This window comes from Eschscholzia californica, unplaced genomic scaffold, assembly GCF_041429995.1.
Source record: "Eschscholzia californica isolate CP2 unplaced genomic scaffold, dmEscCali1.0.p SCAF_1, whole genome shotgun sequence".
Classification (NCBI taxonomy): Eukaryota; Viridiplantae; Streptophyta; class Magnoliopsida; order Ranunculales; family Papaveraceae; genus Eschscholzia; species Eschscholzia californica.
The window spans coordinates 44,401,782-44,472,553 of record NW_028238198.1 but is presented as its reverse complement, the minus strand read 5'-3'; the positions used below and the strand labels follow the sequence as shown (position 1 = coordinate 44,472,553).

Here is a 70,772-nt window from a genome sequence, read left to right as displayed (position 1 = left end):
GTACCTTACTTATCTAAGACAACACCTAATTGATCTTCGGGTAGTTTACTTGTTCTGATATGAAGAAAGGCCTGGAATAACACGCATAGGTCGTTTTATAGTAAAACAAAAGTTCGGAAACATGTAGATGATAAAACGAATGTCAGAAAGTAAATTCACCTATCCTGATGAGTTATCTAGTTTGTACCAGACTTCTCCAAATTGAGCTTCACTCTTAGCTGCAACATTCACATAACCTAGAATGATACTTTTCCATATAGTATCTCAGTCGTATATTATTAATTTAATCTACAAAAAGAATAGAAATATCAACTCAGTTCAAAAGACAAAATTCACAAGTCATATATAAACAATGTACTTAGCAAAGTAAATAATAAAAGAGTTGCTTTGCAATTTTTTGTGCAACAAACAAAATCAATCTAAACTGTGAAAATCGTCCATTCTACTTGAACATGAAGCTCGACTAAAAAATTGAGCAAGTTATTCCCAAATCTAAGACTAACATGAGAAATTCAAGGAACCATTGCAAATATTGTGATGGTGCAGTTGCCTCGTATCCCCCTTCCCCTTGATTTAACTCGGATACTATTATAGATAGTGTTGTCTTAAGGTTTTCAATTTCATCCCCCTTTAGTTACACAAGGTTACCTCTGTTATAGGTGTAGACGGTGAGAAGTCTACGGGTCGGAAGTCAGAAGGTCGGAAGCGGAAACGTCTTCTGGAATTCCAAACGTCGAGTTCTTGATTGATGGGCACCAGCAACGTGTGGAAGAAACCTGCAAAAGAAGGTGAACAGACACAAACAAACCCGTGAAGGTTTGGGGGGACACCGGGATGATGCCTGCCATGGGCCCTCTGATGGTCAAGTCAGTAAAGTATTACAATGAATAATAAACGAAATGCCTGAGGATGTAACCGTTGACGTGTAATCGGAGAGTGGCTAGGCTCGTAGAATGGCCGGAGCTCGAGACTACGAGAAGTGATCACAAGTGTGAGAGTAGATGTTACCAGCAGCGTCGAGAAAGAAAGAAGCTTTAACACCCTTGAAGCATCTAGTAGTGTCGACGATCTGAACAAGATGAACGTGTCAAGTAAAGGAGATAAAGCATCTAAGAACCAGGTAACTCGTGTGCCAACGTCTCAATAACAATCGAAGAACAGAGAGTGAGTGGAGAAGAAGAAGTAGTGGTTGCTTTGCTCTGCTTTCGATGACTTGTGAAGTGGAAGTGCTCTTCTTTATATAGGTGTGAGGAATGATCCGTTGGGAGGAGTAAAGGATGACCGTTACGGAGTAAATGTGTGGAAAGATACCTGGGATGTGGTGACGCGTACACGAGCTGTACATGCACAACGGTTGTGCATGTTCTCTGGTAACTACTCTGAGTGTGCATGTACATGGTCTCATATTTATGTGAGACGTTATCATGTTATGCATGTCATCAATGGGGGGATAATTGTCTCTGGAGTTACGTTGACCAAGTCTGAGATCTATGTCATTATGGCCATATGTGACATGTAGAGGATCTCTTCGTTAAGTGATCTTTTACACGTGGTGCATGGAGATCTAGACGTGTCAAGCGCCAAATGTGTGGAGATTCGGGCGTGTGGAGTTTTGTGCACGTGGAAACTCTTTGCACGTGGTTGGGTTTGACACGAGTTTTAGGGTCTAGTCGACGAAGGCCCATTAAGAGACTTCTAGGCTGGGCCCGAGAGTGTTGCGCTGGGCTTGACGTCTTAATGGGCACTCTAGCGCTGAGGGCCCTGGTGTGGATTTTGTTCAACATAATAGGCCAGTAGGTTCAGTTGATTGAGGATCCACTCGAAAAGAATTTAATTCCCAATTAGTTATCCAACATGGAAACTAACTCAAATTAGGTATGGAGTTTCCAATTCAATTGATCTTTATAGGTGTACAAAGGGTTAAATCTTTTTCTTTCCTTACATGGGGTCCGCCCAATTTCAAGTATGGAAAACAAATTGTCTTTCACGAGGGTGATCTTTGGTGTTTATTTATGAGTTAATTTCTATTTGGCTCCCTACTTTGTGACCAGCTTCAAATATGGTCCCCAAATTTCTGTAAATTCAAATATGGCCCCCTGTTTTCATGCAAATGCCATAACTACCCCTCCCATTAATGTATTTTCAAAATAAAATAAAAAAGAAAACCTAAATTCCACCTCTCTTCCCTCTCCACAACTCATCTCTCTCCACGTCAGCTCTCTCTCCAACTCACCTCTCTCTCTCCACCTCACCAGTCTCTTCTCCGATGAAGGTCGCCTGATCGAAAATTTTTCCCGCCGGCGACCTTCAAACTAAAAAAAAATATATATATTCTCTCATTTCTCTAAAAACTCCGGCGAAGGGAAACCCCCTTCGCCGGAGTTCTGGTTTGTTGAAGAACAGACCAGATCTGGTTTGTTCTTCAACAGACCTGTTCGGATCTGTTGAAGATCAACAGACTGGAACGGGTCTGTTCTTCAACAGACCAGAACTGGTCTGTTCTTTAACAGACCAGAACTCCGGCGAAGGGAAACCCCCTTCGCCGGAGTTTTTAGAGAGATGAGAGAGTTTGTTTTTTTAGTTTGAAGGTCGCCGACCGGAAAATTTTCCGGCGGCGACCTTCATCGAAGAAGAGACTGGTGAGGTGGAGAGAGAGAGAGGTGAGTTGGACAGAGAGGTGACATGGAGAGAGATGAGTGGTGGAGAGGGGAGTGAGGTGGAATTTAGGTTTTCATTTTTATTTTATTTCGAAAATACATTAATAAGAGGGGTAGTTATGGCATTTGTATGAAATAGGGGGCCATATTTGAATTTACAGAAATTTGGGGATCATATTTGAAGTTGATCACAAAGTAGGGGGCCAAATAGGAATTAACTCTTTATTTATAGGTGTATAAATGGCATGTAACCCACCAATCATTATTTTTGGAAGGTGATCTTTGGTATTTATTCTCTTAAATTATTAAAATCATGTGGATCTCAAAGGTTTAAGGATCATATTGCAAATAAGTAAGGGTTTCTAAACAATATTCATATTTGAAAAATGATGTTTGTCCCAGTTAGCGTTTTCCCTTCTGTTTTATTATATAGGTTCAAGTATGGAAAACAAATTGTCTTTCACGAGGGTGATCTTTGGTGTTTATTTATAGGTGTATAAATGGCATGTAACGCACCAATCATTATTTTTGGAAGGTTTTTTTTTTTTTTTTTGTTGAAAGAGCTATATATTAATTAACTAGAAATAAGAATTCGATTACAATACAACTTACAAAGAAAATATGGTACATGTTTCCGAACCTTCGATCTATTTTCCTTTCTTGCCCATTTAGCCATCTTATCTGCTGCTTTATTGAAGTTCCTGCTAGTATGTGAGAATTTTACTATGTCCAGCCTCCTTTTTATTTCTTGGATTCTTTTAACAGGAATTTTCGATTGCCATTGTACATTATTTTTGCCGTTCTGAAGATATTTTATAATATTAATATTATCACTTTCAATAATGATTCTTTTATATTCATGAGATTCTGCCCATTGCATTCCTTTGAGAATCGCAATGGCTTCACCTTCCTCCGAGTTTCTGCTTCTAGTTGTAGAGGCGACAGCTTCAAAGAACTTAGACTCATTGTCATGGATAATTAAGCTGATACCTGTAATAGTATGAATATCTATGAATGAAGCATCCACATTGATTTTTAGAAACGTCGATTCAGGGGGGTTCCATTTGTCTTGTTCTCTTTTATTTTTTGTATGATTCATTTTTTGGTTTTGTGGAAATGCAGTAATGATTGAAATGATTTTGTCTAACGTGTTGATTTCATGTTAAAAGCAATGGTCGCATCGCGTCTTCCATATGTTCCACATAATTGTAGCATAATGAATATTGGTAGCTGTGTAAGCGTTTTGGGATTTATCTTCCCAAGAAAAAATCCATTCTCTAACCGAGTTAATTTTATCAGATAAAATATTAAAGTAGAACCATATATTTTTTGCCAACGGACAATGAAGTAGGGCGTGTTCAATGGATTCAATCTCATTACAATTCGGACAGTTCCGGTTATTGTCAATATATTTACCTATTCTATCTTTGACTGGGAGTGCTTTAACACAAATTTTCCCTAAAAACATTTTTACTCTGGGGACTACCGGGATAGACCAAAGAAAGTTCCAATTAGGAGAAAATGGTTGCGGCGAATTCATACTGATGCAGAGGTGTTGATACATGGATTTGACAGTAAATTTACCTGACTTGGTAAGGGTCCATTTTCTTTGGTCTTCACTTTCTTTCGATATCGGAATCGTTAAAATTAGGTTCTTAGTGTCAGTATCAAACTCATCATTAAGAAGAGTCTCATTCCAATTATCTTGGTCAATCAGCTGGGAAACCTTAGTTAGATTAGGATTCTGGTTGTAGGGAAGGATCGGGAGAGTGGGAATCCATTTATCTGTCCAAATATCTATCCGTTTTCCGTTATGAACCTCCCACATGGTATAATTCTCAATGGTATTAAGATATTTACTAATGTTTTTCCAAATCCAAGAGTAAGAGATTTAGCTAGGCCTGGATTCTCAGAGTTATTGAAGTACTTGGCTTTTAATAGCTGCACCCACTTGGATTCCGGTTCCGATTTAATCCTCCAGGCTAACTTGCTAAACATAGCCTGATTATCCAACTCCGGGGAATGTAATCCAAGACCACCAAGAAATTTTGGAAGGCAAATAGATGACCAAGATTTGGTAAATATGCCTTTGGACTTACCCCACCAGAACGACTTTTGCAAAGTCGAAATGCTCTTGCATATGCCTTTGGGAAGGGCAAAGCATTGCATTTGGTATCGGGGTACGGCCGCCGCTATAGTCGAGATGACTATAGTGCGACCAGCTTGAGAGAGGAAATTGTGATTCCATTTGTCTAATTTCATTTTTATTTTTTGGAGAATATCATTAAAAATCTTTTTTTTATTAGCACCAATAAGTAATTGTGCTCCTAGATATTTCTCTGAAGTGGTAGCATATTTGACTTTGAGAACGCATGATTAAACGTTTGAATTTCGGGTGGGAATTTTTAGAGTAGAAAATATTAGATTTAGCGTAATTGATCATCTGCCCGGAAGCATTGCAAAAAGTATTAAGAATAGTTCTGAGGGTATGGATATTGTCCAAAGAATTGCGTCAAAAAATAATGCAGTCATCTGCAAAAAGAAGATGAGAGATAGTGAGATTAGGATTATTAGTTGGGAATCCCTTGAAGTTATCTCTATCTTGTTCCTCCTTAAGGAGACGACTAAGGCCCTCCATTGCGAACGTAAACAGAAAAGGAGAAAGCGGATCTCCTTGTCTGATACCTCTAGAGGGGTAGAAAGTGGGTCCCGGACGCCCATTGACCAAAGCTTCCATTGAGGATGTAGAAATGCATTGAGCGATCATTTTGATCCAATGATCCGAATATCCCAGCTTAGCCATGATATCTGTCAGGAAATTCCATTCTATCCTATCGAAAGCTTTGGACATATCAAGCTTGAGTCCAAAATAGCCCGTGGCACCTTTCATGGTTTTGAGAGAGTGAATGATTTCCTGACCCATGATAACGTTATCAGAGATTTGTCTGCCTGGAATATTGGCAGCTTGGAAGGGGGAGATGATATTATGAAGAGAGGATCTGAATTTATTTGCCAGGATTTTTGTTATGATCTTATAAGTGGTATTGAGGAGGCTAATTGGTCTGTAGTCTGCTGGTGTTTAAGGAGCTGTTGTTTTAGGGATTAGACATATGTGGGTGTGATTAGTTTCCTGAGGGAGTTCTGCAGAGTTGAAAAATTCTTGGACTAGACTATAAGTGTTGGGGCTAACTGTCTCCCAGTTAGATTGGAAGAAGAAGGGGTGGTATCCGTTAGGACCAGGCGCCGCTTCTTTCTTAAGACTGTTAATGGCACTATTAATCTCTTCCTGATCAGGGATTCTAATAAGCTCTAGATTTTGTTCAAGCGTAATAGTGTGATGGAAAAGATTGAGAATATTAGGTTCAGGATTGATGCCATTGGAAGTAACTAATGGTGAGAAGATGCGAAGTAAAGACTGCTTAGATGTCCTCCAAACCCTCATGCCAATCGCCATTGGTGTTTGATCGCTATAATTTTATTGGTCCTGTTGCGCTGTATAGCTTGAGAGTGAAAAAATTTGATGTTTTTGTCTCCCACAGACAGAAAATTGTTTCTCGACTTTTCTTTCCATAAAGTTTCTTGGTATCTATACCAATCTTCAAGTTGATTATTTAATAGGTTAAATTCATTTTTATTAGTAGTAATGTTAAGTTTAGTGATTAATTCTTTGATGTTGTTTTCAATGTTGCCGAAGACTGTTTTATTCCATTTCGTAAGATGTCTACTAAGATTTTTAAGGTTTACTTGAATATTGCTATGATTAGTCCATTTGTCCGAGATAAACTTGTGGCAATCAGGGTGGGACATCCAGGTACGGATAAACTTAAAGGATTTAGGTTTACTATAAGTCATCTCTGTATCTGCCAGAAGAATGGGTAGGTGATCAGAACCTACCGATTCAAGATGAGAAATACTAGAAAGCTGGAAACTTTGAAACCAGGGGAGGTTGGCTAAGGCTCTATCTAGTCTCTCTTGGATGAAATTCTTTTCAAATTATCTATTATTCCAGGTATAAGGGTAACCTTTATAGCCCATGTCCGTTAATTGAAGGTGATTAATATAGGAATTAATTTTGGATGTATGAGAATTCGATGTCATCGTGCCTCCTTCTTTATCCTGATTGTCAAGGATAACATTAAGGTCACCTATGACAATCCAAGGGACCTCATCATTCACTTTTAGAGTATCTAAAGTTTTCCAAGGTTTAAGTTTATTTTTGTGGTATGGGCAACCATAAAAACCAGTGATAATGTGGTGTGAGTTATTATTAGTATTATAGTTTTCCACATGAATCATGTTATTATCCGAGTAAAGTATTTTAAGAGAAAGGTTGTGTTTCCAATACATAGCTAGTCCCTCTAATTTATTGATCGGCTCCACAAAGAAATGATCATAGTGTTTGTTAATCTTTATATATTTATTAATGTTGGAAAATTTGGTCTTAGTTTCGGCTAAGAAAATAATATCAGGGTTATACTTGTTTATAAGACTCATAAGATGTTTCCTAGTACTAAAAAGACGTTATACCTCTAACATTCCAACTCAGGACTGAGGGTCCGTAATTCTTAGTCATATCTGACTACCGAAATCTATAGGCACCTATCTGCGCAGGAAGTGGTGGGCTCGAAACTAATCTATAAGACTAAACCCGACTATATTTATGAAGCTAAACCGAAAATCTAAAGGCGCTCACTCTGATGCTAGAGGCATTTAATTGAAGGTGAAGGCCCTTAAACTAAACTATAATTACTGATACCAGCTAAACTCTAATGAAATCAGCCTGGGAATCTAAAATCACCTTCGTGAGAACACTTCTAAGATTAGATGCAGTAGTCTAAAGCCTAACTATCACAGCTAGAAAGGAGATAAAATTCATCTATAAGACAGCTGAACTAGCATAACATACGAGCCAAAATTAATAATAATTGTGTTGACCAAAATCCACACCAGGGCCCTCGACACTAAAAGCGCCCATTAAGACGTCAAGCCCAGCGCAACACTCTCGGGCCCAGCCCTGAAGTCTCTTAATGGGACCTCGTCGCCTAGACCCTAAAACTTGTGTCGAGCCCAACCACGTGCAAAGAGTCTCCACGTGCACAGAACTCCACACGCCTGAGTCTCCACACGTCTGGCGCTTGACACGTCTAGATCTCCATGCACCACGTGTTAAAGATCATTTGACGATGAGATCCTCGACATGTCACATATGCCCATAATGACATAGATATCAAACTTGGTCAACGTAACTCCAGAGACAATTATCCCCCATCAATGACATGCATAACATGGTAACGTCTCACATAAATGTGAGACCATGTGCATGCACAATTAGAGTAGTTGTCAGAGAACATGCACAACCGTTGTGCATGTACAGCTAGTGTACACGTCACCATATCCCAGGTATCTTGCCATGCACTTACTCCGTAACGGTTAGCCTTTACTCCTCCCAACGGATCATTCCTCACGCCTATATAAAGAGGAGCTCTTCCACTTAAAAAAAGGAGAAGAAAAAACACATCGAATACAGAGCAAAGCAACCCATACTACTTCTTCTTCTCCACTCGCCCTCTGTTCTTCGATTATTCTTGAGACGTTGCATACAAGTTCACCTGGTTCTGGTCGAGGACACTACTAGACGCCTCAAGGGTGTTAAAGCTTATCTTTGCTCGACGCTTCCTGCTCGACGCTTCCGGCTCGACGCTTCCTGCTCGACGCTTCCAGACGTCTTCGAGGAGATCACAACCTCCTTCTTGCTCGACGCTACTGGTAACATCTACTCTCATACTTCTGATCATTTCACTCCCGTAGATTCGAACTCCGGTCATTCTACGAGCCTAGCCACTCTCCGATTACACATCAACGGTTATACCCTCGGCTTTTCATTTATTATCCACTGTAATACTTTGCTGACTTGACCGTCGGAGGGCCCTTGGCAGGCACCATCCCGGTGTCCCCCCAAGCCTTCATGGGTTTGTTTGTGTCTGTTCACCTTCTTTTGCAGGTTTCTTTCACACGTTGCTGGTGCCCATCAATCAAGAACTCGACGTTTGGAATTCCAGAAGACGTTTCCGCTACCGACCTTCTGACTTCCAACTCGTAGACTTCTCACCGTCTACAGTTTGGCGCCCACCGTGGGGCCTCAGCAACTAACAACGAAGACAATCAGCCAAATGGAAGAGAACATGACATCTGCTCCTCTTAACGTTTCCGCTCAACTTGCTGCACTTACCGCTCAAGTACGAGAGAACTCTGAACGCTTCAAAGCGTTGGAAGAAGAGAACCTGTTGGTTAGAGCAGAGAACCAATTACTCCAGGAAAAAATTACCGAACTTTCTATGATGACTCCAGGAGGTTCAAGAATTCATACCTCGAGAAATGCCAGACCAGTTCCTACAAGTACAGAAGGAGCAGGCCCCTCGAGTCAAGAAGTTCCTGTAACAGCTGGAGGATCAACTCCAGTCCCTACCGCTACTCCTGTCACACCATTACGTGTCTCCCAACACACGCATCAAACTCTTCCAACTACTACCCCCTTTTACTCTTCTCTCCCATATACTTTACCTACTATATATCCTATGACAAACGGATCAACTCAAGTTAATGTATCTTCTGATTCGCTTCCGTTTGCGTTCACAGGTACTCCTCTAGAACAGGCAATGGCAAAGAAATTGCCAGAGATGGAAGCATTGATTACACGTATTCCAGGAATGCCCACTCCTTTCAAAAAGAGTCTTCCTCACAGTTACGCTGACTCGCCCTTTGTCGATGCTATCGCGTTGGTGGAGATGCCAAAGAAGTTTTCTTTCCCGAACATGAAGATGTATGATGGTACATCTGACCCAGATGACCACATTGCCTCTTACAAACAGAGGATGTTCACAGCAGCTATTCCAAGAGACCTGCGTGAAGCCTGCATGTGCAAAAGTTTTGGGTCTAGTCTCATTGGACCAGCATTGCAGTGGTACACAAACCTCCCAAATAACTCGATTGCGTCGTTTGCTCAGTTGACGGACACTTTTGTCGAACAATTCGCCAGCAGCAAAAAGTTGGAAAAACTTTCTGGTGACTTGTACCGAGTCCACCAAAGAAGAGGAGAACCACTACGTGACTACGTGGGAAGATTTAACAGGGAGAAAGTATCTATCCCTTATTGTAACCAGGAAACTGCCGTGGACGCCTTCAGAAAAGGTCTTCTACCAGATGGAGAGCTTTACAAAGAACTCACAAAGTTCAACTGCACTACGATGGAAGACGTGTTAGCAAGGGCGTGGGTAGAAATTCGTTGGGAAGAAGACGAAGCCCACCGAAACAGGTCATACTCGTATGAAGGAAGAAACAGTGATCGACGTTCTAGACAGTCCGACAGAAGGACCGATCGTCGACATGCAGAACCATATCCAACATCTAGAGGACCCTTGTCCCGAGAGAACAGGAAACCATTCAGCACCCCCTCTGGGCGTCCAAGTGATAAGAATCAAGCGCCTGTTCGCTCCAAAATTCCAGAATACAATCTCAACATTGAACCTGTCGAAGTAGTCGCTGTAATGAAAGGAATGGGCAATGTAGTGAGATGGCCCGCCAAGACGAAAACTCCTAGTGATAAGAAAGACAATACCAAGTGGTGTGAGTTCCACGCTGACCACGGGCACATGACCGCTGATTGCATAGCCCTTCGACTAGAAGTAGTTGAACTCTTGAAGAGAGGTCACCTCACTGACCTATTGACAGATAAAGGGAAAAACACTATAGCCCAAAGAGATGTTCATCCAAAGGAACCAGAGGAACCGACTCCAACAAAAACATGTTTGGTTATCACAGGAGGGTCAGAAGTAAGCGGAGTCAGTCATTCGGCCGCCAAAAGAAGTGCACGTGTAGCGGCCAACCCAGACGCTCACTCATCTAAACCGTGTTCACCTGTCTTCACAGACCAAGTTCTCAGCTTCCCAGACAATGAAGCATCAGGGCTCGTCAACCCTCATCATGACGCTCTCGTTATCTCACTTACTATTTCTAATGTTCTTGTTAAAAGAATACTTGTCGATAATGGTTCATCTACTAACGTGTTGTTTTTACATGCATTGCGAGGAATGGGACTGGAAGAAACGAGTATATGTCGCCGACCTACCATTCTCATCGGTTTCAGCGACGAGCAAAAGTACACGCTCGGCGAAATTTCTTTACCTGTTTTTGCAGGTGGAATCAACATGAGTACAACCTTCGTAGTACTCGACAGTCCCTCTGCCTACAACATCATACTTGGACGTCCTTGGATCCACAACATGAGGGCGGTTCCATCAACCTTCCACCAAGTTATAAGGTTCCCTACTCCGTGGGGGGTACGTGAAGTCAAAGGCGAACAGAGCACGTCTCGAAACTGCTACAAAAACACCTTGAAGACGCCCAAAGCTCCCTTATAGCAATTACAGACAGAACAACTACTCCATAGCGACCCAGACAAGCCAACTATGGAGGAGTTGGATGAAGTACAGATTCACCCAGAGCTAACAGATCATAAAGTACAAATCGGTTCAAGACTGAATCCTACGCTCAGAGAAAAGCTAGTAGAATTCTTCACGCTTCACCATGACTGCTTCGCATGGTCACACGCTGACATGACAGGTATTGATCCACAAGTTGTCGTTCATAAATTACAGGTTGATCCGAGCTTCCCTCCGGTCAAGCAAAAGAGGAGAAAGTTTGCTCCAGAAAGAAACAAAGTAATCAACGAAGAAATTCAAAAGTTGATCGACATCGGCTCAGTTCGTGAGGTCCACTATCCTGACTGGCTTGCGAATGTAGTAGTGGTAAAAAAGAAGAATGGCAAGTGGAGAGTGTGTATCGATTTTACCGACCTCAACAAGGCGTGTCCAAAAGACTCCTTCCCGTTGCCACATATTGACATGCTGGTCGACGCTACCTCTGGCCATGAACTTTTGAGTTTTATGGACGCCTTTTCCGGATACAACCAAATCTTGATGCATCCTGAAGATCAAGAGAAGACGGCTTTTGTGACGGAACGAGGTATCTTCTGTTATAAGGTGATGCCCTTTGGGTTAAAGAATGCAGGAGCCACTTATCAGAGACTCGTCAACAGAATGTTTGCCGAAATGCTAGGTGATACCATGGAAGTATATATTGACGACATGTTAGTCAAGTCTTTGGAGGCTGAACAACATTTGGATCATCTCCGCCAGGCCTTCGACGTCCTTAAAAGGTATAACATGAAACTAAACCCTGCTAAATGTTCATTTGGTGTTTCCTCTGGAAAATTCTTAGGTTACATGGTGACACAAAGAGGAATCGAAGCCAATCCAGAACAGATACAAGCAGTCATGAACATTCCATCTCCCACTTGCATAAAAGACGTACAGAAGTTAGCAGGGAGAGTCGCCGCACTCAGTCGCTTCATATCAAAATCTTCTGAAAAGTGCTACCTTTTCTTCGCCACCATACGCAAGTCAAAAAACTTTGAGTGGACGCCAGCATGCGAAGACGCACTTCAACAACTCAAAGCGTACCTGACCTCTCCACCTCTACTCTCAAAACCCAAAGAAGGTGAGAAACTTTACATTTATTTGGCAGTTGCAGAAACAGCAGTAAGCGCTGTGCTGGTACGGGAAGAAGATAAAAAACAACTTCCAGTCTACTACGTGAGCAAATCACTTCTAGACGCAGAGACCCGATACAGCCGGTTAGAAAAGCTTGCCCTTGCACTGGTAACTGCTGCTCGTAAACTCAGACCTTATTTCCAGTGTCACTCAATAGTGGTCGTTACGACATTTCCTCTAAAGAATGTTCTCCACAAACCTGAACTTTCTGGACGTCTCACCAAGTGGGCAGTGGAGCTGAGTGAGTATGACATTTCATACCAACCAAGGACGGCCATCAAATCACAGGTATTAGCGGATTTCCTTGTTGATTTTTCACCTAACATACTAATGCAGGCAGAGAAAGAGTTGTTGTGTTTAACCGACAAAAGCGAACAGAAGTGGAACCTATCAGTAGATGGTTCAAGCAACATGAACGGTGTAGGGTTGGGGATAGCTCTGACTTCTCCCGAAGGAGATCTAATACAACGAGCTATCCGTTGTGCGTTCAAAGCAACAAAAAATGAAGCTGAGTACGAGGCACTTATAGCTGGACTTACACTTGCAAAAGAAATGGGAATCCAGAGATTAGACGTTAAGTCAGACTCCCAACTCATTGTCAACCAGTTACAGGGAACTTATCAAGCACGTGACGCCAAGATGACTGCATACCTTGCTCACGTAAAGGATTTACAAACTTCTTTCAAAGAAATGAACATAACACAGATACCTCGTCTAGAGAATGGACACGCTGATGCGCTCGCTAACCTCGGTTCTTCAATTCAAACAAAGGTAACTCAAAATATTCCTCTAGTTTTGCTCGAGTGGCCAGCAGTGTGGAAAAATCCTACTTCAGAGGTAGCCGCTACGGATCAAATCGATAGCTGGATGAATCCCTTGATTCGATACTTGGAAAATGACGAGTTACCAGAAGACAAAGGAGAAGCGAGAAAGATTCGTGCTAAAGCTGCCCGATACACCATCCTAGATGGACAACTACTCAAGGGGTCATACTCAGGACCTTATCTCAAGTGTATCACCCCACAAGAAGCCAGGTACGTCCTCACTGAATTACATGCAGGAGAATGTGGGAATCACTCCGGAGGACGCAGTCTAACAACTAGAGTACTCACTGCCGGGTACTATTGGCCAACTATGAGGTCAGATTGCATTGACTTCGTAAAAAAGTGTGATAGTTGTCAGCGCTTCGCACCCACATCTCATCTCCCCCCAGAACGTCTCAACTCAATACTATCTCCTTGGCCGTTCATGAAATGGGGGATGGACATAGTAGGAAAACTTCCTACAGCACCTGGACAACGGGTATACATGTTAGCTGTGACGGACTACTTCACCAGATGGATTGAAGCAGAAGCATTCCACCAAGTTCGAGATAGAGAGGTAAAAAGTTTTATTTGGAAGAATGTCATTTGCAGGTTTGGCGTTCCAAAAGAAATTGTGACCGACAACGGTTCGCAATTCATTAGTTTCGACTTTCAAGATTTTTGCAAAGAATGGGGGATCAAACTAAACTTCTCAACTCCGAGATACCCCCAAGCAAATGGACAAGCTGAATCTTCCAACAAAACAATCATGAACACAATAAAGAAACGATTGAAGAAAGCCAAAGGCGCCTGGGTAGATGAACTACCAAGAGTCTTATGGGCGTACAGAACCACTGTTCGAACTCCAACAGGAGAAACTCCTTTCTCACTCGCTTATGGCTCAGAAGCCGTCATACCAGCAGAAGCAGGACTTCCTTCTACCCGTTACCAATGGACAGAAGAAGAAAGTAACTGGCAACAACTCAATCACAATCTCGACACGCTCGATGAAATTCGTGATATGGCAGCCATTAGAAATGCAGCTTACCAACAGAAAGTAGCACGTCATTACAACAGAAACATACGAGCTCGAACGTTTAAGGTAGGAGATTGGGTACTTCGAAAGGTGTTCCAGAACACCAAAGAAAGCGGCGCTGGAAAACTTGCACCTACTTGGGAAGGCCCGTATCAGATCACTAAAGTGGTAGGACAAGGCGCGTATAAAATTCAAGCACAAGATGGACGTGACATAAACAACAGTTGGAATGCCGTGCATCTCAAACTGTATCATTTCTAAACTCTATTGTTACCTCTTTGTTTTCTCTCCTACTTGTACATGTACTGACTTAGGCATCGGAGAGTCGGTGGGATTTCCACCGACTATAGCCCCTCAACGGAAATTGTGCAGGTAAAAACATCTTCACACCAGTACACGTTTCACGCTCACAAGAACATGTCTAGAGGAAATGGGAAGTAGTTTTCGCACTCTAAACTCAAATATTCCATCTTTCGCTTCTCTTTTAGTACTTGACTAACTTGAGCGTCGGAGGGTCAATGGCTATGCCATTGACCACTTGTTTCTTCCCCCACAGGAAATCGAAGACACCTCTCGCCGAAGGTTAACACAGCCTAAGTCCAGCACAAAGTCCAGTACTACACTTAGGCTGGGGGGAGCACACTCATGATGTATTTTCACAGGACAAAGAGATGTGGGAAAGAACAAGCATGAACGAAGACACAATAAAATGCACGTAAAGACGTATGAAGAAGCAACAGTTGAAGAAGAAATAAAATGCACATACAGACATGTGAAGAAGCAACATTGCACGTAAAGACATATGAAGAAGCAACAGATGAAGAACAATAAAAACGCATGAAAAGACAACACAAACCAAGTGTGAATGTACAACAAACTCAACTACAAGACAATCCGTTTGTCTGTCTACATTCGCAAGCATCAACAAAGTGGCAACCCGATTGCTCATTTTCTTTACATGTACTTAGCAACCCGATTGCTTATCTGTTTTACATGTACTCGACAACCCGATTGCTACCCTTCCTATAAAAGGGTTACATACGACAACCCGATTGTCTTGTACTCGTACTAGTGTATGAAATCTTCACACGTATCAATAAAGAATTTCCTAAGGTATTAATTCACTTAAAATCTAAGTCTCTTACTTCTACTTGTCTTTTTACATGCACAAAATACTTGCACAGATTCGGCATGCTCCACATCTATAAATCATAAGTCAACACGACTTATAAAAGGCAACCCGTTTGCTCATACAAAGAACGTTCACAACTTGTTTGCACAGTATAAGCGTAAACAAAATACTTCATTCAGAATATAACAAGTGAGAATCAACGTCTCACCAAGTTCAAGTCGGAATACTTAAAAAGAATGGGGCAAAAACTCACCCATTCACGAAGTTTATCAAACTTGTACTGAAATAAAAACAGACAAGCAAAGAAAGAAATAGAGTCCACGACTCAAAAGACATCTTTAGTCAGAGCAAGAATCTAGGTTGTAATCAACATCCTTCAGGGCCTCATAACGCTCAATTTCTCCTTCGAGGTCCCATCCTTTATGCTCGTTCGCAACGTACTCCTTCATCATCTCGCCTCGAGCTACTGCCACAGTATTGTAAGTCATCTCTTTAAGCACTCCCGCACACTTCTTATGCGAGATCTTCAACTTGGAGTACTTGGCCTCCAACTCCTCATAGCGCCCTTGCATGGATCTCTCCGACTCTGCATGACGACTACTCTCTGCTTCGATCTGCGCGTTCAAAGAACTAATATGCTCCTGGGCATAGTTCGCGCTCATCATCGCCTACAACAAAATAATATGGATGTTAACACGTACTAGTCGGGAAGCCGATGATGTAGCAGACGGCTGCTCTAACACTTTATGAACTACAAACCTGGTAACCGCTAAGCGCCGTCTGCTCCAACGCCTTCTGAACACCTATCTTCCTAAGGTAGGCCTTATCACTCTCAGAAGTTAAGGAGCTAGAAACACGTCGAAGGGAGGATGGATCCTCGAACACCGACATCGAGGAGGAAAAATCCACGTGCATCGCTTCAGAGTCTGCCTCATGCGTATTAACTCTCGAGGAAGAGGGCCCAACACCAGAAGTAGGGGGATGAACGAGCGCACGCTCGGGGGACGTTTCGACCCTCGGCTTCTTCGTTGGAATTTTCTTCTTGGAGGCCACCTCCTTAGCTGATGGTACCTTCAAACTCTGTCTTGGAGCCATGTTTCCACCTGTAAGAAACAAAGGAAACAGCTGAAGAAAACATCTACGCGCACGAAGGAAACAGGTAAAAGTCAAACGCCTGGAGAAAGCTGAAAGCAGAACACGTACCCTGTGCGCGTCTAGAAACTACATACTCAGTCTCTCCGAAAACCAACCTTCTCCAACTCCTCCTCAATGCGGGCTCCTCCCAGAAACTCTAGAGCCTAACTATCTGATCGTCACAAGAAAATCCGTGCAAATTCCCGTCTGCCAATTCTACATTACACAGAGCAGATGTCAGAGTAAAACATGTGAAACAAAACATGTGGAACAAAACATGTGGAACAAAACACGTGAAACAAAACACGTGAAACAAAACACGTGGAACAAAACAGGTGGAACAAAACACGTGGAACAAAACACGTGGGACAAAACACGTCGAGGCGAACACGTGGAACAAAACAGGTCGAGACGAACATGTGGAACATGTCGAGACGAACATGTGGAACATGTCGAGACGAACATGTGGAACATGTCGAGACGAACATGTGGAACATGTCGAGACGAACATGTGAAACATGTCGAGACGAACATGTGAAACATGTGAAGACGAACTGATCATACAAACATGTGAAACATGTGAAGACGAACTGATCATACAAACAACACTCACTAGCATCCCGCCATTTGAACGGAGCATTCCCGTACTCGCGTGGAGTAAACACACCATCCCTCTTTACAAAACAAGAGCACGTACAGACGAACCACATTAACTTGAGGTATTTTCTATACTACTTAAAGGTTGAATAATTTTTTCTCATTTATGAACAGATATACGCCAGGCATCATACACGCATCCTCCTTACGAGTACGTGTACACCTCTATGCGCATTACAAAGTCTACACATACACTTACGTGTACTCCAAGTCTACGCGTACACCTACCTGTACTTCAAGTCTACGTGTACATCTACGCGCATTACAAGTATATGCGTACACTTACGTGTACTCCAAGTTTACGTGTACACCTACGTGTACTCCAAGTCTACGTGTACATGTACGCGCATTACCAGTCTACTTGTACACCTATATGTACTCCAAGTTCACGTGTGCACCTACGTGTACTACAAGTTTACATGTTCACATGCATAAGAAAAGTAGTATACATGTCAAGATCTACAAGTCTTAGTATCAACAAACATATTAAGCGGAAAGACAAACACGAAATAACAGGTTCATGGGCATCCACATGTCGCAACTTTACAATTCGCCAAATTTAAAGAACTTTCTGCGCCAAGGAATAACAGAGGAGACACCCTGCGTGCTATAACAATTACAATTTCTACGCCATAGCAGAAAACAATCTCCCATGCATCCGGACGCGATCGGCTCAGATGCCACTCGGCGCGGACGATGCCACTCGGCGCGGACGACGCCGCGCCATGAGACAACGAGGTTCGGCCCCGTGCCACCGACGAAGTAAAGTCCTCCCCGCTGCCAGAAAGCGTGGGCGTATCCTCCACACGGCCATGCAGCGTGGAGACGTCCCCTACGCTGTCCAGCAGCGTGGAGAAGTCACCCACGCTGCCAGACAGCGTAGAGACGTCCCCCACGCTGTCCGGCAGCGTGGAGACGTCCCCCACGCTGTCCGGCAGCGCAAAAATACCCTCCACACTACCCAACAGTATGGAGAAGTCTTCAATCCCAGTTCGTCGCACAGAGGACCCACACCGCGTTCGCTAACTCCGGGCAAAGTTCCTGACTGACCCGCACAAATCAGTTCCATATTGTTATCTGAGCCCATGCGACTAACACGGGATCTATCCGACTTACGAGGCCACCTCTTCGAATACGCATCTACTCTCTAAGAAAATAAAATATTTACTTAGAGAGTGGGGGACAAACTGTGTTGACCAAAATCCACACCAGGGCACTCGACACTAAAAGCGCCCATTAAGACGTCAAGCCCAGCGCAACACTCTCGGGCCCAGCCCTGAAGTCTCTTAATGGGACCTCGTCGCCTAGACCCTAAAACTTGTGTCGAGCCCAACCACGTGCAAAGAGTCTCCACGTGCACAGAACTCCACACGCCTGAGTCTCCACACGTCTGGCGCTTGACACGTCTAGATCTCCATGCACCACGTGTTAAAGATCATTTGACGATGAGATCCTCGACATGTCACATATGCCCATAATGACATAGATCTCAAACTTGGTCAACGTAACTCCAGAGACAATTATCCCCCATCAATGACATGCATAACATGGTAACGTCTCACATAAATGTGAGACCATGTGCATGCACAATTAGAGTAGTTGTCAGAGAACATACACAACCGTTGTGCATGTACAGCTAGTGTACACGTCACCATATCCCAGGTATCTTGCCATGCACTTACTCCGTAACGGTTAGCCTTTACTCCTCCCAACGGATCATTCCTCACGCCTATATAAAGAGGAGCTCTTCCACTTAAAAAGGGGGAAGAAAAAACACATCGAATACAGAGCAAAGCAACCCATACTACTTCTTCTTCTCCACTCGCCCTCTGTTCTTCGATTATTCTTGAGACGTTGCATACAAGTTCACCTGGTTCTGGTCGAGGACACTACTAGACGCCTCAAGGGTGTTAAAGCTTATCTTTGCTCGACGCTTCCTGCTCGACGCTTCCTGCTCGACGCTTCCTGCTCGACGCTTCCAGACGTCTTCGAGGAGATCACAACCTCCTTCTTGCTCGACGCTACTGGTAACATCTACTCTCATACTTCTGATCATTTCACTCCCGTAGATTCGAACTCCGGTCATTCTACGAGCCTAACCACTCTCCGATTACACATCAACGGTTATACCCTCGGCTTTTCATTTATTATCCACTGTAATACTTTGCTGACTTGACCGTCGGAGGGCCCTTGGCAGGCACCATCCCGGTGTCCCCCCAAGCCTTCACGGGTTTGTTTGTGTCTGTTCACCTTCTTTTGCAGGTTTCTTTCACACGTTGCTGGTGCCCATCAATCAAGAACTCGACGTTTGGAATTCCAGAAGACGTTTCCGCTACCGACCTTCTGACTTCCAACCCGTAGACTTCTCACCGTCTACAATAATAATCTAATGTTTGAAGTCAAATAAACTAATTAAACAAAACATAAAACTAATTAAAACATAACATGTGATAGTTATATAATACGATCCTAAATTAAAGTTAAAACATAAACAGTTCCTGATAATACCAACTATCTACCATAACACAGTACATCAAAATAGTTCAAATAAACATAAAAAGATAATAACTTAACATGATCTCTATCATCATATGTTAATAGAGATTACCAAAACTAGTAAAGATTATCACCTTTACAGAACTAAGTATAAGCAAAGTAAAAAAACCGAAACAACCTTAATATCCATGCCAAGAAACAGACTACTCATTGTCCCCTTCACTTCTGTTTTCCATTAGTTGCCTCGAGGATTCTAAGAGTGAGTCAGCAAAGATGTGTCTCCGACGCTCTTCCTGGCTATCGACAGACTCAGGGGGGAAGTGTACCAGCTAGAAGGATCATATCCAGTAAAAGAAGAACCTGAAGAGTTACCTGAATACCAACCATGATGATAACCCGAAAAAGATGAGCTCCGACCCAAACTGTGTTCCTTAAACTTCTTACTCATAACTGATGATGATCATCTACTTCAATTTTAACGTCAATCAGCTTGTCTAAGTCCTTCCTTTTCCCATTTTGCTAAAATATTTCATAGGGAGGGATAGGGTTGGAAGGAGCTATAGAAGAAGGAACCACAGTGAGAGCCCAATTCTCTGCTGGACCATGGGCAACGAAATTAACCTCCATAGGGACACTGTCTAGATGATCTTGAGGTTTGATACAGGGATTAATGGGGTGCTCTACCACTCTACACTTATGACAGATAGCCTTAGGAAACATAAGATAACTAAAATTAACAGGCTTGCCTCCATCAGTTTAAATCGAGTTTAGAGTGGCTAGCAGTGGTGTACGAACATCATACATAAATTGAATTCTTATACTTGTGTTCGTAACCGTACTGAAATTTCTATGTTAAATCTGCATAATGAACCCCATGCAAGAAAAGATGATTTCGAGGTCATGACGATTCTGGATGGACGAAGGCAAGCCAGAGAAACTGCACCACATCGGTTCCTGCTTTTAATGCAGGAACCTCTCCATGAAAAGGAAAATCAACTTCTTGCATAACCACTAGATATCCCATAATAATCCATGGTCTACCCTGATTAATCTCATTAAGAGCTATAAGATTCCTAGGCTTAATCATAAAGTGGTTGGGGCCAGTAGCAGAGGGAGTTATACGACTTTCTCGAAAGAACCTTGACTAAGCAGAGAGATGCTTGCGTATGAAACAAATACCATAGTCATATTGGCAACACAGGCGAGCCAGAAAACCAGAAGAAATGACAGGAAGTTGTTTGTTCTCAGAGGGCTTGGGATAATTGATGGTAAGTTTTCCAGAGTCTGAAAGACTAAGTTGGATCGACATCAACTGAGCAAGCTCTTCAAGATTATCTTGGGGATTAGTCGACATAAGAAGCAGATAGAGAAAACAGAGGGTGAGTGCAAATACTCTATGTTCAGACCTAAAGAACTTAACTACTCTTAAATGGAAATGAGTAGGAAGATGATCTTTCATCTGCATGTTGAGAGAAAGGTCTATTTAATGATCTTCATGTGAATGTTATCCACGTGTAGGAGGACAGCCGCGGATTTCCCTTCTTCTCGAAGAACCCTACCAGAATTAAACCACTTGGAAGATCAAAGGGGAAGAAACAGAGTGGGGAGGCCGAGCATCTTCTATCCCTCAGAATCCGTCGCATGCGTGAGGGTTCTAATGAGTAGCCCGTCTTGGTAAATGGTTTAGTTATGCCACATGTTAATTGCACTAATAATATCGAGACAGATGTAAATAGAAGAAGATTAAGGGATACTTATCTGATTATGCCTGATCATCTCCTTTTGCTTCTTCCCAAGAAACGACTGAATCTTTTGGCCTTCTCTCTGAGTATATCTTGAGTGATTTGTTTTTATCTATTAAACACTACTTGAGTATGCTCTTTATGGTCTCTTTAACCTAGATTTGATTTTAATAAAAGTTTTCTTGAGAGTTGGTAGATGGTCCGGTTATTGCATGAGCAATAGAGGCAATTTAAGAGCTTTAATGCTTAGGATGAAGATGATTAGGGTTTCGATGAGTGAAATCTTGAGGGTGGATAAGTTTTAGGGTTGCAGTAAAGGAGAGATAGAGAATCGCCTGATGAGTGATCTTTGGTATTTATTCTCTTAAATTATTAAAATCATGTGGATCTCATAGGTTTAAGGATCATATTGCAAATAAGTAAGGGTTTCTAAACAATATTCATATTTGAAAAAGGATATTTGACTTAGTCAGCGTTTTCCCTTCTGTTTTATTATATAGATTATACTACCAAAAAAAAAGATACACTATTAATTTAGACATGACGGGAGAAGAGTTCAAAATATTGACTTAACATGTATTGTTTTGCTTGACATGCCGGAGAAAATACAATTAGCATTGTTTGGTTGAACAGAAAGTAAATTGGTAAAGATTAATTTTACATTATAACCCTCAAAACATGATTTTTTTTTTTTTGTTGAACTCTCAAAACATGATTCTTGATTCATTCCAGTTTGAACAACACTTTTTCCACATAATTCGCATTTTATTCACGCTCGTTAAACATGATCAAATAGAAAATTAGTCATTTTATTCACTCGTTAAACATGATCATTGAATGAGCTTATAATGTTTTCACTTTTTTTTTAAGTAGTGTATATTTTACCTAAGTTGGATCTGAAACGTGACTCGAGATCTGAATCGACTCAAGTCAGATTTGATAATGTTTTTGTCTGACTTGTTAGATTGGCTACTTAAGCCAGTTGTTGGGTTCGTTTCAATCAGATGATTAAGATTCAAAACTAGTGGACGAAGACAATGAGGAAAATAACATCAGATAAATCTACTGAAAAATATCAATTTCAGAATACAACAAAAAATGTAACAATTATAACACTAGAATAGAAAACGAGCATTGTAATGCATTAGTTCGAGCAAAAAATTGTTGCGAAACAGTTCGAAAATGGGGGAAATACTTCTCGATATAATATTAGAACGTTATAACAGTTGTAACATAAATGTTACAAAAGAAGAAACTTTTAAGTAATATAAAAACAGTAACAATGTCTCATTGTACTCCGATGTTGTCATGGACCCTATTCATAGTCCAAATGTTCTTTCAGAAACCTTAATTAAATATATCAACATTTCAACCCTTAGGTTTAAAAAGAACCAAATACAACAATTTTTTCAATCAAGAAAGTGTTTGTACAGCTTAATGAAGGCCATCCCAACCCCTATATTGATGAAGAATCCACAATTTCTTAGCGATCGTGAATTTCAACTCTCGCACAAAACAGTGCTCAGCCCGTTATTTTCATTACCATGTCTGACCATGCAAATCTTGTATCAGGAAACTATGCAAAGGCAGGCAGCTGATGAAGTGTAAGAAAAGGATAAGTGAATTGTATCAGATAAAAATGCTACAAAGTGAAGAAGTCTTGAATAAGATCAGCATGCCATTACCCTTACAAGTGAATCAGTTTTTGATTTATCTAATATGAATGCTTACTACTTTCTAATAGTTTTTTAGGAGTCACCGAGTCGGATACAGAGTTTCATAACCGATACTCCAATACTTGTTTGAAACTCGCAATCACTTCAACTGGTATAATGTGACATTTTGGTATGCAAAATATTGCATGTACTTGCATAAATCATGTTAGATACATAAAATACCTACCTAGGTTGAGGTTGTTTGTGTATAGTTTGGTAATGGTCGATCCAAAAGTAAGTACAATTGAAGAACTCAAAATACGGAAGAACTTGGAAAATAAAATATCTATCTATACGGAAAAGAAGTTAAGCACAAGTGTGCAGGGCCTCACGAGAAAAAGTATGGGTACAATGTGGTGTTTAGACTCATTATGATAAAGTCTTCTGGATATCTTTTAAACTACCTTCAGTTTTGAACAAAAACCTAATGTGTTCTAGACTTTTACGGATAGCATATATGAGTGCTAGTCTTTTATGGTTTTACTTCTTAAAGGGTGGAAAGATTTTTCTTGTAAGCTCTTGTATATGGACTGAAGTTCTTGTTAACTTAAAGCTGGTAAGCTTCCACAAGATTAGAGTGTTCATGAATGCAAGTGGCAAAATGACAAGTTTGATAGGTGCAACTGATTTGGTTTATCCTGCAACAAAAAAAACTGATTTGGTTTACAAAGGAGACTCTGCCGGAATCCAGTCTGATATGTGAGTCTATGAGACAACTTTGGTGCCTACATTTCGGGCCGCAGCCCGCAGGAAGCTAATGCACAAGCAAGGCTAGTGATTTGCAATCAAATATTGCAGAAGCCAAATAATTACAAACTATTCATATGGATGTCGGATTTCAGGGAAGTTGAGACCTAAGTTCATATTCATCAAGATCGACCAAACCCACTAAATGCCTTAATCAACTCATTCAATACATACAAATGTCGTTGAAAAATTGCACGCAAGTGGTAAGCGCAGAATCAGGGTCTCTGTCGATTTCTTTTTTTGGCAGAAGAATAGAAAAAGTGAACATGAGAACTTGCAAATATGAAGTGCAATTAAGTTGAAGAATCCTTACATAACCAGTTTCAGAAATCAAGACAGGCATTAAGCAGTCAACCCTAGGTAAATGGATGACATCTAGATACCTAAAAAATAAAACTAACAACATAAACGAAATGGGTAATAGGCGATTACCTCAAACTCGAGTGCAAGTTGAATCAAAATCATCAGGGGCAACTTTAGCAATCCAATTGCTCAAAGTCTTCTTAGTCTCAGCATGACTAACATAAGCGAGTTCGTACATACTGCATAAGTTCATGACGAGGGTTTCGTTCAATGCAAATGTAGGTAAGTTCTCCAACGAACTCTCCAACACCTTTATTGAATCCGAAAGATCTCTCAAATACATCAAACATAAAGCTTTATTATTCATAGCAACCACATCTGATGGATCTCTTTCAATACATTCATCATACTCTCTCACAGCAGATATATAATCTTTACCAACCACATAAATTAGGGCTTTATTACGATTAATTAAGTTCTTAAACTCTCTTTCATCTAATAATGAAACATTTTCCCCTTCCTTCAGCAAGCTCTCAATTTTATTGAAAGAAAGTTTTGAACCTTCAATATCACCAAACTGTAATTGTATATAACCTAATTTTGATAACAAAATTGGATCTGATGAATTACGATTGAGCAAATCTTGTAACAATGTCAAGCAAATTCCGAACTCTTTATTGTTTAAATGATGACTAGAGATTGAATTTATGAGAAAAGCTTCTCTTTTTCTCCATTGATCAACAGAAGCAACTAGGTTTTTCAATTCACTCTCCTTCAATTTGGTCCGAACAAAGCCAAGTAAAGAATACAATCTATCTAGGGTTTCATCTCTCTTACCTAATTTAAATGGAATCTCAGCATGAAGCCATCGAAGAGCGAAAGGAACCATAGAACCAAACCGATTCGGATAATGATCAGGATGAGATTCATATTTATACTGAGAACTTTCAAAATCTTCAAGAGTATCAAGTTCTTCAGATGCTTCAGTGAATTGACGAAGTTTTGTTAAAGCTAAAACATTGTAACAGAGATAAATCAAATGTTCGTGAGGTTTTTGAAGGAGAGAAAGTTTTCGAGATCGAGAGATTTTGTCAAGGATTGATCTCCATGAACCTCGGAAAGCTAGATCTTGAAGAGATGAAATTTCGAAACAGAGATCGTTTATGGAACCAAATTGGTTTGATAATGGATCTGAAATTGATAAGGATTGAAGATCTGACGAAATTAGGGTTTCTTGTTCTTCTTGTGCTTCCAATTCCATATTCGATTTTCTTCAGTAACTCGTTCCTGGGGTTTTAGGGTGATCGGCGATCGACTTCGGCAAAATGAGAGAGAAAGCGGAGACGCCTAATATCCATAGCTTGGGCATGCGCTCGCTCGGGAAAGGCCAGTATATCAACCAGGCCGAGTCTGGCAGTATGGGCCGGTCGGCCTGGCCCATTGCAGCTGCACATTACCCTGCTATGGTCCACACCTTCAACGACTAATGTTTTTGTGACTATACCAAGTAATTTATGAAGAATATATGGTATTGATGTAACAAATAAAACCTAGAGTATAAGAAAATTTATTTTATAATAACACCAAGCAACTTTATTCTTTCAAGTAAAGGTTTTATTCTAATACATATAAGAATTTTTGGGCTTATAGTCCAAAAAACGGGTCCTAATAAGAGATATAATCCTCTCTAATCTTATAAAGGGTTTTAAAACCAAAAAAATAATATAAATGGATATCTAGTCCATTTGGTCTCACCTAGAGAGAAAACACAAATCTCTAGAATAAATATTATTTCATAATCCCTAATCTAACCTTTCCATATTTTATAACTAATTTATCTTCGAAATCTATGCATATCTTTTTCCATATTTATCTCCAATCATGTTTCTATTCAAAATAAGGATATTTTCATTATTATCTCGCATATTTCTCTCCAATCATGTTTCTATTCAAAGTAAGGATATCTTCATTATTTTCAGTAACGGAAACTCTTTATTTGATCTCTCTAAAACTGGTTTAATTGACAAACCTCCATTAAACTCAGAAAATCTTCTTCTTCTACATTATATTGTTGTCAAAATTCATCATTTATCAGGTTTAATACTTTCGAAATCTGTATAAACACCATTGTTAATATCTAATATTTCTTCTTATAACTAAAAACCTAATTATTTCGCTCTATTATAAAACGTATCCGATTTATGATACATATCTATAAGATCTGTTTACTAATTCATTAACTTCGAATGTATGATGTTTATTTGCTCTCTCTAAAATTTTCACGACTGTTTGAGATCTTTTCCTTATTCAATGATTCCTTCAAAGTGAGTATGTTATGTTTGCATCCAGTGATAATATCATATTTTATTTATGTTTTATTTTCTTTCTCTCTCTTAAAATTTTATTTATGTTTTTGATCTTGATGTTTAATTCTTCAACTCGAGTTTGACATTATTGCAATCAATCATCATAGCAGATATCTTTAGATTTGTAGTTTAAGCTTAATGATATTCTCATTTTTTTTTCTTCAGATCTGGTTTTCAATCCGTACGGATTTATGAATCATTTGTTCTTTCGTACGGTTACTCATAACAGAATTTACAGTACATGTACTTTATCGTAAATTACCACAATCTATAGTAAATTATGGGTAATTTATAGAACATTACCCGTGCTTTAACACCAAAACAGTACTCATTTCATTACTAGAAATACTTCGCTTTACTATCAAATCTCGTGTACTTTGCAATAAAGTATATATAATTTACGTATATCTTTATGTTCTTACCATTATGTATATAATTTACGTATAAGTCCACATAAATTGTGTATTATTTATTTACCATTACGCGTACTTTTCACCCAAAACAGTAGCCTTGATAAGTTTACCAAACTACTCAAAACCTTCAAATGTTGACAAAATTTGACAAACATTATATATAATTTACGAAACTATACATGTAGTTTATAATACAATATATGATTTTTTTTTTCTTTAATGTATGTGTATTTGTGTGTGTAGATTTGATATACCAGATGAAATTTCAAAGAGAATCATCAAGAGTCGGGAGACGGTAAGACTCGATTCGGGCAACAAATAAGCGAGAGAGGTGTCGAAGTCCGGGAATCCATAATAATAAACCTACGACTACGTATGATCCAATCTAATGTGTCGAAGTATAATCGATGTTCGACTCCTAAAGTAGATGTTTCTAAGTACTACGTATATCCGGAGATCATACTTAGTCAAACAAACGCCTAATTCAGTTAATCCCGAGTCAACGAAAGTGTCGCCTAGTCGCCTAACTATGTGAAGTGTATGACAAGACACATGAAATTATGACTTAGACTACTATCGATATCGAATACCTCGTTTCGTCTATTAACTATGTGAAGTGCTTGACAAGACACATGAAAATACGATCAAAACGATAATCGAATCAAATGAACATCAATTCATAATCAAAACATCAAATCATATTAAACATAATCACAAATTCATCACATTTCATCTCATATAATCGACACACTTGATTTAGCTAACATGGTGAATAAGTGATAAATGAAAAGAAGATGATGAGAAATCCCCCTTTTCCGATGTGGCTCGAGGCTAGGTTCGTCGAGAAAGATGAGTCTCTAAGTATAGTCGATCTCCCCGTAGCAATTTTCTGGATTTCCCTTTAATAGTGAACTTTGGGTGTCCCCGAGTAAAAATCAGATTTCCCCATAGCACCCATCATCATCTTCTCCATCTCAAGAACACCCACCATTAAAGCTTCACCAAGCTTTCTCTCTCTAAAGATTTTTCACCCAAAATCAAATCAAACTACATGGGGAGTAAAAGCCCTAAGGTTTTGAATCAAGAAAGTTGCCGGAACACCACGAAAATCCGATCAAAGAAAGTTAGGTTTCCGGCCAAAATCAAGATTTCCGGCCAAAGGAAGCTTAGATCCGGCTATAACACCTTGGTCCGAGCCATCCCTAGTAGTCCGAGTTGCAGCCGCGACCTTGTGTCACGGCCATCTTGTCAAGCCATATTGGTATTGCCGATGGCCCGTGTCTTTTTGCTATTTTGGATGCATTGTAATATGTCTAGCATATGCCTTAGGCTATCTTGGCATATGTCTCATGCATTTTAGGAAGGTGCCTCTTGTATATAGTAGCTTCCTAGAGAATACCCTTGGCACGGGGACATAGATGTCATTTAGGCCAAACAAAGGAGTATGCCTGGTGAAAATATTGATGTTTCCTTGTAAAATTAGGCTAAACGGTTATTTGACACTATGTAGGGGAGTGGATGGTAAGCTTTGAGTGGAAGACCCCTACCTTCCAAATTGTGGGCAACCAAAGAGCCGGAAGCTACCCTAGCCTTTAGGAAGCTTACTTAGTCATATGCTTGTTGTAAATTGTAGCTTTCAACTTACCATCAATAAAATCTTGTTGCTTTCAATTGTAGCTACCCAATATACTTGTACCCATCTCTTGTAATATTACTTTTGTTAGGCTGACTTGTACCTAGAGTGCGCACAAGTGCCGCACGACACCTTCCGAAGAAGTAAGGTCGTGACAATTGGTATCAGAGCATAGGATGGCGGGTCAAAGAGGGACAAAGGAACGGTTGGATGCATTGGAGGAACGGGCTGCGCACTTGGAAGAAGTGATCGTAGGTGTCCCGGTGCTCCGAGAGAAGCTAGATGGTTTGGAAGGTCGCCACAATGGTGTGGACATGACGGTGGAAGCTATGGGTGCAACCCTTGAAGATATGCAAGTGCAAATCAATGACCTTCGAGAAGAACAAGGTAATATGATCGATGAGTTGCGTGCGCAGGTGAACGTATTGATGCGGATTGTAGGTACCCAGGATCGAGCCGGAGTAGCAGAGGCGCATCCTCCTCGTGTGCGGGTGCCGGATCCAAGATCCTATGGTGGAGCCAGAGATGGCAAGGAGTTGGAGAACTTCTTGTTTGACATGGAGCAATACTTTCGTGCGGTGCGACCCGAAGATGAAGACACCAAGGTCTCGATGGCTACGATGTACTTGACGGGGGATGCCAAGCTATGGTGGCGCACACGGTACGAAGAGATACAGGCCGGACGTGCCATCATAGAGACTTGGGAGGACTTGAAGAGAGAGCTCAAGACTCAGTTCCTTCTAGAGAATGTAGAGTATATGGCAAGGAAGAAGCTTCGGAAGCTCCAGCACACAGGAACCATTCGGGAATATGTGAAGCAGTTCTCGGCATTGATGTTAGATATAAAAGACATGTCAGAGAAGGACAAGCTCTCTTGTTTCTTGGAAGGCCTAAAGCCATGGGCTCAAGCAGAGTTGCAACGGCAGAGGGTGCAAGACTTGGCCTCAGCGCAGGCCGCAGCCGAAAGACTCACAGATTTTGCCACGAATGAACAGGAAAGGAGGAAGCCTGCTGGTGCTGGAGGAAAGCCCAATCCCGGAAGGGGGAAAGGCCATGGTGGGGATAGGAGACCTTACCCCAACCGGGATGGCACAGGGTCAAAGACAGGCGCCACATCCGGAACTAAAGCTGCTATGAAGTGTTTCCTATGTGGTGGCCCTCATCGCATACGAGATTGTCCGTCCCGAGCCGCACTCAATGCATTGAAGGTGACTTTTAGTGGCAAGGAGGACAAAGAAAGTATGCATGATCCACAGGAGGATGGGGATAGTGAAGAAGAGGATGCAAAGATGGGTGCGCTCCAGGTGCTCAATGCTCTTGCAGGCCAAACAAGTGACAAACCAAAGGCTTCAAGGGTGTTGATGTACATTGAATGCAAAGTGAATGGCAAAGCTACCAAGGTGATGGTAGACACTGGAGCGAGCAACAACTTTGTCGATGTAGAGGAGGCGAAGCGATTGGGTCTAAAGCTCCATAAGGACCCAAGTCGCATGAAGGCCGTTAATTCGGCGCCAAAGCCCGTGAATGGAGTAGCCCGAGATGTGCCCATGGAGATTGGCAAGTGGTCAGGAAGGACTAATTTTACTTGTGTGCCTTTGGATGATTTTCAGGTCATCATTGGTCTAGACTTCATGGTGGAGCACAAGATGGTGCCGATGCCGTACTTGGGAAGCATATGTTTTCTTGGAGATAAACCATGTATGGTGCCGATCGTTGCCGAGAAGAGTCGAGGCGACAAGATGATCTCAGCTATGCAGTTGGAGAAGGGCCTAAAGAAGGGAGAGATGACATACTTGGCAGCTTTGAAGATGGAGACAACAGGAGTAGATGCAGAGCCTGTACCTGCCAAGATCAAAAGCATCCTGAAGGAGTTCAAGGATGTGATGCCAGCAAAGCTCCCAAAGGCGTTACCCCCACGACGTGCTGTTGATCATCAGATTGAGATGGTTCCAGGAGCTAAGCCACCTGCTAGAGCTCCCTACAGGATGGCTCCCCCAGAGTTGGCCGAATTGAGAAAGCAACTCGATGAGCTGTTGGAGGCGGGATTCATCCGTCCTTCGAAAGCTCCTTATGGTGCTCCTGTGCTATTCCAGAAGAAGCACGATGGTAGTTTGCGGCTATGTGTGGATTATAGGGCGTTGAATAAGGTGACCGTGAAAAACAAATACCCAATCCCACTTATAGCGGACTTGTTTGATCAACTGGGTTCGACAAGGTACTTTTCGAAGTTGGACTTGCGTTCCGGATATTATCAAGTTCGAGTTGCAGAAGGTGACGAGCCAAAAACCACGTGCGTGACGCGGTATGGTGCGTTTGAGTACTTGGTGATGCCTTTTGGCTTAACCAACGCGCCTGCCACGTTTTGTACCTTGATGAATCAGATCTTCTATGAGTTCCTTGATAAGTTCGTGGTAGTATATCTGGATGATATCGTTGTGTATAGCCACAGCTTGGAAGATCATGCAGAGCACTTGAGACAGGTGTTCAGGGTCTTGAAAGAAAACCAACTATATGTGAAGGAAGAGAAGTGTTCGTTTGCGCAAGGACACATCGGTTTTCTGGGCCATATTATAGGCGATGGGCATATCCGAATGGAGATGGAGAAGGTGAGAGCCATCCAAGAGTGGAAGGTGCCTACTTCAGTGTCGGAGCTCAGATCGTTTCTTGGACTTGCAAATTACTATCGCAGGTTCATAAGGAAGTATTCAGCCAGAGCGGCACCTTTGACAGATTTGCTGAAGAAGGATAAGCCTTGGGTTTGGTCGAAGGAATGTCAAGAAGCATTCGAGGACTTGAAGCAGCAGGTTGCAAAAGATCCCGTATTGGCATTGCCCGACATATCCAAGCCTTTTGAAGTTCACACAGATGCATCTGATTTTGCACTTGGTGGGGTATTAGTGCAAGATGGTCACCCAGTTGCATATGAGAGCCGAAAGCTTTCCGAAGCGGAACGGCGTTATACTGCTCAGGAGAAGGAGTTATTGGCCATTGTTCATTGCTTAAGGGTCTGGAGGCATTATCTATTGGGGTCGAAGTTTCTAGTGAAGACCGATAATGTTGCTGCCTCACACTTCATGACTCAAAAGAAGCTTACTTCCAAACAGGCTCGCTGGCAGGAGTCATTGGCAGAGTTTGATTTCGAGATGGAGTATCAACCAGGAAGGGTGAACAATGTTGCGGATGCACTGAGCAGGAAGGCGGAGTTGGCCGCCTTAGTTACTTCGGGGCAGAGGAGCATGTCCCAGTTGAAGACCACCATCATCGACAAGGTTCGTGAGCGGCTGCAGAGTGATAAAGAAGCCAAGATCTTGTTCGATATGGTGAAGAATGGGCGTTCCACAAGGTTCAGAATCAAGGATGATTTGTTATATACCACAGGTGGGCGTCTATATGTACCGCGCTCTGCGGAGTTGCGGCGGGAGCTTATCAGGGAGTGCCATGATACAGTCTAGGCTGGCCATCCAGGAAACCGACGTACGTGGGCATTGCTTGAGAAAGCTTATTACTGGCCGGGCATGAGGAATCAAGTGGAAGAGTATGTGCAAACTTGCCTCATTTGTCAACAGGACAAGGTGATGCGGAAGAAGCCTATGGGACTTTTGGAGCCATTGCCGGTGGTGCAGCGTCCGTGGGAAAGTGTCTCCATGGATTTCATAAGTGGCTTGCCAAAAGTGGGGGAGTATACTTCTATCATGGTGGTGATTGATCGGTTTTCGAAGTATGCAACCTTTATTCCGACACCAGCACACTGTACTGCGGAAGAAGTGGCCTTCTTGTTCTTAAAGCATGTTGTGAAGTATTGGGGAGTGCCTCAGACCATTATCAGCGACCGTGATTCAAGATTTACAGGGCGGTTTTGGACCGAGCTCATGAAACTCTTAGGATCGCAGCTGAACTTCTCAACTAGCAATCATCCGCAGTCAGACGGCCAGACGGAGCGTTTCAACGCTCTCCTTGAGGAATATCTTAGGCACTTTGTTAGTGCCAACCAGAAGAATTGGGTGAATCTACTGGATGTAGCTCAGTTCTGCTTCAACTTGCAGGAGAGTTCTTCAACCTGCAAGACACCTTTTGAACTGGTAACAGGGCAGCAACCGTTAACTCCCCACACGGTTGAAACAGGTTATACAGGTACCAGCCCACGGGCATTCACTTTTGCTAAGGAGTGGCAACGAACAGCAGAAATAGCCAAAGCTCACTTGGAGAAAGCTGCTGAACGCATGAAGAAGTTCGCGGATGACAAGCGAAGACCACACAACTTCAAAGTAGGTGACTTGGTGCTTGTCAAGATCAACAGGGATACATCCAGGTTCGTGAAGAAGCTACATCAAAACTTGGTGAGACGGTACGATGGTCCTTTTCCTATCATTGCTCGGGTCGGGAAGGTCTCTTTCAAAGTACAACTCCCAAGATGGATGAAGAATCACCACCCTGTATTCCATGCCAGCAACTTAAAGTCGTTCAACCCGGATCAGGAGGATCCCCAACGTGCCAACCAAGAAAGATCAAATCCGAGGCCGCAGCTCCAGCCAACCAAGGAGGTGCAAAAGATCGTTGCTGATCGTCTAGCTCAAGCTCACCACAATTCACCACCAGAGCTGGAGTACTTAGTGAAGTGGAGGAACCTGCCAGATGCCGAAGCCAGTTGGGAACGCGCCAGCTCCTTGCTAGACCATGCCGACAAGATCGTGGAGTACTTGGCAGCGAAGTCGTCGAGGACGGCGACATAACAAGTGGGGGAGTCTGTCACGGCCATCTTGTCAAGCCATGTTGGTATTGCCGATGGCCCGTGTCTTTTTGCTATTTTGGATGCATTGTAATATGTCTAGCATATGCCTTAGGCTATCTTGGCATATGTCTCATGCATTTTAGGAAGGTGCCTCTTGTATATAGTAGCTTCCTAGAGAATACCCTTGGCACGGGGACATAGATGTCATTTAGGCCAAACAAAGGAGTATGCCTGGTGAAAATATTGATGTTTCCTTGTAAAATTAGGCTAAACGGTTATTTGATACTATGTAGGGGAGTGGATGGTAAGCTTTGAGTGGAAGACCCCTACCTTCCAAATTGTGGGCAACCAAAGAGCCGGAAGCTTCCCTAGCCTTTAGGAAGCTTACTTAGTCATATGCTTGTTGTAAATTGTAGCTTTCAACTTACCATCAATAAAATCTTGTTGCTTTCAATTGTAGCTACCCAATATACTTGTACCCATCTCTTGTAATATTACTTTTGTTAGGCTGACTTGTACCTAGAGTGCGCACAAGTGCCGCACGACACCTTCCGAAGAAGTAAGGTCGTGACACTTGGACAAGCTTCCCGTGAAGAACCGAGCACATCCGAGCATGGAAGCTTCCACCCGAGTTGCTTTCAATCAGGAGTAGCTGCTGGTCGCTGCTGTCATATGCTGCTGCCGGTCCGAGAAAGCTGCACGACGCGTCCGTGCTGCTGCGTGCGAGTTGCAGCTGCTGTAATGGAAGCTGCTGCTCGGTCTCTTGCCGTGCAGCCGCGTCTCTGTTCCGTGCCGCTATGGTGCCGGCTAAGTTGGCCGGCACCCCACCTTCTCTCTTTCAAACTCTCACTCAAACCCTCTTGCTCCTTCACAAACCCTAGAAAAACCTTCAAGCCCTAACTCTTTCTCTCTCCTCCTCCTTTTTTTCTCCCCAGTTTTTGTATTCTCCCAATGAAGAAGATGAATAGTGTCTTGGCCCTCTCTTTTGACTCAAACCCTAGCTTAGTCAAGACTTGACTTTGACTCAAACTTGAGTCCATAAAGAGGGTGCCTCCAAAATCTCTTCCTTCTTTCATCTTCTTTGGGCTTGGGTTTTGTTCCTTCATATCTAGGCTCTTGGGTTTTAGACTTGGGCTTTAATCTTCACTTGGAAATCAAGGGGGGTGCCTTCATAGAATCTTTGTTTTAAGACCGAACCTCGACTTCTTTCTTTCACAACTTTCCCGTCCGAACTCGGAATGGACTTCCGTTTTCACCGTTGGACTCGTCTTTGACTCCTCTTCTCATTTGATTTGCTTGAAGTCTTTTTCTCTCGTTTTGGGTACATGAAATGATAGTGATAATTCGCTCCCTTTATTCCGAATTAAGTTATTTATTCCAAATATGGTACCTAAACAAGAAAAACACATAAAATGTTATTGATAACACTCGAAAAGGACTAATTAGTCTAAGTTAGGCTCTCCAAATGTGACATTTTCATGTCACATCAATGTCCATAATGTAAAAGGACTAAATATCCATGTTTTGGGAAGATTGGATCATAAACCTTTTTTGAATATTATTTTGGTCTATATACCCACGGACCCTACATATAACTACTGTCAACGGGATATAAATACCAAAGAATGAGTTACATGGAGATTACACGTATGCCATGCATTAGTATGAGTAATGAGTTTGGTAAGAGGCACCTCATACTTGCATGCTTAAGGTGGCTATGAGTACTCTCAATGAAGGCACCTCATTGTTTCATCGTTAAGGATATTACATGGGCTAATATGTAAAACTTAATATCTCTTTGATAATAGTTTATAAGCAACCACATATTGGCAACTACTTGACACCATAGCAATTAGGTAATAGTTTATGGGCAACTGCATAATTCCCATAACACTCCCCTTTGGACGACCATCACTCGGAATAATTATTTCGTCAAGACTTGTCAGAATCCTGCGGGACAAAATCTGATAAAAGAAAAAGTACAATAGAAGAGTTCTTAGTGGCGCTTGATATGCAAAATGTTGCCTCGTGAAAACCTTGTCAGAAGAACTCACTGGGACACAAACTGGACGAAGGAAAAAGAGTACATAGCATAGAAATCTTCACATGATAATACTCTCCCCCTGATGAATATTATTTAGTGGTCTGATGTAGTCTTACATCGTCAAGTTATTTAAGCTTCGCATTCTGATGCCTTGTATTAGTTTTCTGAACGTTGTAGTTGGTAAAGACTTGGTAAACAAGTCAGCATAATTCTCACATGATTGTATCTTCTGAATATCAATTTCCCCATAAATAATGGTAGGTGACTTTGTAATTCTAGAAAGATCACATGAAATTCTAATATGACTGATAATAGACCTGAGCCATACACATTCTCTAATAGCTTCATGAAGAACAATAATCTTTCAGTGGTTAAAAGATGTAACGGGCATACTTTGCTTACTCGATCGCCATGAGAAAGTTGTACCGCCACTATTAAAAACATAACCTGTTTGTGAAACTCTTTTATGTGGGTCAGAGAGATATCTTGCATCAGTTTATCCTATTATTTGTAAATAATTGGATGAACTCTTCGAATAAAATAACCCCATGTTAGTAGTTCCTCGAAGATATTGAAGAATATGCTTTACTACCATTCAATGTCGCTTTGTTGTTGCCGAACTGAATTTGGCTAATAAATTTACTGCAAAAGAAATGTCAGGTCTAGTACATTGAGTCAAATATAAACACCTATTGCACTTAAATATGGTACTTCAGGACCAAGTAGTGCTTCATTATCTTCTTTAGGACGATAAAGATCTTTTACAGTATCTAAAGATCTGACAACCATTGGAGTACTAAGAGGGTATGCAGTGTCTATGCGAAATCTTTTCAAAACCTTTTTCATATATAAATTTTGATGGACAAGAATGTCATTTGTACTTCTCTCAATTTGTAAGCCAATGCAGAATTTTGTTTTTCCAAAATCTTTCATTTCAAATTCTTTCTTCAAATGTTCTGCAGTTTTTGAGACATCTTCAACTGACCCAATTAGATTTATATCATCAACGTATACCGCAATGATAACAAAAACAATATTTAATTTTTTGATGAAAACACATGGACAAATAGGATCATTTACATATCCTTCCTTAGTAAAGTATTCACTGAGGCGATTGTACCATGTTCGCCCTGATTGGTTTAAGTCATATAAAGCTTCATTAAGTTTAAGTGAATGCAGGACCCGTGGTTTTTCCTCAAGCAATTTGAATCCTCCAGGGACTTTCATATAAATATTAGTATCAAGATTGCCATATAGATACGCAGTAACAACATCTAGTAGATGCATATCGAGTTCTTCTTCAGCTGCCAGACTGATTAAATATCTAAATGTAATGTCATCCATAACAGGAGAATATGTTTCCTCATAATCTATTCTAGATTTTTGTAGAAAACCTTGTGCCATAAGTCGTGCTTTATAGCGAACCATTTCATTATTTTCATTATGTTTTCTCAGAAAAACCCATTTGAGCCCAACTGGATTTACATCCTTAGGTGTGAGGACCACTGGTCTAAAAACACTATGCTTATTGCGTTAATCTAGTTCTGCTTGAATTGCGTCTTCTATTTCGACCAATCAGATCTTTGTCGACATTCCTCAATAGAGAATGGTTCATAATCATCATTCTCTTTTAGAATAAAGGTTGCCACTGCAAAAGAGAATACATCATCGACAATTGTTCCATTTCGATCTCACACTTCTTTCGAACATTCATAATTTATAGAGATTTCCTCATTGTTAGGTATTTCTGCCTCATCAAGGGCTCTACCCTCTTCAATGGGTATTTGTTCAGTAAGTCTAGGAGTATCATTAATAGTCTCTTCTAAATAACTATTATTTTGTAATTTGTTCTTCTTCTTTTTGGGGATAGTGATGCACCCGAAAAGGCTGCACACCCAAGCGGAGGTATCAAGTAGTAATCGGTAAAGCCGGAGTCGACCCAAGTATAGGAAGGTAACTCGGATAACGAAGGAGTCTCGTTCGCCGGTCTAGGTATCACTAGCTAACTTAGACTAAGACGGAAAGAAACAAAGATAACGGGGGGTTTAATGAATAAACAACAAAGAGATTAAAGCAAGGAAAACTAAAATAAACTAATTAAACAAAATAAGTAAAACGGGCGAGAGAGATTCGAGAGAAGAGTCGAAGGAACAAGAGTCGGGAGACGGTAAAACTCGATTCGGGCAACAAATAAGTGAGAGAGGTGTCGAAGTCCGGGAATCTATAATGACAAATCTACGACTATGTGTAGTCCGATCTAATGTTTCAAAGTATAATCGATGTTCGACTCCTAAGGTGACGTCTATAAGCAGTACGTATATCCGGAGATCATACTTAGTCAAACAAACGTCATAATCGGTTAATCCCGAGTCAACGAAAGTGTTGTCTAGTCGCCTAACTATGTGAAGTGCATGACAAGACACATGAAATTATGACTTAGACTACGATCGATATCGAATACTTCGTCTCGTCTATTAACTATGTGAAGTGCTTGACAAGACACATGAAATTACGATCAAAACGACAATCGAAATAAATGAACATCAATTTATAATCAAAACATCAAATCATATTAAACACAATCACGAATTCATCACATTTCATCTCATATAATCGACACACTAAAGTTAGCTAAACATGGTGATTGAATAAGAAATGGAAAGAAAATGATGAGAGAATCCCCCTTTTTTCGATGTGGTTCGAGGCTAAGATCGTCGGAAAATATGAGACTTTAAGGTGCAGCCGATCTCCCTTTAGCAAATTTTTGGGTTCCCCATAGCGACCACCATCATCTTCTTCATTTAGAACACAACCTCCATTAAAGCTAACCCTAGCTTTCTCTCTCTAGAAATTTCTTGTCCAAAATCAAATCAAACCACATGGGTAGCTAGCCAAGGACATGGGGAGTAGAAGCCCTAAGGTTTCTGGAAAATCCGGCCAAAGTTGGAAGAAATCCGGCCAAAAACAAATCCGACCAAGAAAGCTCCTTCCCGGACCTTGTGCATCCGACCGGTGCTGTCCCGTGCCTTGCAGCCGCGTCCCTAGTGCCGTACCGAGCTGCATCCGCGTCCCAGGCTTGCTCCGAGCTGCAGCCGAGCATGAGAAGCTTGTTGTTGCAGGCTGTGTTGAAGACCGAACAACAGCTGCTGTTCCTGGCCAAATCTCGAGCTGCTCGTGCCGTTCTTTAGCTTCCCGTGCTTGGATGCTTCCTCTCGGTTGCTACCTTGAAGACCCGAGCAGCAACCACCTTCTTGTGCTCGTCCCGAGCTGCTGTCGACCAAGACTAGGCCGGCCTTAGTGCTGGCCGGCCTTAGTGCTGGCCGGCCTAGCTTGGCCAGATCTTCCTCCTTTCTTCTCTCTTTTCTCTTCAACCTTCAAGCTCTCAAAAACACTAAAACCCTAAGTTGTAGCCTCCCTTTCTCTCTCTTTACTCTCTTTCAAGGTAGAAGATGATGAATAGTAAACTCCAACTTGTGTTTACTACTCACACCCTAGGTCAAGACTTAGTCAATTTCTTTAGACTTTGTTGACTTGGATCCATAAAGAGAGGGTGCCCATATAATTCTTCCTTGTCATTCTTCCTTGGGCTCTTGGACTTTGATTTAGAAACCAAGAGAGTGCCTCCATCCTTGTCTCTACATCTTCAAATTCTCACAAAGGACTAGAATACCCTCGGACTTCTTTCTTTCATATCCTCCCCGTCCGAACTCCGAATTGAATACCGTTTTCACCGTCGGACTCGTCATTGACTATACTTGTCATTTGATTTGCTTGAAGTCTTTTTCTCTCATTTTCTGCACATGAAATGATAGTGATAATTCACTCTTTTTATTCCGAATCACACGCTTAACTCCAAAATAAGTACCTAACATGAAAACACATAAAATATTATTGAAAACACTCGAAAAAGACTAATTAGTCTAAGTTAGGCTTTCCAAATGTGACATTTTCGTGTCACATCAGATAGTATCTTTGGAACCAATTGGTCGCCACGCTTCTAGCGTGCTTAGACGACTTATTTTCTGTATCATTTTCACCTGGTCCTCCAAGAATATTGATTCGTTCACGAGCATTAGATGCAGGTATATATGATTCTGTTACCCTTGTTGTGTCCTTAAATACATCCGGTAGTTTATTTGCAATGTCTTGCAAATGTATTATCCTCTGTACATCTAGTTCCGACTGACTAGTTCGAGGGTCTAGATAAGACAAACTTTGTGTATGCCAAAACAAATCATTTTGTTTAGTATTTGATGTAGATGGATTTTCTCCCCCTAATGGTAGGAAAATTGTCTCATCAAAATGACAATCCGCAAACCGTGCGGTAAAAGTATCACCTGTCATAGGTTTGAGATATCTTATAATAGATGGTGACGCAAAACCAACATATATACCAAGTCGCCGCTGAGGTCCAAATTTAGTACGTTTTGGAGGTGAAATAGGGATACGCACCGCACACCATAAACACGTAAATGTGTAATATTTGGTTGGGGGTAATTTCTAGAAAGGTCAAAATAATATTGAAAATGAGTAAAAAAACACAAAACATTGAAAATTATTATTCAGGTCAAAAAGTGTGGAAATTCTAAAATACCCCTTTTTGTCATTTTGTGTAACTAAATTCTTTTATCTTTCTTTAAACTTTAAATCGATATAACTTTTGTTTGAGATGTCGGATTTCTATAAAAATTATATATTTAGAAATGAATTTTCATTAGCTTTCTAACAAGATCTACTTTCAATACTTTTTTTTCAACAAAAAAACCCAGAAGGTAGAATTTCTCTCCATATAAACTAGCAAAATACTTTTCTCTCTTCATTTCTTCTTCAAGAGCAAAGGTTTTCAAATTACAGAAGGTAGAATTCAAGATCGTTCCATCAAGGCACGGCTCCAGAATTTCGACATAGGAGATGTGGAATTATATACCCAATTTTTTTTTGCGAACACAATAATTACTTATATTCACTAATACAAAAAGAAAAGAACATACTTAATTGAAAAAAAGCTATCTCATATCTATCATATTTGCTTTATTGATTTGAGGTATGAAATAAAGTAATGAGAAAATGAATCAAAATTTGATGGAACAATACCAACGCCTCATTTGAATCAAAATTTTGTTCATAACCACTTACAGTAGTGGTCCAAACAATCAAATTTCTTTAAGGCATTTCTTCGAACAGTATTCGAGCATCATTCCTATACCCACAAACTCCATAGCAACGAACCAACCCATTAACAACATACAAATCTAAATCTAATCCTCAGTCTTCAAAACTCCAATCTGAGCCCTAATCCAACCACTCAAAAACCCAAACATTCCAAATTCTAAGTAATCAAAGTTCAATCTGAGCCCTAATACACTATCTATTAGAACAAAAAAATCCCTAGAATCCAGAAACATAAAGTTCAACAAAGTTGAATCTACGTGTGTAGTCAAATTCTTTTCTCTCACTACTTCAATAATATCATGAATTTCTTCTATTTTTGCATTTTCTGGAAGCTCTGGAACTAAATATTAACATTTAAAGATAAGATCAACTTATCCTAAGATTTGTGAAAGGATAGAAATATAATTCCAATCAAAGCACCATCATCTACATCATCATATACAATAGCAGCTTCAAACCCTAAATTGTGCACCTTTCTAACTTTATCCTCAAAAGTACATCTTCTTATTATCAACAGAAATGGAAGAAACAAATCTTCAGAAGAAGAAGGATCGAGATGGAGAAGAAGGATCGGGAGGAGAAGAAGAAAACAAACCTATTTTTTTGGTTTTTGAGACAGAAATTATCTTCTTCTCAGCTTCCGATCGGCATCCATGGAGAACTCTCTAGGATTTGGTCGAGCTAAGTTATAGAGAGAGAGAGCTACTGAACTTCTACCAAAGGGTAGTATTGGTATATTAATAAATTTCTTTTAAAATTTTGACCCGAGTAATAATTTTCAATATTATTTTAACCCTAATCTATTATTAAGCCTAAAATTATGATAACTAATAACCAATATAAAGAGGGGCCCGTAATTCTAAGGCCCAAAATATGTGGGATAATAGGGAGGAGGCCCAATCTTAAATATTAATGAGAAAAAAACCCACTTTGTAAAAGTACCACATTACCCTCATTTACACAAATAAGAGACAATCCTATCCTCCCAAATTTCCCGTCCAAAACTTTGGCATCCCATTAAGTCAGATTGGGGTTATTAATAACCCAAGACTCAAAACCCATTTACTCTTAGTAAGCTGAAAAAAGACATTTCATATTCTCATTCTCTCTCTCTACAAAAACCATCTTCCATCTCTCTCTACAAAAACCATCTTCTCTCTCTCTGCAAATCGTTTTTTAACTTAAATCTCCATCTTCTCTCTCGACCAATTTCGACTGAAATCCAGAGAAACTCAGGGTATCTAAGATCTTCTATTTTTGGTTTCAGGTGAGAGGGGAAATATTAGGGTTTTGATTGTTGAAAGGTCTGTTGAAGATTATTAGGATTTTGTTTGGGAAAAACTATAGGTTTTGATGTTGTCTCTTAATGTTAAAGAGATTTTACATAAAGAAGGGGATTATATCATAACAGATTTCTCTGTGTTTGAAACATTTTTTTTATATTAACATGGATTATTTATCTTATGAGGTTTTAGAGAGATAAACAATTGAGTTTTAGATCTAGTTATTTGAAGCTCCATTAATGAAGTTGTTTTTGGAGTTTCTTTATCTTATTTCTTTTTTTACATCACTTCCTTATTTGCGATTAACATATCTGGTTTATTTAGAACATATTTTCGTACACATTTTGATATTTCTTTCTTGCTTCTCTCTTATTTGTTTCTGTTTTTTTACGTTTTCGTCCAAACCCAGAACATAAATCAATGTTGTGGAAAGATAACATTACGTGCTTGCAACATAAATTGTTATTTTTGAACACAAGTGGTTATGTTTTGAGCACACATGTAAATGCTCAATGTAACTATTAAACACTATCTTCATGTTTAACAGACAAATTGTCAGGTGTTTTAAGCATTTTAGAAATATGTTGTTCGTTAAGGGGTTCTGTTTCACACATTTAGGGGTTTGTTGATGATTTTGGGAGTTTTACTTGGTAAAAAAAAAACTATTGTTCTTCGTTAAGCATTTTGGGAGTTTTTGAGACATTTACAGCTATGTTGAAGACATTGGGGATTCTGTTTCAAACATTTAGGGTTTTGTTGTTGATTTTTGGGTGTTTACTTGGTAAAAAAACTTTTGTTCTTCGTTAAGCATTTTAGGAGTTTTGGAAAAAATTAAAGTTATGTTGAAGACATTTTGGGTCATGTTTCAAACATTTATGAGTTTGATTGATGATTTTTTGGTGTTTTACTTGGTAAAAAAGTTATTGTTCTTTGTTAAACAATTTTTATGGGTTTTTGGAGCCATTTACAATTATGTTGAAGACATTTCGGATTCTGTTTCAAACATTTAGGGTTTTGTTGGTGATTTTGGGGTGTTGTACTTGGTAAAAAAAACTTTTGTTCTCCGTTAAGCATTTTGGGGGTTTTGGGAAAAATTTAAAGTTATGTTGAAAACATTTTGGGTTTTGTTTCAAACATTTAGGGGTTTGTTGATGATTATTGGGTGGTTTACTTGGTAAAAAACTATTGTTCTCCTTTAAGCATTTTGGGGGTTTTGGAGTCATTTACAGTTATGTTGAAGACATTTCGGATTCTGTTTCAAACATTTAGGGTTTTGTCTGTTGATTTTGGGTAGTTGTACTTGGTAAAAAAAACTTTTGTTCTCCGTTAAGCATTTTGGGGGTTTTGGGAAAAATTTAAAGTTATGTTGAAGACATTTTGGGTTTTGTTTCAAACATTTAGGGGTCTGTTGATGATTTTTGGGGGTTCTACTTGGTAAAAAATTTATTGTTCTTCGTTAAGAATTTTGGGAGTTTTTGGAGACATTTACAATTATGTTGAAGACATTTGAGATTCTGTTTCAAACATTTAGGGTTTTGTTGTTGATTTTTTAGTGTTTTACTTGGTAAAAAAAACTTTTGTTCTTCGTTAAGCATTTTAGGGGTTTTGGGAAAAATTTAAAGTTATGTTGAAGACATTTTGGATTTTGTTTCAAACATTCAGGGGTTTGTTGATGATTTTTTGTTGTTTTACTTGGTAAAAAAACTATTGTTCTTCGTTAAGCATTCTTTGTTGTTCAAAATACCGACACTTCTTCAATAATGAGAACACCTTCTCTTTTGTTAGAAACATATTTATCAATTGTTTAATGTATATTTTTGCTCTTCATATTCGGGATTCATTCTGAATGAGTATGCCTTTGACATTTTCCACTACTTTTAAACATTTTTAGAAATGCTGATAACATTCGCTTTAATGTCTCGAACATTTTCCTATATTCCTACTGCATATAATCATTTGTTCATTCCGCTTGCAGAATTTTCATCTATGGAACCGGATAGAGCACCTGCTACTTCTCAAAATAATGATAAGAAAAGCTAGTTTGTGAATCGTGTCGCGCCCAATTGTAGTTGTCATTCTTCCGTATGTCTCCAACATGAATTAGAATGTTTGCATATGTTGCTTATTTGTCTTAGATTTTCTTCTTTTTGTCTATGAATTTTATATATTGTTCCAAACATTCTAACTCATGTTGTTTAGTGAATGGATCCTTACATGGCTAACTCTTATTTTGTAAATTTCTTATTCATCCAAAAGAGTGTCAAACAATGTAAAAATGCACCTGAAGAATGTTCATAACATTTCTTACTCATGTTGTTTAGTGAATGGATCCTTACATGGCTAACTCTTATTTTGTAAATTTCTTATTCATCCAAAAGAGTGTCAAACAATGTAAAAATGCACCTAAAGAATGTTCATAACATTATTGATTGTTTCTTCATATTTTGTTTAATTCCTGAGACAAACTGTTTATTGTCTCTGCATCTCATATATTTTGAAGAACAAATTTTTTGTTATCTTAATCATAAAATGCTATGAACATGTCCAACATTGTAGTTGACATTCTTCAAAATGTCCGGACCAAAATCGCAAATGTTTAAATCAGAACCCAACATGTTTTCAACATAACTTTAAATGTTTCAAAAAACCCCCAAAATGTTAAACGAATAACAAAATTTTTTTTTTACCAAGTAAAACCTTAAACAATCATCAACATTCCCCTGAATGTCTGAAACATAACCCAAAATGTCTTCAACATATTTTAAAATGTTTCCAAAAACCCCCCAAAATGCTAAACTAAGAACAAAGACTTATTTACTCAGTAAAACACCCAAAATTCATCAACAAACCCATGAATGTCTGGGACAAAACCCAAAATAACTACAACAAAATCATAAATATTTGAAACAGAACCCAAAATGTCTTTAACATAACTGTAAATGTTTTCAAAACCACCCGAAATGCTAAACGAAGACAAAAGCTTTTTACCAAGTTTACACTTAAAAATCATCAACATTTCCCTGAATGTCTGAAACAGAACTCAAAATGTTTTCAACAAATCCATAAATGTTTGAAACAGAACCCAAAATGTTTAAAACAAAACCCCCTATGTCTTCAACATAACTGTAAATGTCTCCAAAAACTCTCAAAATGCTTAACGAAGAACAAAAGATTTTTTTACCAAGTAAAACACCCAAAAATTACCAACAGTACCCAAAATGTTTGAAACAGAATCCTAAATGTCTTCAACATAAATGTAAATGTCCCCAAAATCCACCAAAATACTTAACGAATAACAATACCTTTTTTACCAAGTAAAACACCCAAAACTCATCAACAAACCCCTAAATGTTTGAAACAAAACCCCTTAACAAACAACATATTCTAAAATGCTTAAAACACCTGACAATTTTTCTGTTAAACATCAACATATGCTAAAACGTAATTTCTAAAGAGAGAAACCGAAAAGTAGATCTAAGTTTGTACTTTTTTGGTTTATTAGAACAAGAAACTGTGTAATGGGTTTTCACCTTGTTAAAGCTAAAAGATTATGTTGCTTAGAACTTTGAAATTATGTTGCTCCATTAATGAAGATCTTCTTATCTATTTTTCTCTTTTCAAACTTTGTTCTTCAAACCATAATCCTCTTCACCATTTATGTTCATATGTTAGATCCACTTTTCATCTAGTTAGGTTTTAGATAGATAATGATTTAAATTTTAGATGTAGTTATTTGAAGCTCAACTTTTCAAGAATTTTCAAGAATTTTTCTACTAACCTGTTTTTCGCGTCGCATTTCATTTAATGTTTTGAGCAAGTACGGTAGTGTTGAAACCATAAATGAGTTAAATAAACAACATAAATTGAAGTATTTATAATAAAATCTTTTGTGCCAGTTACAAAAGCTAAAATGTCTCCATACAAAAAATCATCATCGAGACCAAGCTAAAAATTTACAAACAAATCTGGATATTGGTTCAAAAGCTTTCACTCGTCCTGAACATATTTGACATATGTGAGTTAAATTGGGACTTCAAGATTCCGATACAAATTTTTTGTTCCCGTCGCGTGAATCGTCAGTTGTTTTATCTACTTCCTTTCTAAATGAGACTGCAAGTGGTTAACAATCAGTAACAAAAAAGAATGTGGTTTCGATAACAAATAATAATATGCACAAAATAGCAAAAAAAATGCAATAAACATATGCATGCTTGTCCAGGCTAGTATCGGAAATGCTATAAAGTATAGTAGTTGGTCTCAGAACAATCATATATGGTTTCTCATATAAAAAAGTATTGAATGAACAGAGAATAGTAGCGCAATAAAATGTCAAAAACTTTTAGAACAAACTGGAATATGTCCAGAAATTATTAAAAAAAAATGCAAAATATATAGTATTTGTTATCTTTGAAGATAAGTTGCAAACATAAAAAAAAGAAAGAGAAAGATAGTGTTTAATGGTTACGTTGAGCATTTACATGTGTGCTCAAAACATAACCACTTGTGCTCAAAACAAACGTATAAGTGCGTGAAACAAACACGTGAATGTTCCTAGAACGCAATTCTTCCAAAAAACGGATGTTATGTTTGAAGAAAATAAAAAAATGTCAATAAAATTGACGAAATAAATAAAGCATTTTTGAGTTTGCTCGCTGAACCAACATCGTTTCTATATCAAAATTAAGATGATTAAAACACTAATCAATTTCCGTAAGTGAAAAAAATCTGAGTTTTGGTGGTAACATTTATAAAAATTAATAAAACATTTTAAAGTTTGCTCGTTGTATTAGAATCATTCTAAAGACATATATTAAAATGCTTAACAAATCAGTAAATTTGTTTGTTAAATATCAAAATATGCTAAAAACGTAATTTCTAGAGAGAGAAACTAAAAAACAGATCTAAAGTTGTACTTTTGTTTTCTTTGAAAAATTTTATATCAAAGTTGGAAGAACATATCTAAAAACATATCAAAGTTTAAAGAACAAACATATGTCAAAAATAGATCTAAAATGATTATATCAAAGTTCGAAGAATCTAGTTTGAAAAGAGATAAATAAGATGGATGATGAATAATACATTTGTTGCAACAAAAGATTAAAGAAGAAGATGAAGAAGATCATACCTTGGTTGTTGTTGCAGATGAGTTAAAGATTAAGGGAGAAGAAGATGATCAAAATATGATAAAGATGATAACAAAGTTGTTGATCATGATGATAGGTGTATTGAAGAAGATGTCCAAAACCTTTCCCAAACCGAACAACAACTCCGACTAAGATTTCGCCAAACCGGACAGCAGCTTCGGTGGGGAGAGGGAAGGTATTTGTGTTTCTAGAAAAGATGGAAGGATATAATGGAAGGAAAGAAATTTTTTTGAGAAGGAAAGAAATTCTCTGACTTAAAAGGGAAATAATGAGGGAAATTTGGGTTATATATATAAAGGGTAGAATAGGGATTATCTAAAGTAATGGGTTTCTAGAGATGGGAAAATGCACCTAGGGATCCGAAATTGGGTTTTTTATTGGTTTATTTTCAAAAAAATGGGGTTTGTATGAATTATTAATCTATGGTGGGCCTAATTTGGTATTTGACCCAATTTTTTGGGCTTTTAAATAAAAAATCCTATTAAAAGATGCCGACTTTTTGAGTTATTATGAAATGTTTTAGTACCTAAAGAGTCATTTTTCCTATTTGGTTGATGGCCCAAAACATGTTGTAACGACGAATAATCATTCGCTATGGGTCGAAGGCGGATCAAAGCTGCAGCATGTAACATTGCAGATCCCCATGCCGAAACAAACAACTTAGTTTTCATCAACATTGGTCTCGCAATTAGTTGTAGATGTTTTATGAATAATTCTGCTAGACCATTCTGGGTATGAGCATAGGTTAGAAGATGTTCGACATCAATACCAACTGCTTGACAATAAGCATCAAAAGCCTTTGATGTAAATTCACCTGCCCCATCAAGACGTATCATTTTAATAGGAAAATGAGCACGTAATCTAATAATTTTAGCTAGTGACCATACAAATGCATTATTACGAGTAGATTAAAGATTAACGTGTGACCATTTGGTAGATGCATCAATTAATACCATAAAATATCTAAATGGTCCACATGATGGGTGAATAGGACCATAAATATCTCCTTGAATCCTTTCCAAAAGTTTAGGAGATTCTCTATGAACTTTTGTGAAAGATGGTTTTACAATCAATTTACCCAGAGAGCAGGATTTACAAGTAATAGTCGTACTTATTAGAAACTTCTGGTTCTGTAATGGGTGTCCTTGAGAATTTTGGATTATTCAACTCATCACGTTAGAACCGGGATGTCCTAAACGATCATGTCAAAGTGTCACCACACTAGGGTCGTAAAACTTCTGGTTTAGGATAATATATGATTCAATCATTTTTATCCTTAATTACAAGATACAATCCAGAAGAAAGAGTCGACAGTCTCTCTAAATCATGTTTCTCGCCAGAAGCATTGGAAGTAATATATGAATATTCTTCACTATTTTCATCTCTAGTCTCAACGTGGTAACCATTTTGATGAATGTCTTTGAACTTAATAAATTTTTCAATGACTTGGTTGAAAGCAATGCGTCATCAATGGTTATTTTTGTAACATGCGGTAATATTATAGTAGCTCTACCAGAGCCCTCAATAAGAGTAGATGACCCAGCGATTGTTATTGCATTAGCCTTGTATAACCTCAAGGTCTCAAAATACTTATTATTTCAAAAGATATAGTTAGTAGTTCCGCTTTCAACCATACATATATCTTCATCATCTTTCGATATTGTATTTTTGCAATCCATACCTTATATACACAAAAATAAGACATAAGATAATTATAACATATTTATATTAATATGAACATGATAATATTACATTATTTAAGAAACAAAACAATATGTACAAATATAACACTATTCTGGGAAAATTTAAATTTGATCAAAATTTTTGTCAAATTCTTCATCAAGTAGTTTGTCAAATTCAGTGGAAGATAAATGATCAAAACTACCATTGTATATATCTCTTTCATCTTATGGGACACAATCTTCTGGAATTTCAAGATTACCAGAGTAATCAAGGGGAAATAATTCAGTTTGGGATTCAGTATGATGAATTTCCACTTCATCAACTAGAAAATCAAACACATCCAATCCAGTGTTATAGGAGGAACCACCTATCTCCATCTGGTTTATTTATGTATTGCTCGTTGATTTCTGTAACGACGCTTGGTAAAGATCTACCAGATGTTTTGCAGTTTTACAGGTCCTTTGCCAATGACCTGTCATGCCACATATATAACATGACTTAGTTTGTGTTTCAGATGGTTCATTTAATACCCTTTTTCCTTTGTCTTGTCGACTAAATGGATGAGGTCTAGTATTCGAGTTATTGTAACATCCTCAACGACCACGACTGTAACCACGATCACGCCCACCAGAGTGGTAGCCACCATCTCCGTTATTTCAATTTTGACTATCCCCACGTCTGCGCCCTCCAGAGTTGGTAGTCGTCATCTTTGGTATCTATTTGGTGATCGTTACCACGACCACGCCCTCTAGAGTGGTAACCACCACTTCTATTATTTCTGTTGTGATCGTTTCCACGACCACCTCGTCCATAATGGTACTTCTGTATAACCCGTTGGACGAGCCTTTTGATTTTCATAATGACTTCCGTATTTTGTTCCGCAACAAGTAGACAAGAAATTAAATCAAAATGACATTTAAAAGTCATAGTACTGTACTGCTCTTGTAAGTTGATGTTAGATATATGAAAAGTGAAAAACGTTTTCTCTAACATCTATTCTTCAGAAACTGGATAGCCACAATGTCCCAATTTTGTAGCTATCTTAACTAATACATAATTATATTCAAAAATATTTTAAAATCCTACAGTCGTAGGTTTATCCAGTCATTTTGGGTCTTTGGTAAAATAACTCTTTTTAAATGACCAAATCTTTTCTGTAAATATTTCATAATACAAGCAGGTCTTTTTTATTTAAACATTCTGATTTAAGTTCTTCACACAAATGATGGCGGATCACAATCAGGTCCGCTGAGCTTCTGTAAAGAGGTTCATTATTTCCCTCGCAAATTCTCTTCTCTGGTTGTTTGGCCTCTAGATGGGCTTCGATTTCAAGCTTCCAAGTAATATAGTTTTTTCCCGATAATTCAAGGGCTATAAAATCAACACTTGATAGAGTTGACATATTAAACTTCAAAATTTACGAATTACCTGCAAATTTTGATAACCTATTTGAGTTGAATGAAATCTCCTCGACTGGTTAGAGCGTCGTGCTGATGACGTATTACGAATATATGGTATTGATGTAACAAATAAAACCTAGAGTATAAGAAAATGTATTTTATAATAACACCAAGCCACTTTATTCTTTCAAGTAAAAGCTTTCTTTCTAATACATATAACTACAATAAACGAGGTATAAATACCCAAAAATGAGTTACATGGAGATTACACGTATTGCATGCATTAGTATGAGTAATGAGCTTGATAAGAGGCACCTCATACTTGCATGCTTGAGGTGGCTATGAGTACTCTCAACGAAGGCACCTCATTACTTCATCTTTAAGGATATTACATGAGCTAATATGTAAAACCTAATAGCTCCTTAATAATAGTTTATAGGCAACCCATATCGGCAACTACTTGACAGCATAGCGATTAGGTAATAGTTTATGGGCAGCCACATAATTCCCATAACATAATTAAATATATTTCTACAAAAAAAATCTAAAGATATAATGCACATTACCATGCATCATATCTTAAAATCATGATTACATCATATGATATCGGTACATCACGAAAATAGAATAAGCATACAAACGCACATTTGAGAAAATACAACCGAACAATTACAGAATAATATGAGATGCTCAAACAATGCTTCATGACTACTAGAGTTATAACACAAGTAGAGATACACAAGAAGATACTTTACCAAGATAACAAGAACGGTTTTTCTCTCCTCCCAGGTCAGACTTACTTAAAATAAATTGTGATGCAACTTTTGAGAATGGAGAAGCAAGGGTGGCAGCTATATGTCGGAATAGCAAATGAGAGTTTGTAATGGCTGATGTGAGAAATTGTGTAGCTTCAAGTGGAGGTTGCAGTTAGGGGAACAGAGTTGGCAGTATACATGGCGAAACAAATTCCTGAATATGGATGCATCATTGAAGGAGATGCCTTAACTAACATAAAAACTTGTTTGGATCACCCAAATAACGCACCATGGAGAATTTCAGCTATTATTAATGATATTAAAGATGATTTGGCAGAACTTCAACAAGTAGATTTATTGTCCTCGAGAAGCAAATAATGTCGCTCATTCATTAACAAAGTTCAATTTTAAGCTTAAATTAAATCAAACTATGGAGACGTGTGAGACTTCGAATTGCATTGTAAGCTTGTTGGCGGCAAATTTAGCCAACATTACTTTTTTGCTTAAGTAGCTAATAAATAAGACAATGGCCTTCATTCACAAAAAAATACAAATTGTCACAAAACTTCTCTAAAGAGTATATAAAATAACCTTACTTGGGTAAACCCTTCCTTCCCACATTAGACAAGCTTCACAAAAAGTTAAGTACCTGGAGAAGAGTTCTCCTCTCTCAGGCTGGCAGGGGTGAATTGATTAAAGCATTCCTGGCTGCTGCCCCTAGATACCAAATGACAATTTTTGATCTCCCATGCAAGACTGATGAGACATGAAAATGTCCCATCTGTATCTCTTAATTTGGGCTAGTTAGTCTATTTCGAGCAGTTACTCTGATGAATTGTGTATTTCTCTTTCTCAGGTGTCTTTTACGGTGTCCAGTGTGAAAAACGGATGAAATCGAGATGTTGGGTGTATTTTGGTCATTTCTAAATTATGGTAATTTTGGTCAATGTTGTTGCTTGGATGGAAAGTAGAGTTCAAAACGAATTCAGTGGCGAAAACGGAAGGCAAATCGGAGTCCCGATGAGAAAGTTAGAGAAGGTCAAAGATGTTGGCAAAAATAAGCTAGATTATGACACATGGCATGCATCGGATGGGGTGTGGGCTGTTTTCGGTTGTACACTGGTGTACGTGAGGGATTGCAGGAGTTCTTAATTGCACGCAACTGTATCACAGTGGGTCCAAGGGAATCTAACGGCTGAAACTCACTCTTATTTGATCCCGTGTTTATGAGTTGTTTTGGCACATTATTTGGCTACTTTGAGAAACACCATATCAACTCTTATTTCCAACAAAAGAGACAACACATTTGGTAGGTGGTTTCTTTCCGTTTTTGTCTCTCATCTCCACACTTAGCCATTATATATAGATAGATAGATATTATATACTACAGTATCTTCTCTCTACACCCATGAAAGAAAAGATTATTAGAGATCTTTTGAAAGAAAGAAAAATAATGGAAAGATGAAGAGATTATTTAGAGAGATTGTTGCACTAATTAAAGAAGATTGAGAGAGCTGATGATGGATTTGATTCATAATCTTTAGAGCAGAGAACTGAAGAGATATTTTTTAAAGAAAGGAGGAATCATGAAGATGATATTATTAATAGAGAGATTGATAGCTGGCCAGTTGTCTCTCTCTCTCTATGATGATATATTCTAGAGAGAGATTGATAATTGGAAAAGATTGGAAACCGAGACCAAGATTCGGTTCAAGAATTATATTTAGAGAGAGATATGGTTAATTGATTTGAAGATCACAAACAGAAACAGAGGGGGATATTGAAGATATTCGAATTTTAGAGAGAGAGAGAGAGGTCTGTTAAATACCTCTTCTCTTCTCACTTTTGGAATATCTCGATCTTGGGAGGAGCCTCTCTAAAGCTCAACCAAAATATAAAAATCAGAGTAGAGAGAGAACCAGAGACTCTATCATCTTCTGCTTTCTCTGTTTTCTTTTGTTTTTGTGAGAGAAAGGGAGAAAGAGAGAGAAGTTTGTACAGAGAGAGAGAGAGGTTGTTTGTATTTTCAAGCTTTTAATATTATATAACATCTCTTCTTTCAATTGGTTGGTGTTTTGAGTTGAAATTGAATTGAAAACAGAAAGAGAAACAGTGGAGAGAAATAGAGAAAGAAACTTGGTGGAGAAGAAGACCACGTTTGGTTAATAAGTTTTGCTAGAAAATAATTTTCCATTAACGCTGGAAAATTATTTTCTCCAGGGGAGCGGTTGGCTGCCATAGGAAAATCAGTGACAAAGTTTTGTTGTTCTTCCTTTTTCCTCTCTTATTTGTCATATTTGTTTCAATCTCGTATTATGATTAGCTATCATTCTATCTAGGGTTGATGATGAAACCAACTCTTGATCTTTTAAGCATATTCTTGATTGACTAATTCTTTTGATTGAACGATAAAGTTTAATTTGTTTTAATTTGTTAAATCAGTTATCTTTTCACTATCTATACATTTAGATTTGATGCATCGTGCTTATGTTAAATCATTTGACGGTTCATACTTATTAATTGATAGATAGTAGTTTAGAAATATATTTTTCAAAAGAAGACAAATACCATTTTATGATATAAAAACCGATTATCGAAAACATCTTCCGAAATTCGGATAGTTTATTATCAAGAATTTTGAGTTATAGAAAAAAGAACTAGTTAGTTAACTATGTGTAATAAAGGTGATTTTATGTGGTGGATTCTAAAATCCTAGGTCCTCTCCCCATTTGAGTTCATATTCGTTAATCATTTTAGTATTTTATTATTTCTATCACCAAAAACAATTTTCAAAAACAAAACCGTACTAATTCTAAGTTTTAGAATAGGTTTCACTTAGTCCCGGAGGATCGACTCGGTTTAACCGGGAAATTACAACTTGACACCCGTGCACTTGCGGGTGTAGACCTATTTAGGAAACTTTTTATGCCCATCAAAGACAAAAAACGTTATCACTTCCCTGCAGAGTGAATTTTGGCGGGAAACATGTCACAGCAGGAAGAAGACTTACTACAAAAGTTGGACATCAATCTGCAAACCAAAATCTCAGGGGGGATTAAGATTCAGAAATATCACACAAGATAACCTGACCCTTGGAAGCAAGATGAATTGGATCTTTAGAACCAAACCAGACACTTCCTGGGTTCAAGTCATAACAGCTAAGTGCCCCTCTACTCAGAGTCAGAGCTCTGCTCAATCTTCTTAACTCTGGAAAATCACTCAAAGGGAACAAAAAGAAAATAGATGACTTAATTTATTGGGACATAGGTGATGGTACTTCTGTCAACATTTGGACAGGTATTTGGGTTCCTGGAATGCAACAATTAGGATTGCCAAATCATACTCATGGTTTTAAAATGGTCTCACAGTTCATAAAACCAGACCACACTTGGGGTCTTCACACCTTGTCCCTCATGTTCAATGCAGAAACCGGTCAAAAATCCAAACCATTCCTCTAACTTCCTACCATGATAAGCAAAAATGGAAGCTTTCAAACTCATGAAAACACATTGTCTCCTCTTATTATAAGCACCTAATGCACTCACCCAGCACAACATCTAACACACCAACAACTCATACTTTCAACGATTGGAAAAAGTTATGGAAACTCAGAGTTAACTAACGAATAATGCTTTTCATATGGAAACTAGCACAATGAATCCTCCCACTTAATCATCATTTATCTCAGTTTCTTGCAAACATCTCTCCCTTTTGCCCTCTTTGTTCTCAGGAAGGATAAACAACAATGCATTTTGTCCAATACTGCACGCTGTAGGGATTTAAACCCCTATACTAGTGTTTATAGCAGAAATAAGACATCTAATGTCTACACTAGTATCCCCAGGATCACATGCAAAACTACTAATTAAACTAATGGAGATAGTAGATTACTTTAATCACTTTTCCCTCGAACTAGTTGAATTGATTGAAGAAGACCAAGAGCTTCAAGTGTAGCTCCTCTACTTGGGACACGAGCAATCAATTTGATCTCCCACCTTGTTGTATAGCTAGCACACCAATGGTGGTTGGAAAGAAGAACACCTTCTTCTTTGACTAGATAGATAGTAATGGGAATTAGCTCACTTTCTCCTCTCTACTTGATGTGGTAGAGTAAGAAAGCTTAGAGAGAAATTCCACACCTTATTCTCTGCCCTAAGAGTGTTTATATAGAACCCTAATAAGAATCCACCTCCTTTTAGGTTTCCTAAAACACCCTTTAGAATAAGATTTAGGGAAATAGTCGAAAATAGCAACTATTGATATTTTCTCAATTCCCTAAGGAGCAGGTGTCCAAAGACCACGAAAATTGGCAGATATAATGTTTATTATATCAGAAACTAACCCTCCAAAATTCAGCCCAATCCGAGTCCTAGAAGTACCCGAACCGGTCTAGGCCCAAAAACCCTGTTTTTGGCCTTTTTGTACTATCTTTGCCTAATTCCTTTTTAGGCCTATGAGATATGTTTATGGGACACTCCCATGATTATATCTCACTCCCACTAGTCATATCCTAGATCAATTTGTCACTCTTATGTGTAACCCGTTGTAGGATCCGATCGAAGTTAGCCCCGAATTACTTCGTAATTCGACGATCGTAGTTGGTCTCTAGCTACAACTCTACGATCCCTAAATCAATCGGACTTGATGATCTTCCACATCAATTATCCTATCCGACAAATTGTTCGCATTGTCACCTTGGTCGAAGGACATTGATGTGGCGTGAAAATGCCACATTTAGGTCACTTAACTTTGATGAGTTAGTTCTTTTAGAGTTTTATTTCTAATTATTTATGTGTTTTTATTGCTAGGTAGTTTATTTGGGGTTTGGCGTGTAATTCGGAATAAAGAGAGCGAATTATCACATTTTCATCTTATGCGGCAAAAGGGAAGAAAAGAGCACCAGGGGTATTTTGGTCATTTTGGTCAATATCAGAAGTGAAACAACAAGTGAGGTCAATGACGAGTCTGACGGTGAAAACGGAAGTCGATTCGGAGTTCGGACGGAAAAGTTGTGAATGAAAGAAGCCGAGGTTCGGTCTTGAAACAAGGATTCTATGAAGGCACCCCCTTGGTTCTAAATGTAGAGACAAGATGAAGGCACTCCCTTGCTTTAGAAAGAAGCCCAACCCAAGAGCCCAAAGAGGAAGAGAAGAATAGAGATTCTATGGGCACTCTTTTTGGTCCAAGTCAAGACTTGACTAAGTCTAGGGTTTTTTATTCAAGTGAGAACTATTCATCATCTTCTTCACCAAGCAACAACCAAGAAGTAAGAGAGAGAAAAGGGCTAGGGTTCTTGGGGTGTTTTTGAAGTTTTCTAGGGTTTGGTAGTGAGAGAAAGAGAGAAGAAGGAGAAGGAGGAGTGCCGGCCAAAGCAAGACCGGCCAAGCTCAAGGCCGGCCGAGCCTTGGCCGGCAGCAGCTCGGGCTGCACGGCAGCGGCTCGAGCTGCTCGGGAGAAGGTGCAAAGCAGCACGGCAGGGCAGCAATAGTGCACGAGCAGCAGCTTACACGGGAACAACCATGGACGCGCACAGCTGCTGGCTCGGCCGGGACACACAGCAGCTGTTCCGGTTGCTCACCAGCTCGGGATACGATTTTCATGCACGGGACAGCAACAGGGACGCGTACGGGAGCTGCTAGGACGGCCGCAACTTGCTGGGAACGGCTCGGGACAGCAGCTTCTTGCCGGGACAGCAGCTTCTTGCCGGATAACCTAGGGTTTTGGCCGGAATCTTCATCTCTTTAGCCGGTTTTTCTTGTGTATTCCGGCAACCTTCTTGATCCGAAACCATGGGGCTTTTACTTCTCGTGTCCTTGGCTAGCTTCCCATATGATTTGATTTGATTTTGGACAAGAAATTTCTAGAGGGAGAAAACTAAGGTTAGCTTTAATGGAGGTTGTGTTCTAAATGAAGAAGATGATGGTGGTCGCTATGGGGAACCCAAAATTTGCTAAGGGGAGATCGGCTGCACCTTTAAGACTCATATTTTCCGACGATCTTAGCCTCGAACCACATCGAAAAAGGGGGATTCTCTCATCATTTTCTTTCCATTTCTTATTCAATCACCATGTTAGTTAACTTTAGTGTGTCGATTATATGAGATGGAATGTGATGAATTTGTGATTATCTATGTGATGATTTAATGTTTTGATAATAAATTGATGTTCTCTTATTTTGATTACTTGTTTCAATCGTTTTTCATGTGTCTTATCAAGTACTTCGCATAGTTAATCGATTATGCAAAGTGATCGATATCGATCGTAGTCTAGATCTAAATTTCATGTGTCTTGTCATGCACTTCACATAGTTAGGCGGCTAGACGACATTTTCGATGATTCGGTTTTAATTGTTTGGGAAGTTTGTTTGACTAAGTATTATCTCCGGACATACGTAGTGCTTATGAACATCCACCGTAGGAATCGAGACTAGGTTTGTATCAATATATTCGATTGGACCGTAAATAGTTGTAGGTTCACCACAACGGATTCCCGGACCTCGACACTTCTCTCACTTATTTGTTGCCTCCCTACTCTTGTTCGTTCAACTTCTCTCTCGAATCTCTCTCGCCCTCTCACATTGTTATTTTAGTTTGTTTTACTTCCTTTATTCTCTTAGTGCTTATTCGTTTAAAAACCTTTCATTATCTTCATTTACTTTCGCTTTTGTCTAAGTAAGTCTTTGATATCTGAACCGACGAATAAGACCATTCGATATCCAAACTACATTCCTATCCTTGGATCGATCCCGGCTTTGCCGGATTACTACTTGATACCTCCGCTTGGGTGTGCAACCTTTTCGGGTGCATCAAGTTTTTGGCGCCGCTGCCGGGGATAGGTCTAGTAGTTTGGAGATCGTTTGTCGTTTTTGTTCATTAGTTTAGTGTTACTTATTTACTTAGACGTTTTCTTTGTTCATTTTTCCTAGTTTATTTTTATTCTTTTTGTTTTCTCGAAGGTACTCATCCAAGGAGCTTTAAAGGACGAAAGCAAACAAGATTGGGGATAAAAATAAAGAGACAAGAAAAGGGAAGAGGATCAAATTGTGGTAACAAACGCCACCTCTAGTATCGTTCCCTAACCTTTGCCTATTTGAGCGGCTTAAGTGCATTTGCATCTTGTCTATTATTGATAGTAGTAGTTGAATTGAACACTTGTGATTGCTTGCATTTTGCTTTAATTGTGCTTCAATGGATGTTTATGGGAATGATAGTTGGAATGATGGGTATGAGGTTCATCGACCACTTAGAAGTCTTAGAGACTACCTTGAACCTAATATGGCTAGCATACCTTCATGCATCATATTTCCGAGTAATGAGTGTAATTTAGACATAGACCCTGAGATTATTCCATTACTTCCTATATTTCGAGGCCTAGAGAATGAACTAGAGAATGAAGATCCATATTTTCATTTGAGAGAGTTCGATGAGATTTGCTCGATACTCCCAATCAATGGAGAACTTGAGGGAATCGCTAAGCTCAAATTATTTCCGTTTTCATTAAAAGAAAAGTCGAAGATATGGTTTCATTCTCTAAGGCCTAGGACTATAAGAAGTTGGGATGAGATGACTAGGGTGTTTTTGAAAAAGTTTTTCCCAATCCATCGAACCAACACCTTAAGAAGAGAAATTATGAATTTTGAGCAACACAAAGAGGAGACCTTCTTTGGGTGTTGGGAGAGATTTAAAGACCTCCTTCTCGCATGTCCACATCATAACTATGAAATATGGAGGGTCATCGGGTTCTTTTACGATGGCTTGACCTCCAAAATGAAACACTTCGTGGAAGTGATGTGCAACGGAGAGTTTATGAGTAAAAGTCCTAATGAGGCTTGGGAGTATCTCGACATCTTAGCGGAGAAAGTCCAAGATTGGGACACACCCGTTAAGAGTGACGGAGATATAGCCGAAGGAAACTGTTACTCAAAAGGAGGCATATGCTTTTTAAAGGAGATAGGGGAAGTAGAAGATAAAATTGCCTACATGGCTCGGAAAGAATTTATAGATATGCATGATTGTGATTTGGTGATTGATAGTGTCTGTAGCATTTGTGCAAGTCGAGAACACCTAGCGGGTGAATGCTATTGGGTTTTACACCCTTCTACTAGTGTTTATAGCGGAATTAAGACATCTAATGTCTACACTAGTATTCCCAGGATCACATGCATAAACCTATGATAATCATTAATTAAAACTAGAAAGATAAATACCTTATTCGCTAGTTTTCCCTCGAACCTTTCCAATTGCTTATAAGAAGACCAAGAGCTTCAAGTGTAGCTCCTCTACTTGGGACACGAGCAATCAATTTGATCTCCCACCTTGTTGTATAGCTAGCACACCAATGGTGGTTGGAAGAAGAACTCCTTTCTTCTTGACTAGATAGATAGTTAATGGGAATTAGCTCACTTTCTCCTCTCTACTTGATGTGGTAGAGTAAGAAAGCTTAGAGAGAAATTCCACACCTTATTCTCTGCCCTAAGAGTGTTTATATAGAACCCTAATAAGAATCCACCTCCTTTTAGGTTTCCTAAAACACCCTTTAGAATAAGATTTAGGGAAATAGTCGAAAATAGCAACTATTGGTATTTTCTCAATTCCCTAAGGATATGACGTCCAAACCCAGCCAAAATTGGCAGATTTAATGTTCATAACATAAGGAAACGTCCCTCCAAAAATCAGCCCAATCCGAGCCCTAAAAGTGCCCGAATCGGCCTAGGCCCAAAAACCCTGTTTTTGGCCTTTTTGTACTATCTTTGCCTAATTCCTTTTTAGGCCTATGAGATATGTTTATGGGACACTCCCATGATTATATCTCACTCCCACTAGTCATATACTAGATCAATTTGTTACTCTTATGTGTAACCCGTTGTAGGATCCGATCGAAGTTAGCCGCGAATTACTTCGTAATTCGACGATCGTAGTTGGTCTCTAGCTACAACTCTACGATCCCTAAATCAATCGGACTTGATGATCTTCCACATCAATTGTCCTATCCGACAAATTGTTCGCATTGTCACCTTGGTCGAAGGACATCTCCTTCAACTCCTTCAGCCTACTATTTCTCCTTGTCGAGATATCTCACTAGGATGCACAAATATCGTGGACACTCATATGAAGCCCATAAGTTCAAGGAGTGATGCCTTTACAAATGATTGTGAGAATCTTCAAGAGCCCTTAGTTGGTTTCACTTATGCGTCTTATCATGAGAGGACTCTTGAAAATGTTTCGAAATCATTTTATGAGGCAGAAACTCAGATTAGCCAAAACACCTTGCACGCCCTTAAAGAGATGGAGGAAAAATTGAAAGACATCGAGAAAAGGGTTTCCCAACCCCAAACTCCAACAAATTCCAAGGGTATAGGTGAGGGTTATACACCTAGTGCTAGTGTTAAATGTGTTACGTTTAGTTCCACCCTCGAAATAGATGAAGCATCTAACTTGGAGACCCCTATGAAGGTATGTATACCCGAGGATCTTACAAATTCCGAGAGAGGAGATGAACATAACGAGGCTTTTAAGTCGAAACCTGAGCCAAAACCAGTTGATAGACCTAAACCCTCATTCTCTCAACAATTATTCCCTACCTGTGATATATATATGCTTGCACCGGTAGTTCAAAGGGGCAATACTATTAATGCTCAGGACCATAACAACATGACTAGTTTGATTCCTGAGACCTTTGTAGATCATTTTGGTGAAATGCATGCCCCCTCTATTAGTATGCCAAACTTTGTTGTCTTTTCGTCATTCAAGTTTGGGGATTACCTCGTCCTTGTGGCCGCCTCACTAATATACCTATGTCATTACATTGTTGTGAGACGGTTCTTATCGGTTACATCTTTTCTTTGGGTTGATCCCCAAATCTTTCGTCTTTTGCTTTATGGTTGTTGAACCGATTAAGATGGGCTTTGATGTTTGTGGGTATCATCTCTGAAAACCCTCCACGAGACCTAACTCGTGCTCTTGTGAAAGCAAGAGAATCAATGACTAATTGCATGGTTCGATGCAATCGAGTGATCCTGCGTGAGTGGTCATTTTTATGTTGTCATGCTTATGCTTCATTCTTATGTTATATATTGATGTGTTAGGAGTGTTTCTCACTTTGTATACTTTTGGGACGTGGTTCGTTCCAAGTTTGGGGATGGCGATGGGCTTATCATCAACTTGGAACTCGAATACATAAGTCTTGGTAGTATCAATTTTTATCTCCGTCGGCTATGGTAATATCCTTCCACTCTTCTCTTTAACTTATTGTACCTCTTATCTTTTGGTGAGTATATGCTTAGTACATTGAGGACAATGTTAGTTTTAAGTTTGGGGATGGGGATACGACCATTTAGTCGCATGACATCATGACCTTAGATTTCAAAAGACAAGAGGGTTCAACAAATTGACCAAATTTGAAATTTTTTTTTTTGGGTAGATTTGGTATGATTCTAGTGGTATTCTTAAGTATGTTGATGCATATGGCTCTTTCTCGATAAATCTTATGCATGCTCTTAGTCTTTTCATGAATGTTGAGTCCTTTAGTGTTTGTGTGCTATCATGTGAGTATCATCTTAAGGAAGAAGGAACACTTCTAAGTGACCTAAAATAGTCATTAGTGGAGACTTAAACCCATGTGAGATATCTGAGCCTTTTTATTGCCTTTGAGTGTACTCTTCCGCGCTAACTCCGAGTAGAATGAAGAGCTACTCAACTTCGCAACTTTTAATAGAGCTTAGACGATCTCATGAGCTCAACTTCCTTAGCCACTAGGAGTGACATCAGGATAGCGAATAAACCTTACTCTTGTAGTCCATGAAACCCGATAATGGTGTCAACTTTAGGAAAACGGACACTCCACCATCCATTCATCTTACTACTCTCGGGAATGAAGGCATGAAAAGTAAAAAAAAAAAGGATGTGAAAGCAAAATGTGAAAGTAAAGGTGATTTGTTGAGAATACTAGTTGTACTTTTGTTTTGGTGTTTGGGTATGTGTGTAAAAAAGAAAAGAAAGGGAAAGAAAGTGAAAAAGGAAAAAAAACGAAAAAAATCGAAAAAAAAAAAGAAAAAGAGAAAAGTGAAAAGAAGAAAAAAGAAAGAAAAAAAGAAAGAAAGTTTGGTTATGTGTTATTTTGTGTTTGTGTAAGTGTTATGAAAATAAAGTATTCAATGCAAGAAGTTAAGTTTAAAAGGTTGTTTGAGTGTTCTTTTATCGTTGAAGGCGTCGACATTCTCGGGATTTCATCATCTTCCATTCCATCACTTGTATCCGTTGACCTTTAGGAGGCATTATTAGAGGGTAGAGTGGGTGAGAAGAGTGAGTGAGCTTCCCCATTCCGTTAGTGGTTATTTCCATTCCTAAGAGATCATTTCGTTTTATAACTTATTATCCTCATTTAATTATGTTGTGTTGAGTTTAGTTTATTCCATGCTCACACCTGAAAGTGAACCATTACGATTCGAGTTTGAGTGATTTCATGTTTAAGAGCGTATGACTATGAGGCTAAAGTCGAGGCGAAATGTGCTATGATAGGAAACAAGGTTTTGTTACTTTAGCCTTGGATGATACTCATGATGATGGGATACTTACATGTGAGTATAAAACTATTAGTGAGGAGACTCTTAGCATGCTTTTGTGTTTATTGGTTTGGTTCATATGTTTGACATACTTAAGTCTCTCACTTGTTGATCATCACCTTATTTGCATCGATAGTTGAACCCTTATGTCTCTTGGAAATCTAGAACTTTGTGGGTGTATTCACTGGAAACCCTCACGAGACAAAACTCGTCCTTTAGGGGTAACCTAAGGGTTTAAAGGCTTGTTGCATACGCTAAATGCAACCGGGAGTCCTCCGAAAGTGAGCTAGGTTTACTTTATTGTCTTGTTTTGTTTGTTTGCTCGAGGACTAGAAAATTCTAAGTTTGGGGATGTTGATGTGGCGTGAAAATGCCACATTTAGGTCACTTAACTTTGATGAGTTAGTTCTTTTAGAGTTTTATTTCTAATTATTTATGTGTTTTTATTGCTAGGTAGTTTATTTGGGGTTTGGCGTGTAATTCGGAATAAAGAGAGCGAATTATCACATTTTCATCTTATGCGGCAAAAGGGAAGAAAAGAGCACCAGGGGTATTTTGGTCATTTTGGTCAATATCAGAAGTGAAACAACAAGTGAGGTCAATGACGAGTCTGACGGTGAAAACGGAAGTCGATTCGGAGTTCGGACGGAAAAGTTGTGAATGAAAGAAGCCGAGGTTCGGTCTTGAAACAAGGATTCTATGAAGGCACCCCCTTGGTTCTAAATGTAGAGACAAGATGAAGGCACTCCCTTGCTTTAGAAAGAAGCCCAACCCAAGAGCTCAAAGAGGAAGAGAAGAATAGAGATTCTATGGGCACTCTTTTTGGTCCAAGTCAAGACTTGACTAAGTCTAGGGTTTTTTATTCAAGTGAGAACTATTCATCATCTTCTTCACCAAGCAACAACCAAGAAGTAAGAGAGAGAAAAGGGCTAGGGTTCTTGGGGTGTTTTTGAAGTTTTTTAGGGTTTGGTAGTGAGAGAAAGACAGAAGAAGGAGAAGGAGGAGTGCCGGCCAAAGCAAGGCCGGCAGCAGCTCGGGCTGCACGGTAGCAGCTCGAGCTGCTCGGGAGAAGGTGCAAAGCAGCACGGCAGGGCAGCAATAGTGCACGAGCAGCAGCTTACACGGGAACAGCCATGGACGCGCACAGCTGCTGGCTCGGTCGGGACACACAGCAGCTGTTCCGGTTGCTCACCAGCTCGGGACGCGATTTTCATGCACGGGACAGCAACAGGGACGCGTACGGGAGCTGCTAGGACGGCCGTAACTTGCTGGGAACGGCTCGGAACAATAGCTTCTTGCCGGGACAGCAGCTTCTTGCCGGGTAACCTAGGGTTTTGGCCGGAATCTTCATCTCTTTAGCCGGTTTTTCTTGTGTATTCCGGCAACCTTCTTGATCCGAAACCATGGGGCTTTTACTTCTCGTGTCCTTGGCTAGCTTCCCATGTGATTTGATTTGATTTTGGACAAGAAATTTCTAGAGGGAGAAAACTAAGGTTAGCTTTAATGGAGGTTGTGTTCCAAATGAAGAAGATGATGGTGGTCGCTATGGGGAACCCAAAATTTGCTAAGGGGAGATCGGCTGCACCTTAAAGACTCATATTTTCCGACGATCTTAGCCTCGAACCACATCGAAAAAGGGGGATTCTCTCATCATTTTCTTTCCATTTCTTATTCAATCACCATGTTAGCTAACTTTAGTGTGTCGATTATATGAGATGGAATGTGATGAATTTGTGATTATCTATGTGATGATTTAATGTTTTGATAATAAATTGATGTTCTCTTATTTTGATTACTTGTTTCAATCGTTTTTCATGTGTCTTATCAAGTACTTCGCATAGTTAATCGATTATGCAAAGTGATCGATATCGATCGTAGTCTAGATCTAAATTTCATGTGTCTTGTCATGCACTTCACATAGTTAGGCGGCTAGACGACATTTTCGATGATTCGGTTTTAATTGTTTGGGAAGTTTGTTTGACTAAGTATTATCTCCGGACATACGTAGTGCTTATGAACATCCACCGTAGGAATCGAGACTAGGTTTGTATCAATATATTCGATTGGACCGTAAATAGTTGTAGGTTCACCACAACGGATTCCCGGACCTCGACACTTCTCTCACTTATTTGTTGCCTCCCTACTCTTGTTCGTTCAACTTCTCTCTCAAATCTCTCTCGCCCTCTCACATTGTTATTTTAGTTTGTTTTACTTCCTTTATTCTCTTAGTGCTTATTCGTTTAAAAACCTTTCATTATCTTCATTTACTTTCGCTTTTGTCTAAGTAAGTCTTTGATATCTGAACCGACGAATAAGACCATTCGATATCCAAACTACATTCCTATCCTTGGATCGATCCCGGCTTTGCCGGATTACTACTTGATACCTCCGCTTGGGTGTGCAACCTTTTCGGGTAGGTATCAAGTAGTAATCCGGCAAAGCCGGGATCGATCCAAGGATAGGAAGGTAGTGTGGATATCGAAGGGTCTTATCCCTCTGTCTAGATATTAAGGGCTAACTTAGACTAAAAAGAAGAAAAACAAGGATAAATGGGGGTTTTTAACGAATAAGCACTAAGAGAATAAAGGAAGTAAAACAAACTAAAATAACAATGTGAGAGGGCGAGAGAGATTCGAGAGAGAAGTTGAACGAACAAGAGTAGGGAGGCAACAAATAAGTGAGAGAAGTGTCGAGGTCCGGGAATCCGTTGTGGTGAACCTACAACTATTTACGGTCCAATCGAATATATTGATACAAACCTAGTCTCGATTCCTACGGTGGATGTTCATAAGCACTACGTATGTCGAGATAATACTTAGTCAAACAAACTTCCCAAACAATTCAAACCGAATCATCGAAAATGTCGTCTAGCTGCCTAACTATGTGAAGTGCATGACAAGACACATGAAATTTGGATCTAGACTACGATCGATATCGATCACTTTGCCTAATCGATTAACTATGCGAAGTACTTGATAAGACACATGAAAAACGATTGAAACAAGTAATCAAAATAAGAGAACATCAATTTATTATCAAAACATTAAATCATCACATAGATAATCACAAATTCATCACATTCCATCTCATATAATCGACACACTAAAGTTAGCTAACATGGTGATTGAATAAGAAATGGAAAGAAAATGATGAGAGAATCCCCCTTTTTCGATGTGGTTCGAGGCTAAGATCGTCGGAAAATATGAGTCTTTAAGGTGCAGCCGATCTCCCCTTAGCAAATTCTGGGTTCCCCATAGCGACCACCATCATCTTCTTCATTTTGAACACAACCTCCATTAAAGCTAACCTTAGTTTTCTCCCTCTAGAAATTTCTTGTCCAAAATCAAATCAAATCACATGGGAAGCTAGCCAAGGACACGAGAAGTAAAAGCCCCATGGTTTCGGATCAAGAAGGTTGCCGGAATACACAAGAAAAACCGGCTAAAGAGATGAAGATTCCGGCCAAAACCCTAGGTTATCCGGCAAGAAGCTGCTGTCCCGGCAAGAAGCTACTGTTCCGAGCCGTTCCCAGCAAGTTGCGGCCGTCCTAGCAGCTCCCGTACGCGTCCCTGTTGCTGTCCCGTGCATGAAAATCGCGTCCCGAGCTGGTGAGCAACCGGAACAGCTGCTGTGTGTCCCGGCCGAGCCAGCAGCTGTGCGCGTCCATGGCTGTTCCCGTGTAAGCTGCTGCTCGTGCACTATTGCTGCCCTGCCGTGCTGCTTTGCACCTTCTCCCGAGCAGCTCGAGCTGCTGCCGTGCAGCCCGAGCTGCTGCCGGCCAAGGCTCGGCCGGCCTTGAGCTTGGCCGGCCTTGCTTTGGCCGGCACTCCTCCTTCTCCTTCTTCTCTCTTTCTCTCACTACCAAACCCTAGAAAACTTCAAAAACACCCCAAGAACCCTAGCCCTTTTCTCTCTCTTACTTCTTGGTTGTTGCTTGGTGAAGAAGATGATGAATAGTTCTCACTTGAATAAAAAACCCTAGACTTAGTCAAGTCTTGACTTGGACCAAAAAGAGTGCCCATAGAATCTCTATTCTTCTCTTCCTCTTTGGGCTCTTGGGTTGGGCTTCTTTCTAAAGCAAGGGAGTGCCTTCATCTTGTCTCTACATTTAGAACCAAGGGGGTGCCTTCATAGAATCCTTGTTTCAAGACCGAACCTCGGCTTCTTTCATTCACAACTTTTCCGTCCGAACTCCGAATCGACTTCCGTTTTCACCGTCAGACTCGTCATTGACCTCACTTGTTGTTTCACTTCTGATATTGACCAAAATGACCAAAATACCCCTGGTGCTCTTTTCTTCCCTTTTGCCGCATAAGATGAAAATGTGATAATTCGCTCTCTTTATTCCGAATTACACGCCAAACCCCAAATAAACTACCTAGCAATAAAAACACATAAATAATTAGAAATAAAACTCTAAAAGAACTAACTCATCAAAGTTAAGTGACCTAAATGTGACATTTTCACGCCACATCAGACATCTCCTTCAACTCCTTCAGACTCCCACTTGGACTTAGAACAAGTGCAATGCCTCGATTCCCGTGTCAATTTAGTATCCCATCTGATACGTCACTTCATTCAAACTTTCTTGATATCCGAGTACAACTGTAAAAGACAAACGATTAACTTTTAATCCGTTTGAGCGCGGCCACGCATTTTCAGTTGCTACTCATCAAGTGGGCTTGAGACACTTTGTACCTAATGTGATTAGGGTGACACAATCCATTCTTGCGCTCCCACTTAACTTCATGTCTATCCTGTCCTTCCCAGTATCCGTCTTTATAACCTCCTTTTACGGCGCGGCGTTTGACGGAACCAAAGTCGGACATTCCTTTCATAAGATGAGTGGAGCACTCATGTTTTGAGGAATCTCTCCAATTGTCTTTATGAGAAGTATTGACGTTCATCACGAGTGATGTACTTCTCATTTGAGGGTTATCCAGTGTATAAACCTTTTACACACCCACGTAGTCGAATAGAATATACTATTCCTATAGCCCATGAAACTGCGTTATCCCATCGACTCCCGTACTAGTCTTCGTGAGTCATTGTTGTCCATGCAATGACCTGGACCAGGGATTTGATAATAAATATTCCAAGTTCACTTAATAGGGTTTCATTCATCAGATCACGTATCTGACAAACCTATTCGGAATGTTTTATCATCAATGGACTGTCGTTTAAACACTAAACCAAATTTAGACGACTTGTGAAATAACTCTATTATTTCTTATAACGAGAGTTGTAAATTTGAGCCTCTTCCGTAAAACTCCTTTTACCCACTCAGTTTTACTTGTCGAGGTTTAAAATTATACCTCATGCCTTAGACTGTGTATGAATCTCATACTATGTCTTAGGTGACAGTTTAGTTTGACTACCGTGGTAGTCGGTTTTAAACTTTGCTTATTATCAATTAATTTGAAGATTGCTATCTTCAACCTTGATAATGTCTAGTAATCTTTACTAGAGTTAAGGCCTTTAATTCTTTGTGTAGTATTTGCAACAGTTCCCGGCTTAAAACACTTTTAGCCTACTTTCCTTCCATGTCTGGAAGTTTGCTACGATGACATGTTCAACTTTTGTACTATTTTATCCTTTAGCCTTCTAGGATATTCAAAGTAGTGTCTTCGGATATCTAATCCGAATTTGGATATCTAAATGCTATTCATGTCCAACATGATTGACTTTATGTTTTCGAACATAAATGTCTCTCTCATGCGTGCTAGCTCATCGGTGTCTTTTCAGACTCCGAGTTTTGCAACGCCCTCTGTCATGAGTTTTTGGGTCGAAATTCTTTTAGACTTTCCGAGTCTTAGTTTTTCTGTTTCGGATCTCAAGCATCTCAGCGTACTGAGTCTCTCTAATCCTATCATCCTTTTGATCTATGCTTATAGATCTTCAGATGCCCAAAATGGCATTTCATCCTTGTGCGTGGTCCTTTTATTGAGTCAGTGTGTTCACTGTTACACAACATCTTATGTCGTACTCAATCTTTTGTATGTACTCAGCATACTGACCCGGAAGGTTTGTTTCTCCCACTTACCTTCTTGAAACTCGTGATTCAAGATTTTCTTCATTCCTCGGGAATCAAACTCTTTGATTGCCTTTTTGAATCGAAGATTCTAACTCTTGCGTGCTTTTAATCCGTCGATAGATTTCTGAAGCATGCTTATGGACATAACTTGATTGGAAGAATCTTATTCTTCTTGTCTAGTTTCGGGAAACATGAATGTTTCCATCCTTCTCAGTTTTCTACTTTGGAAAACCAATTTAGGTCTTCTGTTGACTTAAATTATCAAGCTTCATGTCTTGACGAGATATGGATTCCACGATGATTTTGTCTTCTAGCCAAAATCTAGAGTCAGTTTCCGTTTCTGCGCAGGTCTTTTATCTCTTCAGAAATAACCTTTATTTTCTGAGTCTTTAAGATTTTATTTTGACCTTTCAGGGCTTTTGAACAACAATTTGGAATTTTCTCAACTACTTTGAGATATTCCTTTAGAGACACTTTCACTCGCTTTGAGAGTTCTCCTGCGAATGACATTCGCTTTTGTGCGGTGGGTTTACAAGATCATATCTTTAACCTTTCCTTTTCCGAGGAGCCGCAGTTTGTTGCTCTTGGTCGAATTTAATCGTCTTGTATAAGTTTTCATGATTGTTCTTCATGACTCTTCATGATTTTTCTCATGATCGAATTAAATCGACTTGTACTTTTCTCCCACTTATTCTTGTAATAATTAGTGCTTTTCTCCCAGACTACTAGGTGTGTTAATTATTAGGAGAATACTATCATGAGCAACAAACACTTTGTTCTCTTGATTGCATGTGGAAAAATCCCAAATTTCTTCTAAAGAAATTGCATCAGACTTTAGCTAATTTTGTAATGCTTTTACAAGCTTAGCTGTTAGACGGACTTTGGTAAGTGTGAAAACAATCGTTTATAGAATATGTCCCAAAATATTCGGAAGACTGGCTTAAACCCATCTTTGATCGAATTATGCATAGCAATGTTCGATTACTCCCACTGAATCCACCATCCCTCAGATGTGTTCCATGGAGCGAGTTGGGAAACGTTTTCTCAACTCCTTTGATGGTTATTTAGTATTTGACTCAAGTTTTTATCACTCCAATCTAATCGGATGACTTAAACTCTCTTGTCAAAATGATTCTTTTACTTCGGTTTGTACTTTGTTTGAACCTTTCAAACATTCCGACTTATACTTTATGATTTGTACGTTTCCATACTTCATGAAGTTGTCAGAGTACGTATTTGAAGTTTCTCTCGTTAGCTTCTGCAAGTAAACTTATAGGTCTGCATAACACTGTATGAGTCCTAATAGATTACCAGTCTCTATGCCTTTTGAAAAGGGTGACTTTGTCAATTCAGTCCTTAAGACCTAATTGACAATGTTGAAGTTTAATGAGTTTGAATCTCTTGATTTTAGCCATTATCAATGTTAACCTTCAGTTAATTTTACCACTGGTTTAAAACATCATATGTTTATAGAAGAACAAAATAATCACTATTAAGTTCTAAGCTAGATCAGTGTCTAAAAGAAGACTTTGATCCCTTTCAGCATCCCTAGCATTACTGCTTCTGCTCCCTCTTGGATCTTTACTTCTTTTAGTCAAGTATGTAATTCCTTTAAGCTCCCACTGAGCCGCTCATCTGGTCTTAAATACCTGATGAAGGAATTTTACGATACTTGTTTTTAACTTTGTTAGCAAGGATACGGAACCGGAATACATAATTCCATTCCTTTTGTCCTCCAGGTGCTAAAGGTAGTTTCCTTTTAAATGGTCTAGCCATTGTTTTAGAAACATTCACTGTAATGAGGAATACTCTTGATCATGTACTCGGCAACTGCTTTTCTTTGATCAAATGTTTGTCTCACTTGACTGATCCTTTTGCCCTTTTGAATCTTAAGATCTCTTTCTTAGATTCTTTGTACCAAATCTCAAGAACCTTTCTTAGACTGGATATTCCTGTATGTTCTGCTCAGTTTGTTTGTAACAACCTGAGTGACTCATCTAAGGTCTTTATCAATCTTTGTTCAATCGATATTGAATTGGGTGATAGATGTATTCTGTTGTCTTCCATTAGGATGACTTTCAGATTGCCTTGGAGGTCTCGTACCTCTCCATTTATGACTTATGTAGGAATTTCTTCCTTAGTTTGTCTTAATGGTTATGCTAGCATCCATTACTCTTCCAAAGAGAATGTTATAAGATTGCTTGCAAATGGCTTTTGACCTTCTTCGGTATGAGTCAACATTGGGATTGGGTATTCTAGTAAGCTTTCCTTTTGAATCTGAGAACTATTCTCGGATTCATTCTTCCATTCTAGGAAGTGGATCAGCACCTCCCTTAGGTGTGATTCAATGTTGAAATCGTTTGTGTCATCTTAATTCTACATAAAGAAATGGCAAAGTTTTAAAACTCGTTATCGTTTTTGAAAAACTTAGTTTTCCCACATTATTCAATAAAAATCGTCCCCGATTGAATAAGTGATTCCAAGACCCCAGTTCTTCGGAGTAAAGCGGACGAAGGCCCTACCCTTT

General features: G+C 39.4%; 1 protein-coding gene and 2 long non-coding RNA genes across 4 annotated transcripts; 1 reads left to right on the top strand and 2 right to left on the bottom strand.

Moving 5' to 3' along the window:
• Window positions 1–22,448: 22,448 nt before the first annotated feature.
• On the bottom strand, window positions 22,449–25,475 carry LOC147567063 (Tetratricopeptide repeat (TPR)-like superfamily protein). 2 transcript variants are annotated; one of them, XR_015230666.1, is made up of 2 exons: window positions 23,695–25,413; window positions 22,449–23,633 (listed from the first exon to the last, which is right to left on the bottom strand). XR_015230666.1 is itself a non-coding variant. In XM_086653670.1 (2 exons), exon 1 carries the CDS (start codon window positions 25,289–25,291, stop codon window positions 24,161–24,163), a length of 1,131 nt encoding a protein of 376 aa, XP_086509796.1. In that variant the 5' UTR covers window positions 25,292–25,475; the 3' UTR covers window positions 22,449–22,859; window position 24,160. The 2 variants fall into 2 exon arrangements, 1 of the variants encoding a protein (XP_086509796.1); XM_086653670.1 differs by having other exon boundaries at window positions 22,449–22,859; window positions 24,160–25,475.
• Window positions 25,476–27,489: 2,014 nt separating this feature from the next.
• LOC147567062 (uncharacterized) lies at window positions 27,490–34,145 on the bottom strand. The gene is made up of 2 exons (XR_015230664.1): window positions 33,746–34,145; window positions 27,490–28,037 (listed from the first exon to the last, which is right to left on the bottom strand). It is a non-coding gene; the product is annotated as an uncharacterized LOC147567062 (long non-coding RNA).
• A 3,623-nt stretch (window positions 34,146–37,768) lies between these two features.
• LOC147567061 (uncharacterized) lies at window positions 37,769–66,147 on the top strand. Its single transcript, XR_015230665.1, has 2 exons — window positions 37,769–38,389; window positions 65,896–66,147. It is a non-coding gene; the product is annotated as an uncharacterized LOC147567061 (long non-coding RNA).
• The last annotated feature ends 4,625 nt before the right edge of the window (window positions 66,148–70,772 follow it).

Excerpts from the sequence above, each read along its gene's own strand:
- LOC147567063 (XM_086653670.1), bottom strand. The coding sequence starts at position 25,291 with ATGGAATTGGAAGCACAAGAAGAACAAGAAACCCTAATTTCGTCAGAT.